The 70,810-nt window shown below is 36.3% G+C and overlaps 6 protein-coding genes and 1 pseudogene across 8 annotated transcripts; all 7 read right to left on the bottom strand.

Annotated features, from left to right (window-relative positions):
• Nucleotides 1-323, bottom strand: part of LOC132644042 (sucrose transport protein-like) — a 12,239-nt pseudogene extending 11,916 nt beyond the window's left edge.
• Nucleotides 324-2,443: 2,120 nt separating this feature from the next.
• On the bottom strand, nt 2,444-13,760 carry LOC132644037 (protein PSK SIMULATOR 1-like). Its single transcript, XM_060360580.1, has 13 exons — nt 13,424-13,760; nt 12,477-12,944; nt 9,989-10,314; nt 9,786-9,878; nt 9,597-9,687; nt 8,339-8,432; nt 7,439-7,536; nt 7,294-7,363; nt 6,526-6,620; nt 4,954-5,070; nt 4,774-4,850; nt 3,474-3,518; nt 2,444-3,384 (listed from the first exon to the last, which is right to left on the bottom strand). Exons 2-13 carry the CDS (start codon nt 12,804-12,806, stop codon nt 2,883-2,885), a joined length of 1,938 nt encoding a protein of 645 aa, XP_060216563.1. The 5' UTR covers nt 12,807-12,944; nt 13,424-13,760; the 3' UTR covers nt 2,444-2,882.
• A 1,395-nt stretch (nt 13,761-15,155) lies between these two features.
• On the bottom strand, nt 15,156-21,055 carry LOC132644031 (RNA-binding protein Y14A-like). Its single transcript, XM_060360575.1, has 4 exons — nt 20,695-21,055; nt 18,199-18,335; nt 17,641-17,786; nt 15,156-15,523 (listed from the first exon to the last, which is right to left on the bottom strand). Exons 1-4 carry the CDS (start codon nt 20,957-20,959, stop codon nt 15,478-15,480), a joined length of 594 nt encoding a protein of 197 aa, XP_060216558.1. The 5' UTR covers nt 20,960-21,055; the 3' UTR covers nt 15,156-15,477.
• Nucleotides 21,056-22,555: 1,500 nt separating this feature from the next.
• On the bottom strand, nt 22,556-30,360 carry LOC132644027 (protein-tyrosine-phosphatase PTP1-like). The gene is made up of 9 exons (XM_060360569.1): nt 30,005-30,360; nt 27,168-27,264; nt 27,011-27,075; nt 26,747-26,881; nt 26,319-26,453; nt 24,276-24,424; nt 24,043-24,184; nt 22,996-23,081; nt 22,556-22,855 (listed from the first exon to the last, which is right to left on the bottom strand). Exons 1-8 carry the CDS (start codon nt 30,194-30,196, stop codon nt 23,013-23,015), a joined length of 984 nt encoding a protein of 327 aa, XP_060216552.1. The 5' UTR covers nt 30,197-30,360; the 3' UTR covers nt 22,556-22,855; nt 22,996-23,012.
• A 5,003-nt stretch (nt 30,361-35,363) lies between these two features.
• LOC132644023 (psbP domain-containing protein 6, chloroplastic) lies at nt 35,364-38,835 on the bottom strand. Its single transcript, XM_060360565.1, has 3 exons — nt 38,436-38,835; nt 36,322-36,638; nt 35,364-35,667 (listed from the first exon to the last, which is right to left on the bottom strand). Exons 1-3 carry the CDS (start codon nt 38,716-38,718, stop codon nt 35,497-35,499), a joined length of 771 nt encoding a protein of 256 aa, XP_060216548.1. The 5' UTR covers nt 38,719-38,835; the 3' UTR covers nt 35,364-35,496.
• Nucleotides 38,836-42,138: 3,303 nt separating this feature from the next.
• Nucleotides 42,139-48,197, bottom strand: LOC132644014 (proteinaceous RNase P 1, chloroplastic/mitochondrial). Of its 2 annotated transcripts, XM_060360555.1 has the most exons (7): nt 47,817-48,195; nt 46,465-47,347; nt 44,988-45,077; nt 44,287-44,468; nt 43,318-43,438; nt 42,795-42,866; nt 42,139-42,699 (listed from the first exon to the last, which is right to left on the bottom strand). In XM_060360555.1, the coding sequence occupies exons 1-7, from the start codon at nt 48,026-48,028 to the stop codon at nt 42,589-42,591; spliced, it is 1,671 nt and encodes a 556-aa protein (XP_060216538.1). In that variant the 5' UTR covers nt 48,029-48,195; the 3' UTR covers nt 42,139-42,588. The 2 variants fall into 2 exon arrangements, 1 of the variants encoding a protein (XP_060216538.1); XR_009583811.1 differs by lacking the exons at nt 42,139-42,699; nt 42,795-42,866 and adding an exon at nt 44,090-44,210 and having other exon boundaries at nt 47,817-48,197.
• Nucleotides 48,198-59,546: 11,349 nt separating this feature from the next.
• Nucleotides 59,547-67,976, bottom strand: LOC132644007 (protein TIFY 8). 2 transcript variants are annotated; one of them, XM_060360548.1, is made up of 6 exons: nt 67,173-67,976; nt 65,960-66,135; nt 65,354-65,802; nt 65,175-65,262; nt 60,325-60,553; nt 59,547-59,948 (listed from the first exon to the last, which is right to left on the bottom strand). In XM_060360548.1, the coding sequence occupies exons 1-6, from the start codon at nt 67,384-67,386 to the stop codon at nt 59,860-59,862; spliced, it is 1,245 nt and encodes a 414-aa protein (XP_060216531.1). In that variant the 5' UTR covers nt 67,387-67,976; the 3' UTR covers nt 59,547-59,859. The 2 variants fall into 2 exon arrangements, with proteins under 2 accessions (XP_060216531.1, XP_060216524.1); XM_060360541.1 differs by having other exon boundaries at nt 65,960-66,147; nt 67,173-67,969.
• Between the last annotated feature and the right edge of the window lie 2,834 nt (nt 67,977-70,810).

Here is a 70,810-nt window from a genome sequence, read left to right as displayed (position 1 = left end):
GCAGCAAAGCCAATTGAGATGACAGCAAAGGCAACTATGGAGGAGCCAGCAGCAATAAAGGGCCGACACCGGCCAAAAGTGGATGAGAGATTGTCACTCAAGTAACCAACAACAGGCTGAACAATCATGCCAGAAATAGGACCACAAAGCCAAATGAATGAAGCATATGTGTGGAGAATTCCAAGTAATTGCATGAAAGGAGTCAATAAAAAGAGTTGAAGTGCCCATCCAAATTGGGTTCCAGCTGCTATTGATGCTACCATTACTATTTTCCAACGTGCTGGCAGTGGCAGTGGCAGTGGAGATATATATATATTTGACATCTTCAACTTCCATATCTACATTACCACTTTCCATTGAATATGTATATATTCAATATTCTGTATACAGGGTGTTTTTAAGTTATGGCGATCCAAAATGACATGGTGTACAAAATTATGAAAATAAAACAAATTACAGCTTATAGGTATCTAAAAATGATTAGCTATCGACTATGGCAAATTAAAAAAAAAATAGTAAGTAATTAAGTAACTTGGAAATAATTTAACTTAAACTTTCTAATAAAACCTTAATGAGAAGTTTTTATAGTCGCAAAAATGTTATAGTTTATAGTGTATTTGGACAAAATGTTTTTAAAAGAAATGTTTTGAAAGAGTAGTGTTGCTACATCATTTGAGAAGCACTTTTGTTAGTAATTTGTGTTTTGCCAATATTCTTAAAAAGTGCTTAGAAAGTGTCAAATTACGAAAGAGAATATGTAAATAAGGTTCTTTATTTTTTTTGTGTGAGCCTATAAATCATTTCATTAGGGATAAATGAGAAGTTTAAAGTTAAACTGTTAGTACTAAATATAGAAAAGTGTAATTCTTTATTCACCAAAAATTTAGCCAAATACCTTTATTCTCTACGATAAGTGTTTTTAAATAAATTAAAAAGTACTTTTAACATTTCAAATTTGGCCAAACAAGTTATAAACCACAAGTTTCATAAAATTTTCTTTTCTTTTTGAAATTTCATTCTTAATTAAACTACGTCGCATAAATCGAAATAAACAGAGTATCACATTTAAACAAATAACAATTCACAAGCAAAAAGACATTAAAAGAAACACATGCTTCAGTCTCAATCTCATCTTCGGCTATTCAAGATGTCACAAACAAAAGAACATATACCGGAAAAGATGAAAATGAGAATTAAAATGGGAAAGCTTAATTAACTACCTGTTATGGTACTAAAAAGGGAAAAAGAGTAACAGATAGAGAGAGGACATGTTCTTGTTCTCTCTTCTTTCTTTTCTTTTTATTTTTTTCTTAAAATATATATGGAGTCTTCCATGAAAGAAGATTCCAAAAGCGAAGAGAAAGACCTCTGGCGTGGCTGAGCGCCAGAGAGAGAGAAAAGAAAAGCTATTTAATCTCTTCTCCAGTTCTTGAATATTTTCCTTTTTCCTGTTTTGGATTCTTCTAATGGAAATGGAAAAGACCAAATGGGGAATCTATCTCTTCCTTATATGTGAAAAATGTTTTGGATACCCATGAGACGTGGAAAATCAAGAGTGTTCCGTAACTTAGAGCCTGTTTGGATGAGCTTAAAAAAACCAGCTTATAAGTTATTTTCAGCTTATAAGTTGCTTTAGATAAGCTAAGTCAAACGGACCCAATTATCTTTTTGGGCTTATTTTAAGCACAAAATGGCTTTAAGCTGACCAGTCAAACACTCAAAAAAGCTGAAAACAGCTTATAAACAACTTATAAGCCAATCCAAACGGGCTCTTAGATATCTTTTTAAATGGAAATCCAGTTATTAGAGAGCGTGTCATTTTTTTCGTTCAATGTTATTTTTAATCTAGTTATCGATTAATGTTTATAATCAAGATTTACCTGTACTTACATTATAAATGACTTGATTATTACATATTCCTTACATCATTAATGCATAAAGCTTAAACTCTATTTCATGTACTGATTAGTTTAATGATTAATACTTTTTGTGAAGTGTCGTCTTTAATGCCACAATTCTTTGAGTAAAAACAAAGAACAAGGTGGGGGACCTGCTTGCAAAAGGAGGAGGAAGGCAACAACTTTTTGAGGAACCCACACTCTAAACAAGTGTCTCCCCCACCCCCCGTTCCCGCCGCGCGCACCTATAATGTCTCCCCCACCCCCCACCCCCCCCTTCCTGCCGCGCGCACCTATAATGCTTATTTTGATGATGTAATGGACATTGTTTTTGACAGACTTACTCCGTTTTGTAATGATCCGTTAATGGGTGTTAACCCAAGACAAAGACAAGTAACGGGCAATGATGCCCTAACTAGTTTGTAATATATATATATATAAGCAAAGAATAGAATCTCAATCTTCTCTTCTGGACACCAACCCCAATCAGAGAAGGTAATGTAATGATAATCACTTGCTCGTGGCCTCGAAAAACACTCCGCTGATAAGGAACAAAACAAGCTTTTGATTATTAAGGTTAAATACAATAGAACATTATGTACATATGATGATGGAATTGTTGGAATCACATTAATTCATTCCCCTAAAAAGCTCAACTCTATCAAACCTATCCACCAGCTCTTGCAAACAGGTTTCAAGATACCAGAAAACTCAACCAGGCCTAGATACCAGCTTTTGTTTCTAGGAAGCGAAAAAGAAAAGAGACGAAAATCACTCTCATCATATATAGTATCCTAAATGTACCCGAAAAATTGCAGCAGAACAGATAGCAGTTTTTCAACGCTTTTTCTGATATCTGATTCCCCAACACAAACTACAACAGCAGCAGAGGAAGATGATCGGCTCATGCAGAAAGGCAGCCATTGCATTTACCAAATGCAGCAGAAAAATGACACCTGCCAACCCAGATATATCATTTTACCATTATGCACCTCGAATCATATCCACTCTATCGATGACATCCAAAGCTTTGAGCCGATCAATGTCAAAGTCGATCACCGGAACAGAAGACGGTCTCCTGACGGGAAAGGGATCCTTCCTGGTTTCACGTATAGGGGAATGGTTACTACTCTTGCTCAGCCTGTGGAACTTGCTCAACCTTGTTCTCGCAGTATCAAACTCTTGAGATTTGCTAATTCCAGGAGTCAGTTTTCTCTTGCTTACATCCCGAAGCATTTCTTGGTCTTCAACTGTTAATGCGGGAGATGGAGAACTTGGTTTGTGTGTTAACTGATTCATCTTTTGATTAGCATAATAGGATGGAGATTTCACAGGAGATCTGATTCCACCATTTGTAGAACTTCTTGACTGAGTGACAAGATAATGAAGCCACACCACTAGGTCGAGAATATAAGCTTCGGTTTTCTCTTTATCGGCATGATAGAGTGTCTCAATTCGAAGTAGATCAGTCTGGCCAGCAGGTTTCCTGTTCATTTCAGACCAAATGAATATATAAATGCTTGACAAAAAGCTGGTTCAATCAGTAAAGAACAAGTTTCCTATAATTGAGCTCACCCTGTATTTGCCCATTCTCCAACCCATCCAAAGCCATGGTGGGCCCTGTAAAAATTATTTCAATTACACTGTAATAATGATTGGAAAAACAATCTGAACCAGTAAAGCCAGGTGCAAAAAGAGTTGAAATGAGCTAAGTTATACTGGGAAACTGAGACTCTAAACTCTAAGCATTAGAGAGCACCGTTTGCTGAATAAAAGTGCAGATTGAAAGTAAAATAACAATTTATGGGTGAAGGGACTGAAAAAACTGTAAATAAGTGAAGTATACATAGAAAACCATGACAATCAAGTTCAAAAAACATCATACTATTCAGATACAAAGACATAATTAATGACAAGTTTACTTACTCCAAATTTCTAACGTTCAAGTGCAAATCAATAATATATCCATCAATAACAATTTTTTTAAAAAAAAAAACTTAACAATATTATATTGTTTTACTGACTACATTTATTGTTTAATATCACCTTCTTCTAATTGAAGCCCATGAACCTCATAAACAAACCTAATCTCTTAAGAAGATCATCGGCTGGCTGGTATTTATCGCGCATGTTTTTAATGCATTGGCATCTTTACTGAACCGCTGCCTAAGCAACGCAAAGCACAGCTTTGACACTGGATAAAAAGTCTAATACTTTTCTTTTTTGACAAGGTAAATAACAAATTGCTGGAGAGAAGTTGAGGGAAGGCTGAGTGGATCTTCATCAGAAAAAAGGAGACAGAGTGGATAATGTAATAACACACTCCTTTTCACACAAAATGGACAGAAGTTGAGGGAAGAAAACTTCCAGTGAAACTTTTTAGTAGGCAAAAGGCCTGAGTAATTAAGGAGAAAAATAAGGATACTACACTGATAAGATGAGATGCTACACATGATCTTAGCCAAAGAACGAAAAATAAATACATCATGGAATCTAATATGAAGAAACTCTCTTTTTCACATTCTCACACCATCAAAAACCAAATAAGACACTCTTTTGCTTTCTTTTCTTCTACAAAGTTTTAGTTTTCTAATCCAAATATACTACATGGGCAAATAATAGCACTCTTCGTGCTATTCCCCTAATTTAATATTGCTCAATTTAGCTCATGTAAAATCTACAAGAGAAAAAGAAAGATAACCTCCAAACATACATCCTACCGAATAAAGACTCTCAAGAAAACTCCAATTAGAATTACTTAATGTACCCACTGATATAATATAGCTGACTAGAAAGTCCTCTTTTGGAACATATGAAGAATCATTGGAAAACTGTAGCCAATGAATAATATATTGCTAGAGATTGTATGGTTTACTTGGTTGTATTGGTTGCCATGGGAACAAGCCACTGCAGTGTTTTCTCCATTTCAGCCTTGATTTGTTGCACAGATAACTGCACCAAAAGAGTATCTTGAGTATTACTAACATTCAATGACCTAGAAGGAAGAAACCTGCAGATACCCATAAAAGACACTTAAAAGACAAAATAAAAGTACCTCTTCCTTGAGCTGGAAGGATTGTAATTTGAATCGTAAAGCTGACTTAATGCTTGGTGGCAACCCTTGGTATAAAGCATCTCTTGTATTTGGGGGCACCGAACCTGATCGAGTGACCTGATCATATAAAATATGACACTATCATTTTTTTTTGTTTCTGATTAGACATATGTCAACAAATAGCATAATTTTACAAATAATTTTTACATGTCCCGACAACCTAGCAGAGTTAACATAGGTACTAATCCAGAATACCAATTAGTTACAATTTCAGTAAGATTCTAACTAAAGAAAGAGCGCTAAAATCGGGAAACACCCCAAATTTAGGGTACTGTAAGCATTGCTCATATAATATTCTCCTACAATCAGTGGTGGAGCTTTCATTAAGGGGTGTCAAAAAATTATAAGTATGTCGCAAGCTAGGATCGAAGTCGTGACCTTAGAGAATTTTTGCAACTCCTTAACCGTTGCGCTGAACCTTCAGCTTGTGTCAAGAGGTGTCAACACTGGTATATAAACTTACAAAACCAAAACTTGACCTATCTATACAATGTAAGTTTCAGGCTAAGGGGTGTCGCTTGACACCCCTCGGGAAAGGGTAGCTCTGCCCCCTGCATACAATGTATCTGGCCCAGTCTAGTGAGAAATATTTTTAGGAGAAATATACTCTTCATAAAAATAGCTTTCACTGGGACAACTATGCCTGGGTTAACCAAAAGTCTCGTTTGAACTAATCTACGATCCACCTAAGTGAGTAACAACTGACTTCCAAATATTTACAAGTCCCCAACATGAGGCATATTAGCCAGCTGTACACGAGGACCATAACGTTTAGGTAACAAAGAAAAGATTACAGGCTGCTATACACGAGGACCATAAAGTTTGGGTAACAAAGAAAAGATTACATGTCTATTTAAAAACAAAAAATCAAACATCAAATTCAAGTAAAAGAAAAAGGCGCTAAGTTAATATAATAAACCCACCTAATAATGATGCAAGATCATCAAAAAAAAAAAAAGACACAAGACTAAGTAGGTGAGATAATGAAAATCATCAAAGCGCTTAGTGTAATAGTTCAAATGCCTTGGATAATGAATCACAACCTTAGAATACTGCTTTCTAAATCATGCAATAAACAAGTTACCTGATCTTGGGGTTACAGTTATCGATTTAAATTTCTAGTTATGATGTGAAATTCACAAATTTAATGGCAATTTGAATATTTTCAATGTGGTAGTTCGTGCAGCATGTGCTTTTGGTCAATTGATAGACCTCCATCCTTTATTGCAATTCCGGATAGATATTAGCGCATACAGCTTTGTGAAACATAAAAATATATGAGAGGCTGTATGAAACATAAAAATATATGAGAGCATATGTATTGGGATTAAGATGATGATTAACTGAGAGTAAACGAACATTAACAAGGAAGATAAATGTTTGATATATTTGTGACTAGAAACAACTAAAAGTTTTCCACGTTCCATAAAGGATATGAATGAAGTCAACAGATTTAATCATAGTGTCAAAGTTGCTGCTTCTCTAATAACTGTATGTGCATGAGATGCTTACAAGCGTATCAATCTGAGTAATGATATTCGCATAATGTAATGCAAGACCAGCAGATCCTAATCTCTGATGGTTGTTTTTTATTGGTCGGTCTCCATCTGCAAGGTTTGGCAAAACTATAGCAATCAGGTCAAAATTTCTATAATTCAGTCACTCAAATAATGTAGACACGAAAGATATGATTTAACTCGAAATGTTCAGCACATGTAGAATATGAGTTGAGAAAATAATTGACAACTGTTTAATTATTTTTTGTCTGTTCCTGCCTTATAAAACAAAATATAGCCTTATGAGCTGTAATATAAGTATAGACAATAATATACAAGCATGGATCATTCTACCATGACGACCACTTTTGATTCTATTAGTTGCATAATAAAGTCAGATAACTCACTAAATAGTTCACCCTAGATTAGGATTTCTCTTGATCACTACACATGCATCAGTATTCAGTAGCAGTAACTGTTTTTACATAACAGATAAAATTGATAGGTAACAGTTGGTTAACACACATCTTTACTCATCTACCGAGTAGCAAGACGTGATAATTTTCTAGTCTATAATATAGAAACAAATTATCGTTTACACTTGAAACTAATCAAAATATAGACACATAAGCTAAATATAAACCCAAAAATCGATCATGATATAGACAGACAACAATGATTTAAGTATATCAATCACTCCTTCCCACCACCCCAACATGACAGTTAAGAGTATAACAGACCAAGAACCATGATAAAAAGTTAACTTGAAGTTTCAATTCATTACCTGTGCTGCCAAATGCAGCATGGATCTCCAAATGGAGGAAGTGAACAATGTCCACAAGCTTTTCCATCACCTTCAATTATGGCAAAGCAGATCTTAGTATAGTCAATTGAAATTTGAAAAAAAACTCAACAATTTAACTTGCTACCTCTTCCAATATCCTGGACCAGAGAGACTTCTTTTGCAGACTTTTAACATGTTTCTTTTGACTTTTCAACTCTGCTCTCAAAATTGCAAGACTATCTCCTGCATATTTATACGTTAAAAAGGGAATATTAAAACAAGAATATAAGAAATCAGTACAAGGAAAACAGATACAAAAGATAAAAGGAAAATGCAAGAATAACCAAAGGGTACTGGATTAAATAACAAGGTCTCACGTCCTCCACAGAATCATGTAACGTTAGACAAGCAATCTTACACCAACTAAAAGTACGGAATAACCTCAACAAATAGAATCCCCTTATACAAGGAAAAACAAGTTAAAAGTAACCACTCCAGAAAACAATGTCCTCAATGCTGTTGAGAATCAGTAAGATGTCCCCAATACCTATATGCTAGTTCCCCCCAGAACATGTTAGTTATCAGATTTAATGATGATTTTTTCTATTCTCCAGCTACAACTTTCCTCCATAACGCTTGCTTCTCTTTTGCAAATGAAGGTGTGAGAGGACTTCAATGGCAGCATTAGACTTAAAAGTGGAACTTGAGCCAACCAGGTCTTCAACCATGTTCAGAATATATAGCTAGAGAACAACCATAGTAGCTAGAGTCTACCTATTTAGGATTTCTTCTAGCTAGAGTCTACCCATTCAGGATTTCTTCATTAAGCTATTTGTAGCACCCTGTGAAAACCCCAAACAGAAGTGTTCCGTATAAGCCCGCAATACCTAACATGCTGGTAACTTCCTAATGATATGAGAAACTGGAGGCTGGTCGTTGCACAGAAATAGTTTATACAAACTTTGAGCTAATGCAGATTGGCTGCTTTAAAATAGTTAGGTAAAAAAATAGAGGAACACAATGAGAGCATATGTGGATAGATGACCTCTCTGAGTAGCATTTGAAGTATCCTCTTCTTGGGCTTTACGTCGACAATCTTGTTCAATTCTGTCCAATGCATGCAATTCATGGTAAAGTTCCTGCAAAGAGCATAATAAATTACAATTTACTAGAACCAGATAGCCTTGTCAACAATTAACGATCATATAATAATTGACAGTAACAAAGGAGAACCAAGGTATACCTAAAATCACTTAATAATAAAATGTCCAAAAAGACCTACTCAGAATCAACGTGGGCTTAGCTAAAAACAGAACCAATCGAAACAACATACTCATGTTATCATATAGGCAATAGCAACAAGTTAGGATTAAGCTTACTTCTTGTTCTTACATGTATCTTAGGTCCGAACTTTACTAGGAGTCTTTGTTTTATAAACGTGTATATCCGTGTGTGGATAAAGGTGAGATTTTGGATAACCTCCAGTTTTAGAAACTCCATAACATGTCTCAAAACACAAATCATTTAATATTAGAATGAATTGGATCATAATAAAGCGGACTTGATAAAGAGGATTCATATAATCTACTCCAACTACTGGAATTGCAGAGAAATATCCACAAATCTTCAAGCTAATCCAAGGATCATAAATTAAGTGGACATTCAGGAGGAAGTGATACATCCATACTAAACTATCTAGTGGCAGACCAATTATAGTGCAGAATTTGTAACATGTTTGGAATTAAATGAATGATCTTGGATAGGGTTATAAACAATGCAACTAGGGTGGAAATTCAGGAGGAAGAGCCAGAGACATAGAATAAGTGTGGCTCCTCAAGTGCTTATCGCTCTTCATAAAGAATTACTCCCTCGGTATGTTACCAGTCTCAAAAAAAAAAAGGGAATTACTCCCTCTGTCCAATATAAGTGACACTCTTTCCTTTTTAGTCAGTCCCGAAAAAACGACACCTTTCTATATATAGTAATAAGTTGACTTAAAAATACCCGTTTCACCCTTAATAAGATGATTTATAGCCACACAAATATCTATGGCTTACTTTAGACCCCAAGTTTCAAAAGTCTTCCTTTCATTTGTAAACTCCGTACCCAGTCAAACACCTTCACATAAATTGGATGGAGGAGTATGCTTTTGTGTGAGATACTATACTTCTGTATATTTATTGTGTAACAGAACCCTTCACATCAATAAAAATCATAATTTGTCGGGGGAAAAAAGAGAATAATGGAACAAATAGGAAAAGAAAAAACAGTTGAAGAAGTATAGATGCTGAGATGGAACTTACAGCTGTATACTGTACCAAGGTCATTAAGTGCAGCATCACAGTCTCGGCTTCTTCTTTTAATTGTTTATGAGGTGTCAATTCTGATTCCAACCTAAATGTAACGGAATGAACTACAGATGATGTGAACATTCATTTTTGAAGTGGTAGTAACAAAGCAAGCAAAACTGGACTAAAGTTAGTTTTAAATACTTCTCAAAGTAACGGTCTAAGTTGTGCCATTGAGGATCTTTGCAACTATTTCCAAAGCGAACCACTTCACAAGAGAATATTTTCAGTTCATCCCTGTCAAATTACAACAAGCATCTCATTGTTACGACAAAAGAAATTGAAAGTAACATGTGATATATGCTTGTTTATGCAAAAAAAAAAAAAAAAAAATCACTCTTTGGCACCTTTTATCTGCTGCAGCAATTCTGAAGAGCTCATCCATATCTTTTGATATCAACAGCTGCACACCTTCAGAAGGGAGAACCACCTCTTTCAGATGCTTAATGTTCTCTTTTGAAAGGGAATACATAAGATTGGCACCCTTAACAACTGTATTTGCAACTTCAAATGCCAAAATTGCAATTTTATTTCCCTTGGTTGCCATGCTGGATGCAAAGCCACCACTTAGGTTTAAATTTGTCATGCTGCTACCTAGAGTGTCCAACACATCTACCGCCTTGCCAAGCCCCACTGTACCAGCTCTGCCCAAAAGTGTACTCACTTCTGAAACCTGTCGAGCAAATATAAAACTATTAAATATTACCATTTAGAAATATAACCAATTATTTTCATCTTTAGGAATTAACACTGAATACAACAACAATTATTGCCAATAGATGTACAAGATAATTTTCTACCTGCGTGCAAAATTATACCACCATCGACACCAAGTAAGATTAAAGCAGCATTGCAGCATCTTTTGTTAAAAACTAACTATAAGGAAAAATGGCGAGTGGGGATTGTATTTAAAGGGAATAGAAAACAGTCAAATATACGGTGTAACATGAAAGAAACCTACAGATAGAGAGAGTAAACCATAGGTTCAATTGAAAATTTCATCCTAACTTTTAAATTCAACTTTGGGAATCTACATGCTACGAAAGGAAGAACGAACAAGATGCTTTTTATGTGAGGAAGCTCAGGAGACTGTGAATCATCTTCTCATCCATTGTAAGTTTTCAAGGCAGTGCTAGAATCTCTTTTTGAGTTTATGTGGTGTAGCCTGGGTGATGCCGCATAATGTTAAGAACCTGTTGGTATGCTGGCAGAATCAGAAGACAACGAAAAGGCTGAAGCAGATTTGGAAAACAATCCCAGTCTGTATATTATGGACTCTATGGTTGGAGAGAAATAAGAGATGCTTCGAAGGCAAAAAGAGTCAAATTGCAGTGGTCAGTATCTGTACTATTGGTGTAAGCCGTAAGGAGGGCTTGTTAGAGGATATGGATCAATATCTTGATTTCCTAGAGTTGTTAGGGAGAAGAAGCATGTAATGGTTGATTGGTCTGAGTTCTTCTTTCTGTTGTAATTTCTGTACCAGCTTGGTACTTCATTAATAAAATTTACCCTACCTTTATTAAAAAAAAAAAAAAAAAATTGAGGTAAAAAGTAAAAAGAACAAACAAAGTAGCATTGCATCATCTTTAGTGAAGAAGTAAAAAGACGACCAAGGAGATTTTATTTGAGGGAATATTACAGGGACTGATAGAGAGAATAAATCATAGATTCAAAAGAGAGTTTCATGGCTTTTGTCGCTTTCGTTAGTTTCATTTTTGTACTGCTTTGAACTCTTTGTGCTTATCTAACCTTTTCTCGTCATGTTTTCTCTTGAGCCGAGGGTCTTTTGGAAACAGCCTCTCTATCTTCCGAGATGGGGGTAAGGTCTGCGTACACTTTACCCTCCCCAGACCCCACACTTTGGGATTTCACTGGGTATGTTGTTGTTGTTGTTGTTGTATTCAAAAGAGAGTTTCATCCTGATAAGACACTGTGTTTCTTTACATTCTTCCAAGTGGCACACTCCATAGATTCTTTGGGAGCTCAAGAGGGATTAGGCAAGGGGACACATTACCTCTGCTTCTTTTTTGTTCTTGATGGAAGCCTCAATAGACTCATAGAACGTATAGTGGATGGTGGTTTCATAAAGGGACTCTAGGTAGTAATGGAGGTGGTGGAAGCATGGACATAACTCCTTTATTGTTCATCAATGATATATAAATCTTTTGTGGGCTTCGACATAGACCAGTCAATATTTAGTTAAACCTTAATATGGTCTGAACCTATATCAGGACTTTGTATACACAAGTCAGAGTTAGTGCCAATGGGTGAGTTCCAAGACGTTCATAGCTAGGCACGGACATGTAGGTGCAACATGCAAAAGTGACTAAATTGCCAATATCGTCTTTGGGATGCCTTAGACGGACAAATTCAAGAATAAAGACTTCTGACAACCTACAACCAAGAAATTCTAGAGGAGGGTGGTAGAGGGAAGAGAGTATTTGTCTAAGAGAGAGAAAGTAACAGCATTGAAGTATACCCTATATATTATTCTCACATAGAGAGCACCACAACTATCGCAGTTATAGAACCTTGTGTGCTCCTTTAACATTTCGTTGGGTTTCCTACACAGTTATAATATCCTCTCTATTATTCTCACTCCTTTCTTTCTCCTTTCTTTTTCTCTTTATCCATTCGACCTTTTTTTAAAAAAATTATTCATTTGCCTTTGTATCTTCATTTTTTACAACCTATCTGAAATTTGGCATTGTCAGATAGTGAAAATGAAATAGTCAAAATGAAATATTTTACATAATCACAAATGCAATGAGAGGAAAATGACAGAAGCATCAGGCCATAGTCAAAGGAAATAAGAACGAATAGGAGACTACTCACCTTTGCCATGGCGACTTGCTTTGACCTTGTTGATCTGGTTTTATTTGATAAAGCCCTAGACAATCGAGGAATTCCATCATTGTTGATATCATCCATATCAACCCCATGAGAAGCTGCATTCAACTCCGGAAAAGAGAATGCTGGTTCTATTGGTTGCTTTTCTGTGTTTTCACCAGGTGGAGATTGTGTAGAATCATTATTTGCCTGTGTGGGCAAACTATGCGACTGATAAACTGTTCCAGCACCATAGTTAAAGTGACCGTTGACATGTGGTATGGAACGACCTGTTGTATTCTCAGTGGTGGCTCTTCTAGAGCAAAGGCCACCCATTATTATATAATTCTTCAACCTACTGTGATATCGAGGTTTCCATCAATGTCTAAATCAAAATTTTATAAATGCCTTGAGAAACTTCTGCAGCAGAGCCTTGATATCATCAAAGCTGCTTGGCGATATCCTCGAATTCAGCTACATGACCAAATTTACCATAGTTATCAACTCTGAGCATAGGTACTATCCAAGTCAACCGACTTAAACAACAAATTGACAACAAACAACAAATGCAAACACCCAATTTGCAGGAAAAGCATATGCAAACAAATGAAAGAATTATACTAAGCCTAAAGTATCTACACTAAGTTTGCACTCACATCCACTGTTCTTGACTTGAACTATATATAAAGTTAAATAATTTTAAGTATATATACTAAGTTTGCACTCACTGCCCCAAATTAGCAAGCAGCCATTGATACAAAAATCGTAGATCCACTTATCTAACACAAACTATACAGAAGCAAGTTAAAACAAGTAAAAAAGGTCTAAAAATCATAACTTTGATTCATCAGTCAAAAGAAAACAAGAAAAGAGACCGACAAACTCACATACTGAATAAAACACATAAACAGCTGTATAACAGATGTTAAAGTAAAGAGGCAAAGCAAGCTTACCAAGTAAGACACAAGGGGAGAAAAAAGATTATAACTTGGATCTGAACAAAGACACAACAGATTCTAGTGTTCTTTATCTTTGACCCCTTTTTTAACAGGAACAAAATACACTTGATTAGGGTGAAAAAGAAGGGCAATACAAGTTATCAGTAAAAAAAAAAAAAAAATGTAAAAAAAATGTTTTTTTGGTTTAATGGGGTGTTGGATTTTTGGAGAGTAGGAAGGTGGGTCAAGAATAATGGCAAAGAAGTAAGCAAAGAGACCCCCAAGTCAGACAGCAAATTTTCTCTCTTTTCTCTCTCACACACAAACAGTTATCTATGTTTCTTGAAAGACAACAACTTTGTTTTTTTTGGTCATAACAACAATTTTGCTAGTGACTTTTGAGTGGTAGTAGCAGGGTGGTGCCTGCTTGTTGACTCTCCTCGTTGAATGTTTTTTTTTTTAATCATATTTTAATGAATTTAGCAAATTGAGTTTGGTTAAACTTTTTTATGTTTTTATCAAAATTTATTGTGTTTGATATTTTTTTCTAAATGAGATGTAATTGTATTTTATTTATATCATGTATATGTAAGTGGAAAGATAGAGAACATTTTTATTTTATTTAATTTTGATTTATCATATATTGATATACAGATATATCTTCATTGAATGCGACTTTATCATAATCTCGTAACTCCTTATATGGCTTTGAGCGACTTTATTGCTTTTGCTAGATTGTAGTGTTATGTCTAACTCAAGGATCACTTTCTAAATGTTAATCCAAGTCAAACACATCTGCATACGTTACTCAATATTGAGTCTTACGTCTTAAACATCATATATTATGTTAGCTTGTAGGTTAAATTAAACACCATATACATTTTTTGATCAACCTGAGAGAAAATTGATTGTAATTAAATGATAAGATTCTAATAAAGAATTATAAATATATTTAATAAATTTGGCAAAAACATGACAAGTAAAAAGTTTTACCCCCAACCATACGGTCCGCACCAAACCCAAACAAAATAATATAGCAGGCCAGACGCCACCGTGCAAATTGCTTTTGCTTTTGCTTTTTGCCTTTTCAATGGTCAAAGCCCCAAGGTAATGGAATCGTTTTTCCAAGGCAATTATTAATTACCTCAAAGAGAGTAAAGAGGCCATTATTACTATAGTGTCATGATTATAATATTATGGCCAGCACCATTTACCATAAGTTCTCAATTACCACAGTTCATTTTTTATAACTTCAGTGCCGCTCGCCCCCAGTAGAGATTGCTCTTACTCAATAGTCTGAAATCTTTTTTCTTTTCTCCATCTTAACTTTCAAATTTTGTTGCATTTTATATAACCAGCGCACGACATAATTTATTTATACGGGATTTATTAAAAAAAAAAAAACGTAATACTTTTTCTTTTCTTACAAGTCATATGAGAATTAACTTTAAGGGGCACACACTACGACTTTAGGAACAAAAGTACAAAATTTGCACAAAATTTAATTCTCATTTTGACAAGTTTCATCCATGCACTATTTAACTCGTACTAACTACTGAATTACGAAGTTTGTGAATAAACGATAGTAGTGAACAATGAATATTCATCCTTCTGCTAAAAAATTATGCAACCATAATTATCTGATGCTTCAAAAGAAATGCACTCAAAAGGGTATGCTGCAGCCACTTTTCGCTAGTACACTACTGACTGCATTTTCCTGAAAACCACATAAAATTGCCCACAAATGTTACATGACAATTAACTCACGATGCCCCTCCTAGATAACCATATCCAATTCAGATGATAAATGGAAAGTTCTGAATATTCTCAAAAAAGAATCTAAATTTTCACAAAGGCAAGAGGAAGTACGCAACACCGGACAAGCTCGAGAAGCATTAACTTACAGCTGAGTTAAGGGAACAGATAATTAAAGAAAATAGATATGAAAAACTCAGCAAAGCAACAATGGTACACATGGAATTACAGCATAGACCAGGAATTCATAGAGCTTGGTCTCCAAACGCCAAACAAAGCACCAACACGATCCTTGCAAAAAGATGTGCATTGAATTAGAATCTCCTCCTGGGACTTCTAGAACGATGACTACGTGGCGACCTGCAAAGATGAGGATAGCTACATATTAGTTTATAGTCCTTCAACCCAAGACCTAACAGATGGTCCAAACATTCAAACACAGATTTTGCAGTGATGTAGTCAGATAGGAATTTCTTCTCTATTTCGGAATAAGAAATGAAGATGTATTCATAACAAGATGAATATTTATCATATAAAGGGAAGTACGCTCAAAAACGAGGATAAATTTCCTCTAATTGAAAAGTGAAAATTGACTAAATAGAGCAACTCTCGTAAGTCAGTAGTCTTCTTACCTTTAATTACATTTTCAAACAAAAAAGTCAGTACTCCTACCAGCTCAAAAAGGCACGAACTGACTAGAAAATTCCTCATCTATATCATTTTTCTCCAACTCTTCCTTTATCTAACAGAATGGAGGGGGCACCAACAACTAAAGTTGCTACCCAAAAACTGATGTCTGAGCAAGCCAGTTATTAATCTTTTAACATAATAAAGACAAAGTTACACATCCACTATTCTTTTTCAAATGGATACATTAGAAACACTTTTACTACGGGAACGAAGGAGATACTGCTCATTTGTAATAACTAAACAAGGGTTAACAAACTTCCAGGAAACAGATATGCTCTACTTACAACATTGCTGTCAAAGAATCCTACCTTTAGGTTATTGTGAGTTTGTCACATAGTATCCAACTCCCTTTTTTGCCAAAAAGGAAAACCCCCGACAAGACAGGTGTTAGATTGGAAGGGAAAATGTTAGTGCCTACCCTATACTTGACAATAAATGGCAACCCATACCCCACACAGACACATTACTAGTGTTTTTTTTTTAACCACCACCTTCCCACCCCTCTCCAAAAGCTAAATAAATGCGGGAAATGCATAAATATTCAAACAATCATTTTGTGACCATAATGATGTTAAGAAAACCTAATCCATCACTAAACATGTTCATACAACCACAGCAATCATATGTATATTGCAAAGCAAACTGCTCTCTAATTGCTGGAGAACTTGAAGAATGAATCGGATAAGAAGTCTGACATGAGTTTGCAGTTGTCTGCTGATGGTTATGGTTCGGGGGTTGCAAGGCTACTGAGGACTGGTTTTAACCATTGAACTAATCCTACTCAAACTTCTATTTGGCAATTCTGGAATTTTTCTAGTTACATACTCAGGGATAAGTTGTTGATTTTTGCCTACAATATGATGAATAGGAAACCTATACGAGTGATCTCAGCTAGGATTGGACCAAACTAGATTAATGGTAAAAGGAAATAAATCAAACAACTATGTGCACCCTCAGAAAAAGAAGAGAGGGAGGGACGGTTTGGGTGGTGGGGTGGGTTGTTGGTGGTGGGTGGGTGGGGGGGGGGGGGGGGTGGAGCGAACTGAAGGATACATTGTCCATTATCTCAGCAGAGAAGTGGTGTGATAGAGATTAAAAGCTGCTACAACGTCAAAGACCACAAGGCGAAGCAAAAAATTAAGACAACATTGATCTCGCAAACAGGTGGCAATGAGGCCGTTTAAACAAAAGGGAGTCCTAGAAATAAGTGGTTGTCATTTAGATCCGCGCACACAACTGAAGTTGAATCAAGGGATACAGGCAAATGGGTTGATAACTCTTATCAACAAAAAGCATCTGAGGGAGGCAAGAGACAATTCCACTCCTAAGGAGATGAAGGCTATACCTAAGTTAAATGACATGCATAATAGTCAGTTTAATGCCTTATATTTTTGGAATAATCAAGGTTAGCAAATTGCTTACAGTATTTTACAGATTATTTGAGCTCATGGAATTGTTACACTTTGTGAAGCTATTATTGCACCTTCGTGGTTCATGTTTGCTTTTGCAAAAAAAACTTATCCCCAAAAGTTCACAAGATAACAATTAGGTCATAACATTTAAGCAGTTGCAAATGTTTAAGAAGTGGTACTTTCATACTCTGCAAATGATTCTTAGGTCCAGACTTTTTTCCCAAAAGAGAGTAAATCTATGCTCTTGGAGAATCATTTGCCAACACTTAGAAAACATTGATTAAAAGTGAAAAAGTGTATCCTTAGTTTAGGAAGCATTTTTTCACAGCTATTCTATGCACAAAATTACATTAACTGGATTAACCAAGAAGATACCTCCTCCTAGCATTTCTCCTTCTAAAAGGACCTTTGCTGAATGCCCAATCGACATGTATAGTCTGAGTGAGCAGCTCATTCCCATCCATTTCAGTGATAGCTCTCTCTGCTTCTTCAAAGTTTTCATATTCAATAAGTGCATAACCCTGTTCAAATAGGAAAACTTTATAAATATGAACAAAAACAATACCGCTCCAAACTTAAGAAAAATGCAGAAACTTAACTAAAAATACAGCAAAGTATCTGTCTGGGGTCAGTCATAATTAACATAATATTGATCCTGTTTTCTTCATTTATTTCCATTACAAAATTCATCAAGGAAATGCTCTTACATAGCTATATGGAACAAGGAATGTTAGTCACTTTTAAGTTTCAAGACAATTTTCTTGATAAAAAGATTTTTATCATCATCCAAATCTTTTGATAGGAACAATTATTAGATTAAAGCATACAATGGGAATGCCATTCGTATAACATCATGTATGCAACACCCAGGAAATGGAACCCAGAACCCAAAGAAGCAGCTACACATTCCGAGAAAGAAAAGAGCTGGTTTACCTTGACAAATCCAGAACGACGATCCAGATTCAAATGCAAATTCTTGATCTCCCCGAATTCACCAAATGTATTATGAAGATCATCTTCTTGTGCCTCCTCATTAACTCCAGTGACTAAAATAATCCATCCTTCAATGGCTGCAGAATATTTCTCCATTAGCCCTCTACTTATTTAAACCTTTATTAGTCTTACTGGTAAACTTAAAAGAAAAAAAGAAAAAAAAGAAGAAAAAAGGCCACGCCACCATCCAGGTCCGAAGCATCGTCTATCAGACATTTTGGGGTGTTAATTAAATCACAATTGCATAACCTGAAAAGATCTCAGATGCCTCGCATAAATTACATATATATTTAAGTGTTAGTGACCTAGCAATCAAACAACTGATATCTCTGACTGAAATCAGCATATCAGATTCTGTTGCCAACTTCTCTGACTACTTCAGCAAGTAAGTTGAGCCGTTGAGGGTAAGTTGGATTAGCTGTGCACAAAGCAAGCTCTCTTCGAAAAAGCTAACGACAATCACAAAGTGATAAATTGACAGCCAACTATTAAGTTCTTATTAGATGTAAATTAAGTAATAACTGCAACACAATCCAATTAGTTGGCACATTGGCAATGTAAAGAACATGAAGCTGGAGGCTTTTAAGCACAATGGCCAGAGAAAAGGACCAAACTGCATCAATATGTACATTTAATACAAAGAGGTTGCCCTATTTCATGATCTTTCCAGTCTTTTTGTGAATGAAGACCTTAACTCAATAAGCTTCAAATTATTCCACTTTTTTATTTCTAGTCGCAGGTCCTACAAAGTTGAAGATAAGTACAAGAAATATTACACAGAGCTCCTTTCTCTAATCACTTATCTTTACATACAGATAAACAAAACCAACTTCTATTAGAAGTAGGGTCCTAACTTCTTTATTTGTCTCTTTTCTATTCTGCACGCTTATGCAACGTAGATGAAGCCTCAAACACAGTGTCATTCACAAAAGCAATTTCACATCCTTCAAGTAATCAATAGCATCAAATAAATTAAACCAACACGAAAAAATTGTCGGAACACACTCAATAAAACCATACAGGCCCTTTTTTTTTTTTTTTGATGACATGGGAACCCGCAGCCACTACCCTTCGGGTACGCACAAGGTAAACCCAGCTCCTGTGCAATAGCTCGCAAACCACACAGGAGAGATAACCCGCACTAGGCAAGCCCCGTGCAACGAGCTCGACCCAGAAGGAAAAACCATCCAGGCTCCTAGTGAAAAAATCTACTCCCTCTGTCCCAAAAAGATTGTCCTCCTTTCCTTTTTAGTCTGTTCCAAAAAAATTGTCACCTTTCTATATTTAGAAACAATTTAACTTTATGAAATGATTTACAGCCACACAAATATTTAAGGCTTGTTTTGGACCACACATTTCAAAAGTCTTCCTTTATTTCTTAAACTTTGTGCCAAGTCAAAAGAGGACAATCTTTTTGGAACGGAGGGAGTAACAGATAACAGTGTTAACACCTTAATATTCAGTTCCAGCCTTCTAAATTTAGATGTTCTCTAAATACAAGTATCTAACCAAACTAAAAAGACTCCTTAGAGGGTAATTAAATTAGGCGGATTGTCAACCTACCGCATCATTTTTCCTTTCTTCAAACACAAATTCCTAACCAAAATAAAAACAATTATAAGTACTAGCACTTTTCTACTTGTTAAAATTAGGGTTTTCTAAAACAAGATATTCTCTAAATACAAGTTTCTAACCAGACTAAAACATCTCCGTAAGAGGACTTTTTACCCTAACCCGGATTATCAACCTCCGGACACAAAATCCTAAACAAATAGATCAAATTATAAGTAGCTAATTCTACCTGTTGAAAGTATAAGTTTTCTAACAGTAGCACTTTTCTAAGGGTCGTTTGGTAGGACGTATAACGTATTAGAGAAAATAATACATATATTAGCTTTGGTATTATACATCCCTTGTTTGGTAGTGTTTTTCGGCACTCCCCTATTCAGTACCATTCTTATACATAGGAAACCTATGGAAAATTAATACAAGTACTATTCCTAATCTAATACACCCTATTCATGTAATACAACAAACCAAACCGTCAAATACAAAATAATGCCAGCATAATTATTCCCAGGATAACTAATCCGGGCATTACTAAAACATCCTCCTGCGTCAATTACGTTTCTTTTGCGCGGAGGGTCTATCGGAAACAGCCTCTCAACCCCATGAAGGTGTGGGTGAGGTCTGTATACATGCTACCCTCCCTAGACTCCATGTGGGATTACACTGGGTATGTTGTTGTTTGTTGCTAATACACCTTATTTCAGTACTATTCGTATACACCATACCAAACAGCCCCTTAAGTACAAGTCCCTAACCAAGCTACAAAAAGTAGCTCCAATTAATTACTTTAGATGATTATCAGCCTACTGCAACAGTAGCAACTTATTTGCGTATATAAAAGAGGAGGAAAAGGGAGAGAAAGATTACATCGTTCAGGTCCAGGGCCACCTTGGGTGTCAAGAGAATCAAATCTGGCAGAAAGACGAGCATTCCTTTCAGCCTCAGCTGTCTCTTCACGGAAACCTCTCCCTTTTATTTTCTTTGATGAACCAGAAGAACCACCGCCACCTGTAATGGCTGATTTTAGCTTTGGTATTTGTGCCCTAGACGGTGACCCGCCCTCAACGTCTTCGTCCATCAGATCATCTTCTTCTGGCTCGAAATCTACAGCCTCCTCTGCCGCGTTCGCCATTGAAAGAGGTACAAGTTTTGGTTTTGGGGCCTGATTCCTTGTTGTTTCAACTGCAATATAATAGTAGTAGTAGTAGTACTAAAGTATATTTAGCGAGCCTCTGTCCAGGCAAAAGCTGGGGGTTATACTTTGGAGGGTTTTTGGGCCATACGATTTTCACTGTCGGGTCGGGTCGGTCATTTGATTGATGTAGGAGTATTTGGTTGCTTTGTTTATTTTTTTATTTTTATTTTTTTGCAATTAAGAAGAAAATATTTACAATAATTATATGGTACCAATTATTCGGTTTTGGTTTGATTCCTTGTTTGTCTTATTTCTCTTATAATCCTACATTGACTATGTTTCTTTTGAGCCGAGGGTCTATCGGAAACAGCCTCTCTAACCTGTAAGATCTGCGTACATTTTACCCTCCAGACCCTACTTATGTGATTACACTGGGTATGTTGTTGTTTGTGTGATTCCTTGTTTCAATTTAATATAATAATAGTACTAATGAGTGGAAAGAGGGTGTAAAGTGTATATTTATTGAAGTTGTGTCCAGGTATAAGCTGGGGATTGTACTTCGGAGGGAAGGTTTTTGGGCCATACGATCTTCACTAATCTTTTCCTATCGGGTTGGGTTTTCAATTTGACACTCTAGCATATACTACTTCAACCGTTCACTTTTACTTATTACGTTCCTTTTTTCGAGAGTCAAATTACATGGATTTGACCAATACTTTAAGATTTTTTCTTTTTGAATCATGTTAACATGACAAGAATTACAACTCATAATATTTTTTGTATAATTTTCAAACATCTAAATTTTACTTGTAAAATATTAAGTTAATTTAATTAAATTTAGCTTCGAAGATTAATCAAATTGACTCTGAAGAAGCGAAACATGACACGTAAGAGTGAACGGAGGGAGTAGTAGAATGAGAATATCAAGTTGAATGTGCACTATGGATGAAATTTCATCCTTAATTTTTTATTTCATTTTTAAAAAAATCAGTCCAATGCATTAAGCTCTCGCTATCTTTCATCATTAATCAAACTCGGATTTAACCTATTCAATAAAGAAATTTCTAGTAGGAAGTCTTTCTTCCTTAGTAGACTTTAAATGAATTTGAAATTTAATTGGATCAATATTTTCCGGAATACTATACTTACTAGGGGAATGGGGAAATTATTAATTGAACTACATAAAATTAACGGAAAAGGGTCAAAAATGCCCTTAAACCATGTGAAATTGAACAAAAATTTAAGGGCATTTTTATTTGTCATGGTGTATGAATGGCAGAATGAGAAACGATAAGTTTACTGCGCAACTGTTCCCTTTTTCTGAAGATATTAATAGTTCCAGCAATTAAAATAACTAATTGTAGTGTCCAGCGGCCACGAGACAATAGCTCCTAGCGTCGCATCGCTTCAAGCAACGAAGCGATGCCTTTAACGGTACAAGTTGATGTTATCAATAATAAGATTAAAGCTCTTTTTAACAAATCCTCTCATCTTGATCCTCTATTATTATGCAAGGTACTTTTAAATCGTTTGCATCAACCATTGCAAGAAATTCGGTGTAAAAGCTACTACTAAATTCTAGGACCTTGAACATCATCAACATGCGGTCATTTGAACCAGTAAGTAGGATATAGTCAAAGAATCTTAAATGATGTCAACAAGCAACCACAAGTACCATTCCATTCTGTTTCCCTCTCTAAAAGGATATACTTCGAAGCAGAAATACAACATACGACGTTTTAGACGTTCTGCTTATCCTACGTGATAAGAGCAGTACGAGCTCAACTGGACCCAACTAATTTACTTCTCCAGCACAAATAATTGACCCATTCTGTGACAGGCATGATGGAAGCAAGGAATAACCAGTTGCATGGACCTTGTTGGAATACAACACTGTAAATGGTTCGAAAACTAATTTAGGAAAAGATGAAAGAGAAAAAAATGGGTGAAATCCAGCTGTAGAAAACCAACAAGTGCGAGTATTTGCTTCAATAACCAATTGGAATTCCTGATAGTGAAAAACTGAAAATTACCATTATGAACTCTCTTCTTAATTAGTATCTGAAATGAGGTCTTCAAGTTCATCGATAATGGCATCATAGCAAAAGAGGTATTGCTCCTGAAATATACAGTAGTTGTTTAGTACAGACATTCAGTGCAATATTACTTTTTTTTTAAAAAAAAAAAAAAGGTAAGACCAAAGATTAGTTAAGAACGCTAAATACAGCAGTGCAGCCACTAAGGGTAACAAATACCAAAAGAGTAAAAGAGAATATTAGGCTATCAGCTGAAAGAGCCTCTCTACCTCACAAGGTAGGGGTAAGGTCTACGTACACTCTACCTTCCCCATACCCCACTTGTGGAACTACACTGGGTATGTTGTTGTAGCTGAAAGAATGCAAGATGTTTAACTTGAGTAGAACAAATTGTAAGATATTTCCTTTCTGATGATCTCAGAGGATGAGAAACCCAACCTCTTTCAGGAAGGTTCTTTTTTTTTTTTTTTTTTTGATGAAGTAAATAATTTCATCACGTAGATGCATAACTCTTTCAGGAAGAATTAAAAAAAGACATTCGTCCATCATGGATAGAAGACGGACAAACAAGGATAAAAGGACACTGGATAAAAAGATTAAAAAACATTGTGTGGACCTGCTCTTAGGGGGTACACTGCACGGGTGAAAACAATAGGTTATCTTTTACAAAATGTTTAATTAACACTGTTTGATTAATGTAGTTGCACTAAGTAATAAACAAGAAATCGGCTAAATTCCTCCAGGTAATATACATGGCACCTGCTATGTTCTCTTTTTTTTTTTTTTTTTTTGGGTAGGGGCAACTGCTGCTACTTTTTTTTCTTGATAGGAAACACAGCTGCTACATTAACTAACCATAAATTATTGCATCTGTAATTATCCGCTTATGCAATTATTTTTATGACGGTAATGTCCGGGCAAGTTTGTGCACACCTCAACTATTCCACTGGGTATCCGCTTATGTAATATTAGCTGTATTATCAATAAAAAACGGCTACATACACCCATTTAAGAATTTCAATAACGAAGAGAAGCTGGTCATACCATGGTCTGAACCATCCCAATTCGCTGAGACCTAAAAATGGTTATCGTGTTAACAAGATCTAGAGCAGACATATCTCCAACCAGAATTCTTTGGATGGTATTATGGATTGCACAGTATGTTCCAGTCCTACCAATACCTGCACTGTGTAAAAAATTGAGATGTCAGTCTTTAGAAAGGATTAACTACAGAATCTTTACAAGGCACATCTACAGGGAATGAAGATGACAGAAACCTGCAGTGCACCACAATTGGCCCAAGACTGGGTGGGACACTAGATGTTTGTTTCACTATTTCACGAACAGCAACAGTGTCCTTTGGAACTCCATGGTCAGGCCAATCGGGATATTGAATGTGTAAAACACACAAAGGTGGTTCTTTTGACTGGCAGATAGCAAGGAGAAAAGATCACACTCTTATTGTCATCTCCCTCATAATATGGGCAAGAAGTTAACATTAACTATATACAAGGATGGCAATTGAGTGGGAGAATTGGGCAACAATTACATACCGTTGCAGAAACTACTTACAAGTTTGCCAAAAGGTACTTCCACTAAAAGTACCAAGGTTGAAGAAACCTGTATTTCTGATATCCAAATTCATAATACGAAATAAAGCATTTTGTACTGCATGTAGAGGTAAGGTCTGCACATATTCTACCCTCCCCAGACCCCACTTGTGGGATTACACTGGGTATGATGTTGTTGTTGCACTGCGAAGTGAAAGACTTCAAGTTTTTTTAACTCAAGACAATAAAAATTGCAGAATTGCTTGAAGCAGATCCATAAAAGATTGCCACTATAACTGCAGTACCAATTGTGAAGCCTATTCATAGAAGCAAATGCTTAATTCTAACCAAGTAGTCTATGGACACCTACAACATGGCAAGAAAAAAACGAGACCTGCTATAAAAGTAACTAAAACACAACATAAAACGAAAATACTAACATTGCAGTTGTCCTTGCGTAAGGAAGAGGGAAATAGGTGCTGTCATCTATCTCAAACAGTTTCCCGGGCGTGGAGGATTGTAAAAAAAGGACCGAGACTGCAGTCAGAAAGGATTTCACAGTAGAATGTGCTTCGAAATGGGACTTTGAAAATAGTGAAGGAGGGGTGAGGAACCACCACAGAAACTTTTCCAGAAAATGCTGCTTAATTAGCATTTATAATCTAAGTTACTCGGACTCGGGTGGAGGTGTCCGATACGGGTGCGGATCTAGAGGTCGGATCCTTCATGATCTAAATTCTAAGATTCGGGGATACGGATCCAGGTATGGATACGGGTGCGGGGATTCGGCTAAAAATAATTGAAATATCTAAAAATAGAACTATAAAACCTAAATTATGAGATATTATGTGGAAAATAAGAGGAGAAAATATTGATCAAGCGGAGAATCCCGGAAGGAGATAAAAGGAAAAGGAGTGACATAGAAATTTCAATATACAAGTTATTCCATTTTCTTTAAGTCCATCTCAGCTTTTGTTTTGATTATAAAAATCATTGGATCTGTCCGGAATTTCTCCGTTGATTTTGGTCAAAGTACCCAAAAGCGGTTGACTAGATCGGGTACGGATCCCACACCCACACCCATACCCATGTCGTGTCGACACGGGTGCGGCACCGAAAGTGAAGAGTCCGAGTAACTTAGTTTATAATCATTATCTATGATTACTTTAAAGCTCTTGCTCCAACTAAAACAAGGCCTTGAAACCAGACAAAAGGCTGGTTTCCAAACCAACCAGTCCTGTTTGGTTTAAAATTAAAACCTATATCCAAAAATCTTTGGTTTTAAAACTAAACTGGCCACAGGTTGAAGCTAGAGATGGAGTTGCATCAATAATATACTTAAGAGGTGACAACGAAACAAAAATGACAAAATACTATTCAGTTGATTGTTAAATTAATACTGATGGAAATCATCCAATATTGCAAACTATTCCCCATATGCTTCAACTCCTCCTTTATTCTTGCTCTCATAAAAATACTATAGAACCCAAATCTTGGGAGAAATTGTGCAAAAAGAGCTATGTGTGATCATAGAGCTTTAAAGAATGGTATCCTAAAGACAAGGACACATATTACTGGTGAAGAAGAGTATCAGTGTGGATACGTAAAATGGTGCAGAAATCAAAACACGTACATCTGCAGCTCTCACCCTCCATCAAATGAATCAGGTAAATAGTCTGCAGCGGGTTTCATATCTATGTCCAATAACATAATAAGATTCTTCATGCTCCTTTCCTTGTGTACAACACGGACAGAGAATAATTTACTAACCTCAATATAGTTCACCTCCAGACATCGCAAAATCAATGAAGTCTGACTCTTCTTTATCCACTTCGTGACAATACATATATTGCCAAATTTTCGAGGACCATCATCTGCCTGAAAATAATCCCCACACTTGACAATCTGCATTGCATTTTTCATACGGAGGGAAAGATGAGATAATAAAAATGACGCGATCACCAGCTTAATCTCTTATAAATGAAGTAAAAACGTACTAGAGTAAAATGCTTAAAATCATTCAGAGGTTAAGAAGTTTTTCGAAGTGATTGAAAGGAAAGGACCAGTAGCGTCTCTGTTTGTGTGAAGAGTTAAATATAATCCAGAATAATGGTCATGAAACAAGGTCTCTATCTTCCTTTTATCAAATTTGGTATTAACATAACAATCATTACCTAGTAATTTAAACAGTTGAATACCTTATAATTGTCAACCAATTGTGTAAGCATCACAATCACAGGACAGTGATGCTGGATTATCATTTCCCAGAAGTCTTCAAAAGTATGCGGTAGCGGACCTTGTGTTGCAATAAACTGAGACACGCTTTCGGATATCTACAGCAAAAAGAAGCATTATAATGCTCATGAAGCAGATTGGTAGAAGAGAGCTTGACATTTTCCAAGAGAGTATGGAGAACAAGAGGCATGGTTAATTAATTCCAAGTGATGGATGTAGAAATCTACCTTAATGAAGCTTGCATTTATATATCCCCTAGCTGATGGGTCCAAAGCAACCCTGTTATTGTCAACTGAGAATAATGAAGCTTGATATAATTATTCACAAGTTATAATACACAACTTCAAAGTCAAAAGAAAAATTAACAGAAACTGATCTGCATACATGGCAAAACATCAGTGTATCGATTTTTGCTAATGTTTACGCTGTTCAAAGCCACTGAGCATCTACTCTTCATTTCTGAAGCTCTCATCCTGGTTGCCTGAGTCATAAGAGATGTTCTTGGAATTCAGGATAATATCATGCTACTTGCAGAAAGACATCATCACAACAAATAAATACTAACAAAGAAGCAAAACAACAACATCATGCAACAACAATTTTCTCAAGACATAAGAGAGCTGTCCTTTGACATAAATTTAGCTCAACAAAACTTAATTTTTAATAATTTTCAAGTTCATTTATTTTGTCTACGTCATTTTAAGTGGAGCCACCACCAGCATCATCCACCCGAAACATCATGAAAAGGATTCACGGATATTTTTGGATAACTGGATATAAGTTCCATAACTGACACTCCAAGTTCATTATCTCCTTCCCACCCTCCCAATGCCTCCAACCACCACTTCCCACCCCCATAAATTTTGCTAGATTACGTATAAATGCTCTTGCCATAGTATTTTTTTTGCTTACATATGGAACACTAGAAAATAAGTAAGAAAGTCACTTATAACTGACACTCCAAGTTCATTATCTCCTTCCCACCCTCCCAACGCCTCCAACCACCACTTCCCTCCCCCATAAATTTTGCTAGATTACGTATAAATGCTCTTGCCAACAACAACAACAACAACATACCCAGTGAAATCCTACAATGTAAGGTCTGGGGAGGGTAAATTGTACGCAGATCATATCCCTATCTCGGAAGACAGGGAGGCTGTTTCCGAAAGACCCTCGGCTCAAGAGAAATCACAACGAGAAAGGTTAGATAAGCACAAGCAGTTCAAAGCAGAATGCAAATGAAACTAAAGAAAGCGAATAAGTCAAAATAAAGCAGTCTGAAAAAAAAGGGAACAACAGCTACCACAGATAAATAAGATAATCGAAGTACAAGAAACCACATATAGTAGCAAGAAACAAAGGGCAATAGACTATAGATCGAAACAACGACTACCTACTAGCCTTCTACCCTAATCTGAGTCCTCCAAAACCTCCTATCTAGGGTCATGTCCTCGGTAAGTTGAACCTGCGCCATGTCCTGTCTCAACACCTCTCCCCAATACTTTTCGGCCTACCCCGACCTTTTCTGAAACCATCCATAGCTAACCTCTCACACCTCCGCACTGGAGCATCTGTGCCTCTCCTCCTCACATGCTCTTGCCATAGTATTTTTTTTGCTTACATATGGAACACTAGAAAATAAGTAAGAAAGTCACTTAGAGCCTGTTTGGATGGGCTTATGCCTATAAGCTGCAAACAGCTTATAAGCTAAAAAAAAATAAGTTGGGATAGTCTAACTTATTTTTTTTGGCTTATTGCTTTAGATAAGCTAAGTCAAATGGGCCCAATTATTTTTTTGAGCTTATTTTAAGCACAAAATGACTTTAAGCTGACTAGCCAAACACTCAAAAAAGCTGAAAACAGCTTATAAGCAACTTATAAGCCAATCCAAACGGGCTCTTATTTTTCAAGAAAATATTTTTCATTCGAACCAAATACACTCCTAAAGAACATGAAAAATGAGAAAATCAAGCATATATTAGGTGAAAAAAAGAAGAAGAAACGATGAGAAGCCCAATGACAACAGCAATTCATTCTCAGCATAAAAAGACTTGCCCTTGTCAATAATATAACCATGAATATCCAACTAAACATCAAATAATCACCCACACTTCAATCAATTAAGCAATCAACTACACCATTATCCCAAACTAGTTGAACTTGGAAGATGAAATTTTCAAAAATATACAGCCCAACATAAAATAACGCCACGTAGCCTAATATACAATATTATACAACATTATACCTGGGGAAAGCATTATACATAATGTGTCAACCTTGTATAAAAGGTGTTTATACACAAATATGAGCTAAATCGAGTAACAAAGTCAAAATATGGGTTACGTGGCGTAAATATTTTCTCCCAGTATACATAGAGCCTAATATTCCCTACTTTAATATCCATTCCACTCTATGTGGATACATCCCAAATTCAACATTTAAAGCTTTCATGGCATCCTCCTCTCTTATCAATTCCCCAACATTAAATAACAATAAAATGAAGAAAGAAAGAACGAACGAGCATAATTAATGCATGAGGACCTGCAAAGTCAGGAACTCTTGTCGGATTTTTTGGGGAGCAGAGAACCTCTTGTCCTAAAAACTCTTTCTATATTTAGTAAGTTTTTCAATCCCAACATTCTACATGACAAGTTTAAGATCACAAGATTTAAAGGACTACACACATAATTAATTTAAGACTACAAGATTCATAAGTCTCTCTTTATTTCTTAAACTCCATGCCCAATCAAACTAAGACACTTAAATTGGGACGGAGTAAGTACTCCCTCCATCCATTTTTACTTTTGTGTTGACTTGGCACAACCTTTAAGGAGCTATAAATAAAATGACAATTTTACTATATCACCCCTAATTATTACTCAGTCATTTAATGATTGAAATCAATCAAACATACTGTGCAACCACTAACAATTCCTTGAAGTTTCCAACTCAATAACTAATAATAAGGGCAAAATAGGAATGAAATGGTAAATTATCTCTTGTTTTTCCAAACTTGACAAGTAAAAATGGACAACTATTTTCAGTATACAGGACAAGTAAAAATGGATGGAGGGAGTAATAAGCACAACTACACCATAATTCCAAACTAGCTGAACTTGGAAATATAAATGCTTTCTATCCATTCCTCTTTTATCAAATTGTTCAACATTAAATATCAGTAAAACTGAAAAAGAAAGAGAGCATAATTTTTTCAAGAGGACCTGCAAAGTCATGAACTCTTGTCTGATTTTTTCAGGAGCAGAAAACCTCTTGTCTTTGAAAACTTTGAGGGCTTCTAAGCAATAACGTTGTTGATCAGGCGACACAACGATTCTCTTCGGGACCATATCGTTGGAGAAATCGAAAGGTTTGGTTGTCGATGAAGAGGACACGTGTTTACCGGAGGTAGACATTGCTGATCTCCGGCTAAGATTCCGAATGGAAAGTCCGCTACCCGTGGCTCCGGATATTCGCCTTTTTTATTGTGCTGCTTGTCTTTTTCTATTTTGGTGAGTGGAAATGGAAGTTCAGTCACAACTCACAAGTAGCAGGCTGTTCACTTTACTGATAACTATATTCTCAATTTTTAAATTTATGCTTTTAATACGGTTTCAATTAGCTGATAAATTATATATAGAGAGAGAGAGAGAGTATTATAATTCACTTTTAGGCTTGGTTAAAATTTTTGAAAAATATTTTCTTTAAGAAAACTAATTCCTTAAAAATGGGGAAAATGACTTCCCTAATAAAAGTAGGGAAAACAAATCTATAAGCGCATTCCACCCCTGGCAAAAAAAAAAAATTAATTTTGTTTTGAAAAAAGTTTTGATTTTTTTTTTTTGGTTTTTTGCACCATCCCATCCCACCCCTACTCCTGCCCCACCCCCCACCCCCACCAAAAAAAAATTAATTTTGTTTTGAAAAAAAAGTATTGAATTTTTTTTTGGTTTTTTGCACCATCCCCACCCGCAATCAAACCCCACCCCTGCCCCACCCCCCACCCCCACCCAAAAAAATAATAATTTTGTTTTGAAAAAAAAAGTTTTGAATTTTTTTTTGTTGTTTGCACCACCCCTTGCCCCATGCCACCCCTACCCCACCCACCCTGCCTCACCTCCACCTCCACCTCCCCTCAAAAATTAATTTTGTTTTGAAAAAAAAAATATTTTTTTTTTTTTTTGGGTTTTTTGCCCTACCCCTACCCCCTTTCCAAACATTCCACCACCCTCTCCAAAAGAAAATTAAGGGTGGGGGTGGGTGGTTGTGGGGGTTGGTGGTTTAGAAAATTTAGAAAAAAATTAAATATTTCAAAAGAAAATTGGGGGTGGGGTGGGGTGGGGGATGGAGTTGTGGGGCTTGAGTGGGTATTTTCCTGAAAATGTTTTTTACCAACCAAACGAACATGAGAAAATAAGTAAGAAATTCACTTATTTTCCGCTACCCAAACGAATATGAGAAAATAAGTACAAATTCACTTATTTTCCTAGAACACATTTTGCAGGAAAACATTTTTCTTCATACCGAACACAACCTTAATAATAAACAGTTAGTGTATTCCATATTTTTTTGTTAAAATGATTGATGTATTTGTTTAGTGTATTCAATAAAAATATGTTGATAAGCATTTTTTTGTTACAATGATTGATATATTTGTTTAGTGTGTTCAATAAAAATATGTTGATAAGCATTTTTCTATTAGAATGATCAAATATATTTACAAAATATATAAATTTATTTTACATTAAAAAAAGGATTAAAATTGAATAAAGAGATAATAAAAGTTAAAAGAGTAGTGTTTTGAAGATTATAAAAAATATTAGGAATCGTAAAACTTGGTCAAACCAAAAATGTCTATAAGTTAAAGTTCTTATATGAAACACTAAGAGTACGAGGGACGAATATCAAAATGGGACAAATAAGAGTGCCAGTTAGATATTCAACATTTTAGTTGGAAATTTACTTGTCATAGCTACCTCTAAGACTTATTTATGAATCATAACTACCTTATTTTTTATTTAATTTTTGTAGCTTTATTTTTCCAAAATTACATTCCATAACTAGTCCCGTAACTTTCAAAATACATATAACTCTCTATTCTCCCTCACTACACATTTAAATTTTTTTATCTTCTCCAAACCCTAAAAAAAAAAATCTCTCTTCTTCCTATTCAATAACACAACTGTCGCCGCCTCAATGTCGGAGCTCTAGCGACAAACCATGACAACAACACCTCTCTCCTCTCCTCTCCTTCACACCGAAGATCCGACGCTCAAATCCACTGGAGATCCGAGATTCGACGGTCAGATATGATGCCCAAATCCGACGCATCAGTGCCAAGTAATGTCTCTTGTCGGAGAGGAAGATTAGAAGTTTTCTCTTTATGGTCCTTCGACTCACCAGACCACTAAGGTCATGTGTCTCATCAATGTTTCTGAAACGAGCAATCTGTGAAAATTTTGGTTTCACCTTCCGTTTTGGTTCATAAACGAAAGAAAAAATCAAGAATTAATGGTACAATTCTGCCACAATGTATTCATCTCTTTTTTTTTGTGTGTGTAAATACAGTGGTATGTTATGTATTTCGCTTGTATTTTTTGTATAGAGTGTATTTTTTTTGTATTCGCTTGTATTTCGAAGGAGAAAAATGTGTATTTGAATAATCAAATACACCAAAATACAGTGTATTTTTTAAATGGATTTTGAATGTATTCATTTTTTTGTGTGTAAATACAGTGTATTTTGCTTGTATTTTTTTGAGTGTAAATACAGTAGTATTTTGTATTTCGTCAGAGATCCGACCGGTGTTATCCTATTCTTCCTATTGAAATACAGCGTATTTTGTATTTTCGCCGGATATATGACCAGATTTGATCGTATTCTTCATTTTCATCATTTTTTGAGTGTAAATACATTCAAATACAGTCAACTGATGCGACGGCAGGCGGCGGCTTTACTGATCAGAACTCGAATACATTTAAATATAGCCAAAACAAAAGGATTATTAGTATATAAATACAATGAAATACACAACTTCTTTGTGTATTTAAAGGATTTACTCCACTATATTTTTATGATACATGTATTTCGCTGTATTTAAAAACACAAAAATACAGCCGAAACTCCTTCGTGTATTTAATGGATTTACTCCACTCTGTTTTTATGATACATGTATTTCGCTGTATTTAAAAATGCGGAAATACAGCCGAAATCATAAAAGGTAGCTACGGTTTGTATATTGCAAATTTGTAGCTATATATTGTTAGGAGCTGTTGTTTATGTAAGTTTCTCTACTATATATTAGCTGAGAATATATGCTGCTGCTTTTGTTACTATGACATCGAGGAGGAAACATTTAGCTAAGTAGAAACCAAAATCTACGTAACAATAAGAGAGATCAAATTTCTGGTCAAAATGTATTATCATGAAAACTACTGACTTCCCTATGTTTACTGTCACGGGCCGACTCCTCCTAAGCGGCAGCGGCACACAAATAGCCCGTGCGGCGCCCGTAGTCCCACTTGACTACAAGCCAGCCTTTCCTTATCCCAGGTTTTCTTGGCACGACCCCATGCCTATGATGAAGCTTTGCCTCAGAGGCTTAGCGTTCCTTGTGCCGCCCGTTTGATGTCAAGGCTTCAGCCTTGTCTTGCTATCATACCCTTGTGGCACATTTCATACGCTGGGTCTCGTCTATGCGCACCCCTTGGGTTGGCTGCGGACATGCACGTCCCTCGCCTGGCACTGAGCGTCGCTCCTGCGCGCACAGTCCTATCCTCAAGCTTGACACTTGCCTTGTGTCGTGCCCGAGTAGGGCAACTTCCAATCCTTGGCCTTTGTCAGGTGCGGTCCTCTTTCATGTGCCTATGGTTGTCCCATGGCATTGGCGAATATAGCCCTCGCAACTTACTTCCATCCCTCGTGGTGCAGCGTCATCCCACGACTGCACGTCTAGGCCAACGGACCCTTGCTTGCAAGGCTGAACCCAAGCCAAGCTCACAAGTCAATACACGAGGCTCTTGAGTGGTGCCTCGAGTATTCAATCGACACGGAGGTCTTTAACATTCATAAAGATAGCCCGCGGGGCATAATCAGTTCCTACGTCAAGCCTCCGGCACATGTTGTGCGCCCAACGCGGCCCGCAGGCACGACGTCGTCCATAGAGTCCCCTAACTCGTATGGATACCTAGGACACTCCTATGAGGTGCCTAGGCAGGCCCTTGAGGTCCTCCCTCAAGGTTGCTCACTTGGTGCGACTGGCCGACAGCACGCACGGGGGAGGCTGGCTGAGCTGTGACACCTCTGCCCCCCTTATATATGCTTTAAAAAGAAAAACCCAAGTTCTAGCACTGGACATCATTTTGCCAGGGAATCACAATGGGCCTTTCTCACTCTTCCGAACTCCAAATGTGGCGCCGTCTGTTACTAACTCTTTCTCTTGACTTCCTTCACTCCTCCATGAAGTTTCGTCTCATCCCCATACTCGTGGAACGAGATATAGCCTTCGGGAGCTTAATCACTGACACTGCTCCTTGGCTAAGTCAAGCCCTTAGGTGAACGATCTTCAAATGACGCCAAACTTGGTAAGCACATTCCATTACATCCTAGGAAGGGTTCCCTCACCCTAAATCCCAAGATTCCATCCATAGCTCGGAAACGCACGGGACTGACACTCAGGCTCGCGCGTGGCCTCGTCCGCCGATGGCCCATGGGCTCATCCCAGATCCTTGCTAAACTTCCTTGGCACTCTTATAATATGCCATAGAGCATCTCTAGATGCTTATTGACTCTCGCCCATCGGAGCCCCTTTTCAATGCACGTCGCCCGCGCACGGCTGACACTGCCTGCGCGGCCGACCCTGCCTGCGCGCACGGCTGACACTCCCTGCGCGGCCGACCCTGCCTGCGCGCACGGCCGACACTGCCTGCGCGCGGCTGACACTCATCTGCGCCCGTCTCCTACACGACTGACACTCGCTTGGCCCTCCTGGGCGCGCAGGGGTTATGGGCGCCAAGGCACAACGAAGGCAGCCCGTAACATTACTAATGAAAAAGTGAACAGGGTGACAGTTTTATTTTGAACACAGATGTCGGGCAAGCAGGGGCAGATCTACTTGGGGCCAGGGTGTTCACCCGAACACCCTCGGCAAAAAATTACAGTGTATATATAGAATAAATTTTTTGTGTTTATATGCATATATTAACTTTTGAACGCCCTCGGCAAAAAATTACAGTGTATATTTAGCTTCTTCTTTTTTCCGAATACCCTGAATGAAAATCCTGGATCCGCCACTGTGGGTAAGTAAGTATCAACCAAGGAAATTAAGAAAGGAGATCCCAGTTCTTCTTAGAAGGCACACCAGAGATCAAAAGAAGATATAGGGACATTGCAACTGAGCTAATCCATTTACTACTAGTCTCCGCTCTTCTAATCAACTGCAAATATCAAGTAAAACAACACAAGACTACTGCATCCGCTCGTGGATTTGTCTTGATATGATACAGTCAAAAGGGGGGTATACAATGCGTCTTGATATGATACCTTTGAAACGGGGGGATACAATAGAACGATATACAATCCGGATTGGGTAGAAACCATTCTTGTTTATTGCGTTACAAAATTCATATTCAAGCCATTCATCCCATGCATTGTATATACGGAAACACACAGTGAAATTGAAGACAATTCATCTAGATTAACACAAAAGGGGAAGGAACTACACTTCAAAGGAATCAAGAATAGACTCTAGAGTTTTCTTTGACGATGCCCACTGTTTGTCACTGGCACTGACCACACAGAGGACAACAGTATTTCCCTTAGCCGTTGCCTTTGCTAGGTTGTGCGATCCAGTAAGAGCGTATGGAGTTTCAAGAACATACTTGTAATACTGCAAACACAAAGACATAAGCATTCTCTTCAACAGGAGTTTTAAAGAGCAACGGTTGCAGATAACAGGAAGACCAAGTGTATATAAAATACATTGTTCAATGGAATACTTAGAAAACACATACAGGAGTCTCTCGTGCTTTTTTAGCAGATCTAACAATCACGTCCCTCACATAAGCACATGATTCAGAGCGCTTACAGAGAAACCATTATCGTAGACTCAGATTTTAATTTTTTTTTTCCAGGAAAAACATAACTATGCTGCTCCTAACATTTGCTAAATCAAGCTGTTATATATTGTCGGGGCAGCAGATACAACCTATGCATATCTTCTTCATGCCATTTTCCCCACTGAAATTTTAAGTTACCGTCTAAGCAACTTAGTCAGGACTCATTTCCTACCATGTTTCAGTATAGCTTTTGAGTAAACCATCAGACAAGGTTGCCAGCCATGCCAGTCACCTTATGTGTTGGAATTAAGGCATGAAGATAAGGGGGAAAAGATTACTTTATTAATATGATAAATGGCTGAGAAAAAGAAAAGGACTGTTACCGTTAGATCACCTTATGTGTTGGAATTAAGGCATGAAGATAAGGGGGAAAAGATTACTTTATTAATATGATAAATGGCTGAGAAAAAGAAAAGGACTGTTACCGTTAGATCACCGCGTTTCTCTATAGAAGTCTCAAGGAGTTCATCTGGATCGAGAGTATTTCCTGTGACAAAAGGGCCAAGAGAAGCAATGACTTTCTCAGGGGTCCCAATGTCTTCAATAGTTGCATTAGGTTTGTTGGTGAGACGGATCAAAGGAGAAGCCACCACTTGAACTTTACCCTGTTTTTCATTTTCAAACTTCACCTCCACCCACGGCTCTGCACACTTGGGTTGGCAATAATTTCCAGATAATATATTAGCTATACGAAGTTGCTTCCAGGTTGGAGGAATAATAAACGTATAAGGCTGCACATTTCCTGCAACCAACTAAATATAAAACATCATAAGCATCTACAGGAGAATTAAATGTAGAAAAACGAAAAGATGATTTTATTAAATAGTAACCTTCATAAGCATATCAAGAAGAAATGAAATAAACTAAAAAGAAGAATAAAAAAAAGTACTAAAAATGATGTTATAACTAAGAAATTGGCATCACTTGATTGGACAAACAACCGCAATAGGCCATCGGCAGATAAGAAATGACTTGCCAATTAAGAAAACACCCTGATTGTTTATTAATCCAGAAACGACAAGAACATCAAGTGGCAGAATATTTTACTCAAACAAGAAATTGAGCAGCAACAAATGCAAGGCTACATGGACTGGGATTGCATTATAACATGGCTCGACCTGTCAATCCGTTTTCATATCTTAAGGTTTTTACACAAGTTTCACACAGACGTGTTGCTTGCCTCTTTTGGATCTGAATCCTAAACCAAGAAGAGATTAGTTTTTCTTTCTGACTACACTCTATTTTCTCAAAGGAACTTGGAACTTGTTTTTGAGATGATAAATTCGTCAAAACTCAAAAGTAATGAGAATACAAGTATTGAATCATTTTAGCCTTGGGCTTTAAAGTAGGCAAGTCCAAGAATACAAGTAACTAGGCACCTAAGAGATAGTCTATCCAAGAATTAGAGATTTGATTAGAGATTTGTCTTCTGTATAATTTTATTTCATTGCTTAAGGATCCACTTAACTTTGACTGAGCTTCTAGTTCTGATACAATCAATATTCTTTCAGATCAATGAATTTGTCATCGGGATATTGCTTGCAGAAGCTTCTAGCAAACTAAAGAAACAGAGGGCCAAAGGAACTAGTGCATGCTTGATAGATGACAGATTTAGCGATATGTCACATATTACTTCAAAATGCTTTGCTTATAACTTCAGGTGCAAAACTATTAAAAACAACAACTGAAATTCAAGTGCATGTATGATGAGGTGCTGAACTTGAACATGCTGAAATTGAGAATTTTAGAAGATAGAGGTGGTTCATCCACAACAGTAACAGCCAACAAGTTTGCGCCCATATTGAGCAAATTTCTTAAGGTAAAGTTTGTTCAACAAAAAATTATGAGTTTGCATCTCAAACCACATTACTCTCTCCATCCCATTTTAACATTTTATGTGTTGTTTGATTAAGTAGGGAGCTTAAGAAAAAAAGAAAGAAAGATTTACTTTTGAAACTTGAAGAATCTACTTTTGGAACTTGAAGTCTAAAACAAGCCGTGAATGTTTATGTTCGCTATATATAAAGCTTAGAAAAAGAAAAAATTTGAAGTTAAATTATATCCAAATATAAAAAGACAGACTAAAAAAGAATGTATATCAGACAGAATGAGTAGTAAAACGATTAACCAAAACTATGAACATTTTCCTGACTCTGGAGTGACAATTATTGCCCAAAGATAATCGTACCATTAGTAAACAACAACAATATATCTAGTGTAATCCCACAAGTGGGGGTCTAGGGAGGGTCGAGTGTACGCACACCTTACCCCTACCTTGGCAGAGAGAGAGAGGCTTTTTGAAGATAATCGTACAATTAGTCCGAACAAATAATTCAGGACAAAATTAAAACAATACAAAATACCCAAAAATCAAATCAAGAAAACAGTTTCTGTACTGATTAACCAGTTCACCCAAGGAACTTTATTTCTTTCTATACAAAAGCTTCTGCATATATATGTATATAACAAAAACATAATATAGTATATAAAAAAGGATAGAAGAAGAACGATAAGAATGAAGGAGTGGTGGACATAATACCGGCACGCAGAGCAGGAGTGTCTTTAGGAGTTGCTTTGAAGATAACAAAATTAGGATCAGTTGGAGATGGAGGTAAGAATGAACCAGCTTCAACTTCTCGAGCAATGGAAGGTGGAGGAGGAGATATCACCAGTGGCATTATGGAAAGACCAACATTGATGAAATCTCTTCTTGATAGACCTGCTATGTTTTGCTTCAAGCTTTGATGATGGGGTGTTTTTGTAGATGTCAATTTTGGATTTGTTGAATTTGTGAAGATGGACGACAGTGGCTTCAGCGCCATTCTTGTTTGTGTCTCTGTTCTGTGTGTGAAGAAACGTCTGTGCCTTGTGGGAGTGGATATTAGGTGGTCCTTTTATCCGTTTCGGATGAGGTCTACCTCTGCCATATATCGCTATGCTTTTCAGATTGTTATTAATTGAAAATATATCAACAATATCTATACCGTACTAAAAAGTCGAACTAAGAAAAAACCCATCAAAAGTTGACTGTTCGATTTATCCCCTGATGATTTGTTAGTTAAAAAAATAAAGACAAAGTGCCTAAATGATTAATTTAAACTAGATGTATTATTCATGTACTTTCTTGTTTTTGACATCTATTTACCATTCATTGTTTATTGTGTTTCGGTTATTGCACTATTTCGTTATTTTTTTCTTTTTCTTGTATGGTCTGTACTGTTTTCCTTATTAGTTGTCATGTTACTGATGTATTTCCTTTTTCACAAGTACTTTGATTTGCTGCACTTGAGCCGAGAGTGTTTTCCCAAGTCCCACTTTGTGAGACTACACTGGATATGTTGTTGAACACAAATGTATTAGGACGGAACCATCATGTTCCTTGACGCTTATGAGAAACACTCTTAATCCACCTCAAGCACTTTGAGATATTTAAACATCACCAGGCACAAACACAGGCCTGATCAAAGAACAAGAACACTTTGGAATATTTGTAGATGAAAATTTTAAATACTTTAGTTGTTGCTATTAAAGGAGTTACAGTTTGTCACTTACTCAGAGCTGTATGATTTGTGAAGTAAGTCTATGATGATTCATTTTTATCAATTACTTGCCAAGAAAGTTACTTTGCAAGTAAAAGTTCTTATGCAATTAACTTTTAGTTGCCAAATTTCACTGGTGATAATAAGCAAAGATAGATTCTTGCATTCAGAAAAAAACAAAAAACCAGTGGCTGAAGAGTTGTGAAGTTTATTATTCTTTAATATACGATTTTTGGGTGGATTCTCATCACTGGGATATTAATTTTGTGGCATATTTCTTATTCTCCACAAGATAAGTAATTCACTATTGTTGGCTGGTTGCTCTTTCATTAGGCTGCTGAGATCTCTTCCCCCATTAGGAACTCCTATGGATACAGCTTCTCCTAAAGCAGGATAAAACAGAGTTAGAACTCTAAAATAATATTGGGTACAAAAGAAGTTAAATATTTTCTGCAAATAAACCACATATAGCAAGGATCTTGTACAACTTGTTTCTCAAAGTAACTTTGGAGGATCACATCAAGTATGATATTCATAATCTTACTTTCAAGTTACCTCAAATATTCTTTACTTTTAATTTATCCAGTTTGTGAAACATCTTGAACTGTTATTATTTACTTCGCATTTCAGCATGAGTGCAGACACTTGTGTAGCAATAGATCCAAAACCCCACTGCTCATACAGCTTTAGATGACATCTTGCGCACAGTAGACCCTTAACCAAATGCAAGGAAGTGACTTGTAACCTCTTCGATATTTTCAACCAGGTCATTACCAAATATCTTTTACATCAATTTTTCTCCCAACTATGCTCCTTTTTACTATAATCATCGACCTCTGCATCCAATATTTGCAATCTGTTTAACCCTGACTTAACTGCTCACACCTGTAATCCTGCTGAAATAGACCTGGATAATGCAACTCAGGTATGCTTTAATGCTCCTTAAAGATGTGGGATCATGTAAAGTGTATATTATTTGTTAAACAATTTCTCCAGCTTAGAAAAATCTTGAAGTTCCCTTAATGGAAATTAATAAGCATATCTAACATAGTCTGCATACATCCTTTTTTAATAAGGAAAGTCTGCATTACATCCTCCATATTTGTCGGTAAGAAAAGAGCCACGATCTTGCAAAAGACGGATATTTTGATTCAGTATATGTTCTAAGCACTATCAGGATTTAGTTAAACTGACTTATAACAAAATGCAACTCATATCAAGCATGATATGATAACCTGAAAAGTAGAGTGATAAACACAGCGATCATGGCGTGAAGATATGACATTGAAACAGAAAGTCTATTTTTCGGTCTTTCCTAGAAGAAGCAGAAGCTAAATAGGCCCCGGTGTAAATATCAAAAAGTCTACCTTTTGGTCTTCATTGATCATGGTGTGAAGGTCAGAAAGCCTATATAATGGTCTTTCTTATAGAAGAAGCAGAAGCTATATGGGACCTAAAAGAATAGAGTCCTCAAGGGAAGAAAACCAGACAGTGATACAAAGCATAACAAGGGCTTATTCTGAACATGCTGCTTAATAGTTGGATGTTCAGAAGACACTGATTTGATCAACTGCAGCATTATGGAACCAGGAATATTTAGTTACAGCTACCATGAAGGGTCCCTTAAATTGTCATTAACAAAGATCCTCAAGCCAGACCACAGGCTAAAACCCTAGTTTGATTGTGAGAAAGAAAAGAGCGTAGAATATCTGAGAGTTCCATCTCTCGTGTGTTTCTGTTGTATACAGTATGTGTATTTTATGGGAAACTAGTAGGGTTACTGTAATTACTAAATTACTGTGTTTACCCTAATGGGCTTTTACAACACCCTGCACCCCCTGCCTACTTATCATGTTCTAGTGCATCAGGTGAAGATCCCATTGTTTCTTTTCTACTCTCTTTTTCCCTCCCTTTTGAAATCCTCTGGCTATTGCTAGCCAAGAGAACATTATGCTTTGTTTCTGATACTCCCCATTGTCATTGTTAGGTATCCAAATTGAGGGGAGAAAAAGGATTGTTCTAAGAGAACAATAAGGACTGCTGCACAAAACAAGTATACATGTCAACAAGGCGAACAGAGTGTATATGTAGTAGGGGTTTGGATTGCTTTCAACTCCAACCTTTTATATTGATACGAAAATCTATTAGGATAGACATATACTAACAGAAAACATACTGCTCCAAGAGAGTGAGTTGCAGTTGGCATTTGCTGCTCAAGCTAGTTCAACCTCCAGATCTGATCTGCCTCTGCCTGTCAATCTCCAGATTGTGCTTTTGGCAGGAAACCACCTAGCTAAAGTAATAGAAAGTTTAATAGTAATAGAATTGGCTGTACGCAAAATTAGATGACTTTGTAAAGTGTATTAATATACTGGAACTAGTAGCACCAAATAGGGGTAATATGTAGTCAAGGAGGAGTTTGAGTTGTGGGGGTGGGTTGAAGCTCACTATGAATTGAATAAAAATGAGATCCTCAATGTCCAACTGCAGCTCGGCTTGCAAGATGGGAAAATGACCCCACCAGTTGTCCAAGTTCTTGGAACAAACAGGGTATGCATAGCCTCCAATTCCATTGTCATTTAAATCAATCGAAACCATATTCCTGGTGTTCTTTGAAGAATTTGATTCCTGCAATAAATAACTCTACACACAAATTCTATGAGGAGATAATACTGATTTCAAACTCTAGCCAGATTGTTCGACTGATCAAATAAATGTTTCTTTTCAGAGGGAAACAAATTACAATTAACAGCTGTTTTTCTTCTTGTACTCAGGGGACCAGCTAATTAAATATTAAAAATGCAGCAATATCCTTTTTGACCTTCAAAAGCCATTATTCTATTGTGGCAGAACTTTTTCCTTTTAACGCTTGTAACAGGCAAAATTGTTACAACAAAAATTGACCAAATACTCCAGAATACAAAAGCAAAAACTAGTATACAAGATAATGAAATTAGGCTGTTATATAGACGCTGACTGTATCCAGAACTTTTGCATTTATATCTTCCTAATGATCTCCATCTACAACAATCTTTGAGAAGTTCAAATTATCAGCCTCTTCGAAGGAAATTATCACTAGTATACAGCATAGTTGCTTCAGTGATGCTGCCCCAGAAGCCACATTTATATGTTAATGATTTGATTCCCTGTTCGTCAAAAAAGAGAGTGCAGTGCTTTTCTCCTGGTAGCACATACCCACTGTCTTGGCATCTCAAGGTCATCTCCAGTAACAGTTGGCACGTGCCAACAACCCTGCTCTGACTCCTACATTCAATTTCACACATACAAAGTACATATGGACATTAGAATAACAGCTAAGGTGAGCTTAACTTACATGGACTAGTCATGAGATATCTCACCTGAATAACATTTGAATAAGGTGGCGGCATATGGAGCTTAAGTCCGTCTTCTCTTGAAGCTGTCATCCGGATCTGCAAATTGTACATAATACAGTGTTTAGGAATCTAACTGCTGAGTGCCTCATCATCTTAAGAAGCCCATCAGATGAGTCCTTCAGGAGAGCTTCAACTCTCACAACCCTGCACCTATCTCTGCATTCTTTGATAACCAGCTACAGTGAAGAATTGTGGTAATCCAAAATAATCATGGCCACTAGTAGGAACAGTGTAACAGGACTTCAATTTTTCCGCGGCATAACCATCTTTCTGTTTTTTTTTTTTTTTGGGGGGCATAACCAACTTATAGTAGACAATATGCGACTATACACTATAAAGAGTATACCTTTTCTTACTCCATCTTTAGTGGAAAGTGTAATTGAGGACTCTATAGGTAAAAAAAGATTTCAATTTTTCATTGTTTAACATGTTACAAATGTGCCAGAATTTGTCAAAATAGAGAGAGAGAGAGAGAGAGAGATTTGACCTGATGTTTTTCCTTCCATCTGGGAAAAAAGCTAGTGCCTAATAGTTGGAACAAATGGTCTCTCATCTCATCGTTTGTCAAAAGCAAACCTTTGGAACTGACGGCAGCATATAACCAGTACCTGGAGAATAAGCTTATGCCTCAGAAAGTTGCATTAGAACCCAAAACTGCAGAAAAAAGAGCTCCTTTATTTGGTTACAAGGTTACCCACAACTATAGTAAACCCTTTTATCATGTGAAATAGCCTCTATCTTCAGAAATAAAACCGATGATATGAAAACACTCCCAAACAAAAACCAAAACTCAAGAGCTACATTGGTTACATTAAGAGCGTCTGGCACAACCTAGAATTTGCATCTGGTGCCAAGTGAGAGCTTCGTGCAAAGTAGGGAAAGATGAAGCAATTGTTTCAGGTTCGATGTCAGATCTTCATGCCATGATGAGTTGAAGCTATATGTGTTGATCAAAAAAAAAAAAAAAAAAAAAAACGTTGTGTGCGTTGAGCAATGTGGAGAGAAGAATTTGCTCTTAAATGGAGGGAAATGTTGATGACAAACAGACAGTTAGAGAAAGAAGAAGAATAAAAGCATGCAAGAGCGGCTTTGGTCGCAACAAAGAAGAAAAAATTGAACGGAAAGACGCAGAAAAAGAACAGGCTAACAGTTTTGGGAAAGCAAGAAACATCAGCAGAGATGTGGACTCAAACAGCTGGGGTACAATAGCCGTAACTATAAGAAAGCAAGGGCATTCAAGAAAAGATATATGGATTTACCACCAGATCCAATTAAAGAGAAGGGTTTTCTTGGTATGTTCCGTAGATTGTTGTGCAACATCGCTATTATGTAGGTCAATGTTTCTCCCATAAGATTTAATTATATTTGAGTTGTGCCCTCCTGCAAACAAATGAATTCACCTACCTAGTAGCCAGAAATTATAATTTACATAAGATCTCGAGGTAAAGAGTATTACCAATCATCATTTGAACCATGTGGAGTGGCATAAAGTGCACCCGCTTTCTTCCAGCTTTCTAACAACTTCTTGTTATTAGGATGTTGAGCAGGACCACCTGTTGCACGATTTTTGTGCAAAATAACCAATGGAAGTTTCTTCGATCCACTCATCTGTCTTAATTTATTGACAACATTTCTGAGCTGCAATAGAAAGAAATCTATATGAACTCCTTACACACTATCAATCTAGAACATCATCTAGGGAAGTTGACATGTTACCCATCACGAGTCAAAAGATAAAGTATACTATATTTGGTTTGGCTAGAAGGTGGGTGGGAAGGAACTGGGCTTAAGGGTGATTTTCCTCGTTTTGATAAATTAAAAGTGGAAGAGTTTGCAACCTTATCCACATCAGCATCATCAACTTCTATGAAGTTAAATAGAAAAGGGGAAGTAATTCTGTTTTGCTCTCTTTCTTAGTCATACTAAATAACACGAGAAGAGGGATGCAAAGTAAGTCAAATATTTCCAAGTCATACTAACTATAACACGATAAGAGGGACAGTAAGTCCAAGAGTGTCCCTCTCTACTGCTGAAATGTACATATGAGTAGTTTCTATACACATATCAAACTGCATCCATAATTCCACCCTCCCACCCACACCCCGAAAAAATGAAAGAAAAGAAACAGAGAAAAAGCATTTTCAAATGGAGTGCTACCTGAGAGAAATTAAAATTTCGTTGAGTGATGAGGCCGACATTTGCACCATCCACCACAGCATCAAATGGACCATGCCGCTGAAGCCACTCCTGAGTGAGTGCAACTTTTAAATCAGTTCAATATTCTTGCGAGGACTAAATGCCTGATGCATGGAGACACAAATATTGGAAATACACAGCAGCATTTTACCTACTTTATATCAATATATCTGTGGCAACGATCTTTCAGAAGATTCATTTTAATAAAGAAATCATGACACATAAGAAGGCCAAATGCTAATTCTAGTCAAAGGTTGACATAAACAAACAGGTAAGCTACTTCTTTGTGTTATAACATCATGATCCTTTTTTATTGTTTGCATTGAACAATGCATAATAAAGACAAAAGCAGACATCTTTTTCGCCCATCTATCACTCGATCTGACATATCATAGAGGCCTTTAGTGGGTTATGCTTGGCATGTGAAAGAACTAATGTTTACCTGGAACTATGGAAGGCCCAGGAAGCTAGGGGTGGAAGGTTCAAGGTTTCCCCACTCGCACTTATGTGGGTCGTCTGGAGGGAAAGAAATAGGAGAGCTTTTGAGGGCATAGAGAGTTATTTTGCACAGTTGAGGAATAGCCTCTGACCCGTTATTTCTTTTTGGTGCACCCACAAGTTCCCTTTACGTATGGATGATTGGATGACGTTCGTTGAAAATCATATTGTTCTGTAGATTTTCTACTTTTTTGGTACATTACTTGACTACTTGTATATGGGTTTCATGCCCAAAAGTGCAACAAAATCTACTTACTTCATCAGAAAATAAATCAAGGCTTTCATCACAAATCCTATAAAGGAATTCCAAACTATAATCTACAATTATAGATCTAGTCAGAGTACCCAATTATTTTTTTATTTTTTTATCTTTAGGGTGGGGTTGTTTTAACAGAAGAGAACATGAATGCTTGGCTTTTTGAGATGGCAGCAGCAGGGGTACAAATCTAAACTTTATGGCAAAGCCATCCATGAGGGAAAGATGCTTAATGCAATCAAGTGTCAGACTTATTTGAAACAGCTAAAAGTTTTAGCAGCTATACAATCATGTGCACCAGACAAGGCACCTCGCCCTGATGAATACATAATGGCTTTCTATCAAAGATCCTGGGAGTTCATAAAAGCAGATATCACAGGATTCCCTCAGCCACTATCATCAGCATTGCTTCTATATTTTGTAATTATTTTACATCTTCTTAATGCCATTAATGAAGTCAATTACTTCATCAAAACAAAAAAGACTTGTAAAAACACTAATACAACGAACCATCTACAATATCTGGAAAGTATTCAAATAACTAATCAGCACTTTAGTTGATGGGATGCAACAATTTTAATACCAACAGGAGAAAAGCATACATTTCTACCATTTAACCAAGAAGAAGGGAAAACTATATATAACTAGTAATCCAAATAATGCACCAGAAGAAAATCATCAAACCTGAAATTGCACAAAATTAGCCTTAACTTCTCTTTCACAAGCCAATTTAGCCAAGGAGTTAGCAAAGTTCTCCGTCTCCTTAGGATCAATGTCAATGCACACAAGCTTTTCCCCACACGAACGACAAACTCCGGATCCATCCATCTCTGCTCTCACCACATTCCATTTCCCCTTTCCCAACCACCCTTGTCCATGCCAACCACCCCCTCCTTTCACAACACCTTCCTTCACTTTCCCAACATCCCAATTCTGCGCCCCAACCTCTTCAGCAAATTCAGACTTAAACCAATTTTCTATTACACTAGCCGTCTCTTCTCCCACCTGCCTTACACTTGCCCTTAATCTATGCATCATTTCATACACTTTATCATCCCTTTTGGAAAAAGAACTAACTTTTAACAATGCAGAAAGCTCTGCTTCCTCAGCAACAACCCCAGATTCCCTCATATGTACATCAACTTCATAAGCCTCATCAGCCATACCATTATCACAAAACCCAAACAAAGCTGGCCCATACGATCTTAACTTAGGTGGAAGACCAAAACTCTTCATTTTCTTGACTAAATCAAAAGCCATTTCTGGGTCTTGCTTAGCAACTGCCAATCTAGCAGCACTAGTAAAAGTAGCCTCATTAGGAGCAACACCATTTACACCCATCTCTTTGAAAATCTTAAACCCCTTTTCAATACCAAACTCCTTAGTCTCAGAACCAGAACAAAGATAAAGCAACACATTATAATGATGAACATTGAGGGGAATGCTATTCAACTTAGCTTCTTCATATAAGCGAAGGGCTTCGGTTAAGTCACCGCGTTTAGAACATTGGTCAAGTTGATGGCGCAACACACTTTCAGGAGCATCATGGCGGGCTTTCTTCCTGGACCTATAAAGAAAAATAATTTATTCATAAACTAATAAATCTTTGAATGCTCGCTACAATTCTCCACTCAATATCTCTGATTACGAAAATAGCTAGCAGTACCCTTATTTATAATACTCCCTCCGTTTTAATTTGTTTGTGTGGTTTTGACTTGGCTCGGAGTTTAAGATAGTAAAGAAACTAAACATATGTCAAATGTAGCAAAAGGTTATTTAATCTTGTGGTCTTAAACATGTCACGTGAAAAGTTAAAAAAATAAAGAGCTGCCAAAAAAGAATTTTTTTTTTTAAAACAGACTAAAAAGAAAAGTAAAACAAATAAATTAGAACATAGCAATAGTATAAACAGAAAAACATATTCATATATAAATTTGACAATAAATTCTACTAACTAGACGTGAATTAAAACATCAAATCGTAGGCAATTTATGTTTATCTACAACTTTGAATTATTATTATTATTTCCAAGAGACCTGCTAGATAATGTCTTTGTGGGTTCTTGAAGGAAAGAAGCAGAAGTACAAAGATGGGTTTTTTTGTTCATGGAAAAAAGATTGGTTTGTTGGAATTTGGTGTGAATAGGTTTGATATGGTTAAATGGATAAGGGGTTTTAGTGAGAAGAGAAAAGAAAGGTGAGGTTTTAGAAAAAGAAGGTGAAAAATAACCCATGCGACGAACAAGCATTGCTACCGTTGTAAATGGAGATTGCTCTCTCTTACATCAGTGGACAGGAATATGGTGAAAACCAGTTTTTAACTGTTCATACCAAAGGCACGAACTAGGGGTTCAGTTTGTTCGGTTCTTGCTTGCAACCGAAAGAAAAAAAAATAAAAAATCAACCAAGGGGGTTTCTCGAGGTGGGTGGGGAACTAGTATAAGGTCAATCTCAATTATTACAAAAAAAAAAAAAATCATATCCAAAATAGTGGTAGTGCTACGTAGAGGAGTCATTTGGTAGCTAGTCAGAAAGTAAGTTATTCATAAGTAATATCATGTTTGATAGCTGGTTAAGAGGTAAGTTATTCATGTATAAAATTAATATGATATTCGGTTTGTAATTTAGAAATCTGCATAAGTAATATATGTATAAGTTATGAGTAAATTTATGTATTAGTTATTTTATTTAAGATAAAAAATTGAATAACTAAAATCTTACATAGTTGATACCTGCATAAAATAATACATAAATTCCCTCATAATTAATCCTTTCAGTACTAATACCTACATAACTCTCACCAGCTGCTTAACGACTCCTTAGGTTACGCATACAAGCCAAATCATTAGTCATTACATGTATTAACCGGTATTATTTTAACAAAAGTAATTGTTATTTGGTATGTCATGGTATTTGGCAAGGTAAATAGTGAAGGCTGGAGTGGAGTAAAAAGGGGGAAGTGAGTTGATCCAAATCCCTTCCCCAAAATAATAACGTGTATGTTAAATTAATTATTTTGTATATATAATAGATGTTGAACTCTATTATTAAAGTACTAACTCCACCACTAAGAATTTTGTAAGCATTAGTTTATTTTTGTAAGCATTAGTTTTTCCCTCCAATTTTATGTTATTTCTCCTAACTTTTTTGCCTTAGGGCAAACTTGCGTTAAGGCAGAAGTTTCACGAAGCCTTGACGTGCGAAATTATTTTTTTATTGAACAGAAATTTGAACCCACAACCTCAACGTATTTTCGATCACCTTTTTAAACGAAGGGCAAAAATTAAAGACCAGCGCCTTTGAAGAACAATCCCTGCAAAAAAAATGCCACAAACTAGGGGTTCAGTTTGTTCAGTTCTTTGCAAAAGAACCAAATCAACCAAGTAGGTTTCTCAGGGTGGGTGGTGGCTATAAGGTCAATTATTAAAAAAAAAATCATATCCAAAATCCGAGTCAGGATATTTTTCAATGTTAATCATCATATAGTCATATATAATATTTTATTTGTTATAATTATGTATCTTTTCTTGCTTCAACTTATATATAGTGCATATTTTACCTCAACTTTGCATCTTTTTAGATTTATTCTTTAGATACAATGATTATTTGTTTGAATTGCGTATTTTTTTGGGGGGTAAGTTTAAATGTCATCGAATTATCCGAAATGACTTATCTAATTGGCGACATGGACCTCTAATTAGGCGGCACGTGTAAAACCTGGTATTGTAAAACTCACAATTTGAGCTGTTAATGAAAAGTGGCACGAATGTGCACTTTTCATCACAGCGATGACATAAATGACCCAACTATTAATGAGTGGCATAGATGAATCATTTCGGATAGTTCGATGACATATTTGAATGGGTCAGTTGACGTATACAGGATGACATTACTAATGAAAAAATATCGTATTTAGAAGCCCATTTACTTCGTAATTTAGACAAAATTGAAATCGTGATGCTGGGATCTTATGTAGAGACTGGTGATATTCGGTGGCGGAGCCATGATTTTCGTCTAGGGGGTTTAAATATATAAAGAAGTAAATGTACGAAGAGGTCAAGGGGGTTTAACATCTACTATATATGCATAAAAAAATAATTTTGACCTCGTATATACAGTGTAATTTTTCGCGGAGACTACTTAGCTCCGCCACTGGTGATATTTTAGTAGATAAATTAACACTCCAGGTCTGTCACGACCCAACCCCGTGGGCCGTGACTAGTGCCCGAATTGGGCACCCGAACACAATCACAAATCCGAGTGGCAAACAGATAACTTATACCAACACAAATATCAAACACTGCCTCAGATTATATCAAACCCATCCAGGCATATAACAGAAGCCGACAAGGCGGTGTTTCATATTTATGAGATTTTCAAAGAAAATTTCGGCAGAGTTTCCTTTGTTTTTCGGACTATCCAAATAACCCTGTACACAGCAAATACCAACAAAGGCCATACAGGGCCAACAGAACAACATATACATGTGCGAGCCGACAAGGCTGCCATAACGAATAGAGTCATGCAAACACATCCGTACAGAAGTAGGCACACACACCCACAAATACGTCTACAGACCTCTAAACAGACAAACCGAATCATATGGCGGGACAGGGCCCCGCCGTGCCCCTGAACAAATACATATATACATAGCGAACGAATATATATACCAAAATGTGTGCTCTGAAATGAGAAGAGCACTCCAAACAGCAGAAGAGGGTGTCCTAAATGGGTAGATCACCAAACTGTGCGTCTGTACCTGCGGGCATGAAACGCAGCCCCCCGAAGAAAGGGGGTCAGTACGAAATATGTACTGAGTATTCAAAGCAGAAAATACAGAAACAAATCTGAGGCATAAATGAAATAGTAGTACAGAACATAAGTATAAATCCAACATATCAAAATTTGTTTACTTTCAAAAATATGTAAGTCATGCGTAGGGTACATAACATAAGTATAAATCCAACATATCAAAATTTGTTTACTTTCAAAAATATGTAAGTCATGCGTAGGGTACAGAAGAATATGGTCGCCCGCCCGTCGATGGCGCCATAACACCAGAATGTTTCAAATCTCCGTATCCCCGTCACATATCACAACATAACGCCATACACAGCATAACACCAAATATAGGTGGAACCCGACCCTCTTTTGCGAGTAGCTCGGTGAACCATAAACACAGCATAACTCCGGAGTATATCAAAGTGCGCACGATAACAGAACCGGCCCGGGAACCGGCGAAAGATATAACAGAACGCACGAGCAGAGTCATGAGTAACCATATGCATAAAATCATTATCATAGACTCAAATATAAGTAAATGACCATACTTGAAATTCGAAATGATAATCATACCAAATTCTTTCAAAAGTCGTCCGAATTACATAAAGGAAAGTCGCGGGACCCACGGACGGGTATTGACCCGAGCCGGGCCCGCCTATGGAAAACATACTTATCATACGCCATACAAACTTCTACGAACATATCAAAGCAATCCGAGCCTTTCTGTGAAAGATATGGCGTTCAAAAAAAATTCGAAATTCCTTAAAGTGAAATCTTTTTATGCAAAGTTCGGAAAGCGATTATTTCAAAGACATAATGGTTCATATTTCATCAAATCATACATAAGAGTGCCAAGGGATACATAAGGGTCATAACATGCTCGGATTTCGAATCTTAGAATTTTCCTCAAGTCTTATAATCTAGCCTATTGAAAACTAAGGCATGCCAAAAGAAAGAAGGGTTGCGCTTTACATACCTCGTACGCACTCCAAGATAGCCAATCTAAAGTAAATCCCAATCTACGCCTCGGGCTCCCCAAGGTCTACAAATATGCCAACGAATATCCAATATTAAACATAGGCACTTAAGCCATTCATTCCAAACTAACATTAAATTCTACAGAAAATTCGGCAGCATTTCCCCTGTAAATAGGCCAACCCGAGAATTTAACTCGCTCAAAATCAACAACAACAACCACAATAACCAACCTAGCAACTCCAATAACCAATCCGAAAGACAATATTACATTAATACTCTCTTTTTCATCATTCGACATCTTTCCAAATATTCAATTCAACGGCTTACCTTCAAGCCAACATCAACGCCTATACATTCAAATACTAACCCAAACCCATACTAACAACATTCAAGAACATTCTAAGCAATTCACATAATATTTCCAACGATCCAACAATTTCTCCAAATTGGGCCGAAAACAGCCCCAAAAACCGAGAGCAGCCCCTTTACCACATTCCTCATTTTTAAGTCATGATTTGTATCAACAATCCACACTATAACGATATAATTCTCATAAATATAAAGATTGCATTCATTTCACAAAATTCTCCAAATCAGTCCGCAACATTCACCATATTAATTTGGGACATTAAACTCTCATTTCCAAACTAGAATTCATAACGACGACAACTAAAACACTAAGCGATATTGATTCAGCCTTTGCCAAACATTGGGGCTATACACGGCCACACTACACACATACACATATATTGATGATTTTTATTCTCTTCTCCACTCTACAACAATCAAACATGCTACAAAATTTTTATTCATTAACCCAATCACACACCCATTTACACGGCTAGCTCCCCAAGCACACAACCCACTTCCAACATACAATATTTCACCAATTTCATCCATATTAACATACCACAATATGCATAAAACATTTATAGCCCATAAAACAATAGAAATTCTTACCTTTGTTCTTTACTCCACAAGAAAGTTAGGGTTTGCGATTTACAAAAATGGATGGTTTGATCGCTCCAATAATGCTTCCACGCTACTTAGGGACCTCCAAATAGTGGGTTAACACCAAGGAATTATTTTTGGGAAGGCTAGAAATGGGGTTGGATTTTTCTCCTCTTGGCCGTGATCAGTGGCGCGTGAACAGTGGCGGCATGAACAGTGCGCCACCATGAATAGTGGCGCCGCCGTGAATAGTGGCTCTGGGAACTTCTCTCTCTCTAAGCTTGAGAGCCCCTCTCTCTAACTCTAAGTTTTCTCAAGTTTGAAAGATGATAAATGAGTTCTTAGTCATCAATTTGACTTAAATATCATGCCTACTAGTTGGACACATGTCCCACTCATGGCTTGAGCCCATCAAATTTGGCCACATGTCTTGGTGAGCCTACACGACCACTAGTGCCTAATTAGTGAATAATTAATTTTTAATCCCCACTTAATAATCTAATCATGGTTAATTAATCCCTAATATCCATTAATATTTATACACTAAGTAAAATTTATAAGCAATTCATGTTCTAATAGAAACCGGAAATTAAAGATTTCTACTTCGTGCCCGAAAATGATCCCGTCTTTAACTTGAGTCGATTTGCTTGCGGGTAATTTGTCGTATAAATGTACGGGGTATAACATCGTGAAAGAATCATTGTATGCCCCGGAAGATAGATTGTTAAGAGCCTCCTGGTTGAACTGGTCGATAGCTTTGCGATTGATAGCTTAGTGAGGTACTTCTAATGATAGATAGAAGAGGTGAGAGGCGGAAAAGGCCGACGATGGGTGGAAAACGAAAGGCGTTTTCTGGCCCCCCTGCTCTAGCTGCTATTATATACCACTATCTTTTGCAAGCAGAGGAGTATTAGGGAAATCGTCTGGTTAAGTAAAACACTCAGCTTTGTTTTAATCCTACATTCTTCCATTTCTTAAAGAAACCAAAAATTTCTAACCTAGCAGATAATCATAATATCAAACTCAACTTTCTAACTATTGTTTATGCATGGGTGGCTTCATCAGGATGCTCAAAGAGACATTATGACAAGATCCAAAGTAGGAATAGAGAACAAGCTTTGATATATTTCATTCAGCTTCGTGATTTGTACAAGCGACTGCAGCAGATACAAAACTTTATGAATCTGCAACAGAGTTTGCTGTTTGAAATTGCACTTAGCACTTAACATTATTGAATGAAATAGAATAGAGCTCTTCAATGATTTTACTGAGGCATGTATTACAAACTGATGTCACTCATCAATAGCCCAAAATCACATAGAAAAATTTAGGAAGCAGCAACAGAGCTTGCAATTTGAAATTGGACTAGCAATTCACATTAATTGTTGAAATAGAATAGAGCTGTGCAATCATTTTATTGTCAGCATGTATTGCAAAACTGATGCCTCTCATCCATGGCCAGAGAAGAACTATAACAACTCGTGCTTCTTTGTAAGGAGTGTTGATCAACTATATAGTAATTTTTTTTAAAACTAAAAGGGGCTGCACCTGAGATCATCTCGGTCACAGGCTGCCTATGTACCTCGGAGGGAGTAGTTGTTAAGAGTTTAACAGAGTTGTCCAGGTGTAAATATAGAGGATGTATTGATTTTGGTGTTGTAACTCCTCCTAGTCCACTTAAAAGATAACTATAGATAGCGATACACCTGTTCACTCTGTTGAACTATGGAAGGGAGGATATTTTGAGAAGGCATGACATACCTGTTCACTCTGTTGAATACTCGTATGCATGCTACTGGTTAATTGTATAGTGTAGAGAAACATGCAACTTGTACAATCTATAGCCTTCCAATATATTTACTTTGTCCTAAAGAGTTTTATGTTTCTTTCTTGTACAACTAGAGATTATATCCACTTTCAAATCAGTCATTCTTCTTTGACAATTCATTACTGTTTTAATCTCATACAATCTTGAGAGTTAAACTAGCTACATCCACTTATAAAATCTCAAAATAATGAGAATTTTTAGTTATATGTCTATTTTTGGACACACACACCTATACTCTTTAAATCTCTGTGTAAGGCAAACTAGGTGTAGGAGAAAAAGGTTGGTACCTGGTAAACAAAAAAGTTTGGACAACCTGAATTCATAATGGTGGCAAACCTTTCATTATCTTGAAACACAATACATCACTATATGTAAGTTGCCATGACACATGCAAATATTCTAAAAAAATAATTAGGAAGAAAAATTGTGTCCAATAGGATTTGAACCTATACCAAAGTTATAGAAGACCTTTGTCATATCCTGCTAAGGAACGCATCTCATGCTGTGTGACAGGCAGAAAACAGACTTGGACTCAAAGGCGCATTTATTGAAGTGAAATCTTGGACTCAAAGGCTGTATTTCTTTGGAATCGTCAATCATTTCTGATTTAATCTTCATTTGTGAAAAGATAATTTCTCAACTCCTGTTGCTCCATACTTGTAAAGTTTTCCATTTTGACTTCCTTTAACTTACGCCTACAAAAAGTTTTCTCATCTTCAGCTGATACATCTTCATATATAAACTTCAAGGTATGGCTTAACCCTAGAGACAAGACAAAAGATAGGGTGTCGAGTTGAGGAGAAATCCAAAGCAAACTATCAACAACATCCACAAGTGAGTAATTATCCGAACTTATAAACTTTAGGTGCAAGCTATCAGTAGTACCATAGAGTGGAGGAACCAAGTTTTTTCTCATGTCTTTTGGTACAACTATCGCATCCGTGTTGCATATTAACTCAATAGCCTTTGACTGCTTGAAGTTTCCAAGAAATTTCATGACCTTAGAGTACCAATGTCTATCAAGTCTTTCTCCTGTGAAATAGCAGAGTTCAACTTCTAGCAAAATCGAAGCTTTCACGAGTTTGAGCGTTGGAAATTGATCAAAACAAGCATAATATTCGAATCTTGTTAAATTAGGAGTATCCAGTTCAACATCAATCAAATCTGAGCACCACGATAGTGCAAGGTACTCGAGCCGGTCACTTGAGATCTTGATTGTCTGCAATTCAGAACAATCGGATAAGTACACGTATTCAAGGTTGGGTTGATTGAAAAGAAGGTCCTTTAGCCATTCGTCAGTGACTTTCACATGACCGAGGTGCAAAAATTTCAAGGCTTTGCAACAAGTTATTTTAGTTACAGCTTGTAGCTGCTTCCTGTTACTGCTATCAATGTCAAGATGTTCAAGATTTGGAGCTACAATATCAACCATCTGGAATTCAGGAAGACAAACTAGTCAAACCTCCTTCAGTTTCGGTAAAGTTCCTGCAATTTCCAAGCTGGCTAGTCCGTGAAAATCACAAAAACTTAAATCCTCTACACAGCTGCAGCTTGCACATAAAGCTTGAACGAATTGCTCGTCCAAATATGTATGAGAGAGTCTTAACTTTCGCAAAGATGAAAACTTTATGCCATCAGGGGGCAATTCAAGCTTAAATCCGCATAATTCAAGAACATTTAGTCCCTTGGCAGCAAAGATTTCTTCTGGAAAGATGTTGAAACTGTCATCAGGTCTGTATACGGTTAAAATCAACTCCTTGATATTATATGCAACGAGCGTCTTAATCCAATTATGACCATAAGAGCTCCAATGATAGGCCAGAACTTTTGTATAGAAACCTTCTGCTTGCTAGAGTTTGATCAACAATATTCAGAAGCTCCGCTATGTTTTCTGAAAGTATCCTGCGGTCATCCTCTACGCGATATAAGAATTCATTACCAAAATTCAAGTGGGAGGGGGAAGTCCAAGCAGTATACCATGCCTTAGAGAAAGTACTAATTTGTGCAGCATCTTTAGCAAGGAGTAAAGATAGAAAGTGTTGCAAAATTGGCACTGGTAATTTGGATATATGATCCTCTGCTGCATCCACACTTTTCTCTTCCATGGCTCTCAAAGATATTTTTATCCCAACTCTAAACGCAGCCTAAGCCAATTTATAGTTTTAAACCAAACGCTAAAAGGAAAAAAGAGCTATTGAAAGAAAAGTTTCTCTTGGGTTTCTGATTAAGGTGATGAAAAGTCATAAAAAAGGAAAACTTTCTTTAACTTCTACAGTGTAACGTGAAAGCTGCTTCTTTTTATTCTCACAAAACTTCCTTTTTTTGCAGAAGAATTTAGGCAAGAATCAGAATCTTTCCTTAATTTGATTGAATATTGAAAAATATATCGTATACAAGAATAAAAATAGTAGTAAGAATTTTGTCAAGTTCTTCTTCTTCTTTATAATTTATTTATATTGGCTATGCAAATTAAACCATAATCACATAACGATTATAACATCAAGAAAATCATTCTCCTCAGTTAATAAACTTGATAAGGGGTGTACATGTACCGACCCCGGGTTGGTTCGGGTTTTTTTAAAGATCAAACCAAACCAATTGTATCAGGTTTTTAAATCTACAAACCAAACCAAACTAACAAAAGTCGGGTTTTCGAACCCTTGGTTTTCTCGATTTTTTCGGGTTGCTCGGATTTTTCAGATTTTTTTCGAGTAAAGTCTTCATACTAAACATATAACTTGTACTTCAAATATTTTTTTAGTCCTAGTAAGATACGAATATCTAATTAAAATATTTTTTAAGAAAATAACACAAAATGTGATATGAGAGATGACATTGTACCAAAATATTCAACAAAAAAAAGTAATGAAATTGCATAAAATAAAATGATCATAATTTAAAAGTACTAAGTCATGCTATAATAAGTATGTTTTAATTATAAGGCATATAGAAAATGATCATAATCTAAAAGTACTAAGAGCCCGTTTGGATTGACTTATAAGTTGGCTTATAAGTTGTTTTCAGCTTTTTTGAGTGTTTGGCTGACCAGCTTAAAGTCATTTTATGCTTAAAATAAGCTCAAAAAAATAATTGAACCCATTTGACTTAATTTATCTAAAGCAGCTTATAAGCTGAAAACAGCTTATAAGCCAAAAAAAATAAGTTGGACTACCCCAACTTATTTTTTTCAGCTTATAAGCTGCAAACAGCTTTAAGCCGTAAGCCAATCCAAACGGGCTCTAAGTCATGCTAAAATAAGTACGGCTAATAAGTATTAATTACATAACTAAATATTAAAGAAAAAATAAAACTAAGTTATGTATTTTCACTTTCTAAACCAATATAAAACTAAAGAATAGATATGTAACATTATTATCATTCCTAGTTAAAATTGCATTTCTTTTGTTAGCATTAGTATTGATTTGATTTTTGTTGAGTTTTATTTGAGTTACTACTATCTATGGGCTATAAAACTTATTGGACCATTCAAAATTCTAATTCCAAATGAAATAATATGTTAAAAGACAAAAAAAAACTATGAAAAAGTTTAAGAAATATTTATAAATTACATTATAAATAAATACTTTTATGTATAAAATATTTTTGAAATTTTAAAAGTGTAATGTCAGGTTGGTTTGATTCGGTTTGACTTTTTTTAGGTTAAAACAAAACCAAACCAAACCAATAGTGCTCGAGTTTTTCTTTTTAAAACCAAACTAAGTCAAACCAAACCACTAATCGAATTTTTTTCTGGGTTTGATTTGGATTATTTGTTTGGTGCGGTTTATCAGTTTCCTTCGTACGCCCCAACTTGATATGTTTGTTACCTGGGCTTCTAATTATTTGGTCCAAGACCCAGACTCAATTGGGAATTTGGACATCTGCACTTCTATCCCTGTTTTTGTGTTGTCTTGAATTTTTGTCCCTGTTTATATTTCCGCATCATAATATCCCACATATTATGTCCCGCGCCTTTAAAAAACTTATGCTCCTCTTGGCATAGTTCGATTCTGAAGGTAAAAAATTAAAGACCATCCCATTTGAAGGTCAAATCGTGCAATTTCTTCATTTGGACCACAAGGTTTAATTCTTAGGTCAATTCGCAGGAATGTCATTATTTTGGGGTGATCTTTAATTTTTATCCTTCGCCTAATACCATGAAGATTGGGGTTCGAACTCTGGCTCAGTCAAAAAAAAAAAAATCGCAAGGCAGAGTTTTATAGCAAACTTAGGCCTATTCGGGCCAAAGTTAAGCCTGCAGGCAGAATTTTGTCTGCTTCAGGCAGAGTTTTGCCTGTGAAATTCTGCCTTAAGGCAAAGTTTTGAAGGCAAATTTTTGTTGCGAATCCAAGTTTTACCTGGCGATTTTTTTAAAATTTTTGCTGAGCGGAGATTCGAACCCGAAACCTAGGAGTTTTAGGCGAAGGGCAAAAATTAAACAGCACTCCGCACAAAAAAAATGTAATTCTTAGGTATATGGACTCCTATTAAGATTAGTGCTAATTAACTTAAATTTTTTTATCTAAGCTTCCAAACCAAACCCCCATGTTTTAAAAAATACAATATGGTCCAAAGTAATAAATAAATCAAAATAATAATACAATAGTGATTTCCCTCCCTCGTCTATTCCCCATTCATGCGTTTTTCTTGCCTTTCAAAACCGATCGCCTGAAGCTCTCCCAAATCGAGACAAATAACTTTGAAAATTAAACAAGGCACTAAACATTTCTCCCCAGAGTTTTGGACTTTTGGCACAGTTCAAACACATGAACCTTCATGGAAAAAAATTCATAGAGCTTGAAATAGGTACCATGAGTCATTATACCTTGGAAAAAGGGTAAAAATGCAACAATTTGCCTTCCGTCAATAGGTTGACCCAACCATGCCCCTCTTGTTACTTAGTTGGGCAAAATATGCCCTTATTTCACACTGAACCTAATGGAGCATAATTAGAAGACTCAAAATATTTTTATAAGGATTAACACATCTAATTTTTCTTTCTATTTTTTGGTCAAAAATAAAGGACATGAAATCTACTTAAATTTCAAACACTAGAACAGGTGGCTCAAATTACAAGGTTAATAAGCTCTTGTTGGAATAAGAAGTTGTAGATTAAGAAGCCAAAAATCAATAAACTACAATTCAAGATATATGAATGAAACCTCTGTAGCCAGGCATTCCACTCTTGGGCAATTTCACTCAAAGAATAAGCAAAAAAAGAATTCAGATAAATGAAAACATCGTTGCAATCAGCATAACGGAACTGCATTTAGTGAACAGATGGAGCATACATGTCCTGAGTGTCTCAAGGTCTAAACAAACCTATAAAAATATGTGCTGCATTTCTTCTGGAATGACCAACTTCCATTGATTCAACAACTAAACAAAGAGCGGTACAAGATTGGAAGTTTGGCTTCCATAGGTAATCTTCAGCTGGTTTCAAGGGGTGAAGTAGTGAAAAATAAAGGAAAAGGAAACGAGCAAAATGCCTGATTTGTGATAATGCCAGCCCCATTTGTGTTTAAACAATTTGGAGTTGAATCACACTTCTCGTTTTTCATCAGTATCGTTTTCTGCTGCTTGCATTGCAGTTTTTGCTTCATTAGTTATGTTAGCCCCTCGATGGATACCTACAAATAACAGTAACAAATTTGAATATTGTATGGCACTAGAAGAAACATGCTGTCTGAGGTCAATGAGAATATGAACGTCAATTGGCATGAGAAGACACATACATATTCATGCACAACAGATTAAATGGAAAAAGTTTTGGATAATATAAGATTCTGGGTCCACAAATTCCATTTGTCAAACACAGGCAACCTTCACGCAACTTGTGTCAATTATGTGAGGCACAAGGCAGCATTTCTCAATTAAAACCCAATACAATGCTGTGCATTTATGTATATGCTCCTACACCATTCGGTTGTCTTAGAACTTTAACATTCCGTAGAGCCTTGCGGCAGTCAGCATAAAAAACCAAATGAAGAGAGTAAAATTTATTACCTTGAGTGATGGAAATTTGATCACCAGAACCAATACCGTGGATGAAACCTGTTTTGCCAGAGGACCTGCCATGCAACTCTCTTATTAGAGCTAAGTTACTAGCCTTGGTCTCATTCTCTGCTTTAGGCGAATAATTTTCTCCAGTTGATGGCCTTGCTGCAGGTTTTGGAGCATAATTTGTTGACCAAGATCCTCCATTTGATCCAGCTAAGGCCATTATAACATCTGCCTGATACATAGCAGGAAACTCGGTCATGTTGTGCTAAAGAATTTTAAAACTTGATTGATTCTACCATCTTAAGAGTCGAATCAAATAGCAAAGCGCAATGAGATTTATTGAATATTTAAATGGGGAAGTTGAGAAAATTCAAAGCTAAGCCTGATTGATAAAAGTTTTTGTTAGATATTCTCCCCTTAAATATAAACCCCCGAGCCTTTGCCACTGTTCAGCAATTGGAGAAAAAAGAAATTTTCTTTAAATATAATGAATCTCAAGACTCCAATGATGGTCCTTGCATCTCGCTGCTTATATTTGTCGCAAAATGCTTTTTCAATTCTAAGGTATTACAAAGCAGTCGAACTAAATTGGCATCAGAAAAAATTTCTAAATCAATTTGCAAAGGTGTGAATGTCTCTGTTATTTTTGTCATAAAATTCAATTCCAACTCCAATCCCATCCTAATCCAAGGAACAAACATGGAATACAAGATTCTTGCTTTTAGTTTCCTTAGGAGAAGTCCCATCACCTACTGTGCACAGTCATTGACCTGTGAAGTCATATCACCCTCAAACTTCAGTAGATACACATTTTGGGCCTTCTCTAAGTGAAAATTTGACGAATGCATAGGCAATAATGTGAGAGAAGTTAGAAGTGAGATCACGACAATTTCTCGCACAATCCCGTAACCAAATCACTAAGGCAGAACCAACAAAGGCCTCTTGATAGGATGTGGTGTTTCTTTGTGATTTTCTTTTGAGATCTTGACATCTTGTAAGAAATTTCCCAAAAAACATGTTTGTCTAAGTTTTATTTTTTTCAAAGAAGATTTTGCACAAAGTTTTTTCAGATTCAAGGAAGTGGGTTTTAGTCTTTCAGATGTTTTTAGAAGAAACATTCTCCTTCACTTACAAAACATTCACAGATCTTCAATAGAACTACAACTATCTCTTCATCAAAAAAATAAAACTATAACTATCAGAGTACAATTCTTTTGGCATTAACTCTTTTTTTTTTTTCCAAAAAATGTTTTAAGAGCTTTTTACAAAAGTTGTCCGAACAGATCTAAGTTTGATTGGACTTTCTATAGAATATGCAAGAGTAAAGGCTTAAGGATATATAATTCTTCTCAGATGTAGCAAGTCATTGGTGTCAAGTCTCTCATGGAATAGCTCGTCTGGAATTGCCTTACATATCAAGGGAAGCCAAAATTTTCTGATTCTTATTAATACAGTAGGATTCTTAAAAATGAAAGAAAGAAATTAGAAGTGACAAATTTCTGTCATATTGAAGATTCTAATTGGAATAGCAATTGGCAAACTGGATTGAAATTATCATACCGCAGCTTGTTTTCAAGTGGATTAGCCAAACCAATTTTAGGTTCATGGACAGACTTCCAACTAATGCACAGAAATTTTGAGAGAGTAATGTTAAGAAAAGGTAATAAAACTGTCATGAGACGCACCAAGTAAATGAATGCATTCAAGGATAATATTTCCATTCAATCAACATGTACTTATACACTCCATTCCGAAGTGTACTCTTAATTCTACTGAGCATGGATACATAGACAAGTTTTGAAGTTATACACAGGTTTAAAGAGAGGTGGCTCTAGAGGTAGAGTAAATGAAACTTTCTTTATAGGCTTGAGCGCTTGTAAGTGTTGAAAGTCAGCCTGACATTTGTGACATATTAGCAAGATGCCACTGAGAAAATGGACGACCGGTACCTTTTTATTGCTTATGTAGTGAATGTAGTTTTTTTCAAATTACAGTTGCTAGGAACAAAATGATTGAGGCATTAGAAAATAGGAGGATTACGAAATCAGGAACTTCTTGGCAGATAGACAGGTATGGTTTCCACAGGTAATAGTGGCAGCAGTAGAAAGAACAAGAATAGGGGTAGAGAAGAAGGCAAAGGACATAAAGAGAGACCGGGAGAGGGGAAGTCACCCTTTACAAGGGATCCACATAACACGACCAGCCAAAAATTTATTCATAATAGTATTTGGTATGCACAGTACAATGTCTATAAATAGATATAGTACTCGAACAAACGACTAAGAGTGGTAGCTTGGAGGCCAAAGTACTTGCTGCTGAGTACCTCAGAGCCCATGGTCAAAGGACTTCCAACACTTCAGAGACTAAAACTAGCTGGACCACAGAACTCCTAGAATGACATTAATGAAACTAACCTTGACCAAAAAATAAAAGACAATTATATGACAGCAGCTTTAGACTCGGAAATCAACTCATGAATGATTTTGAAAACTACCGAGGATACTTCTTATTTGACCAAAATGGTTTTCTTGCTTTTTGTGGGACCCCTAGCCCTTCACTTTAGGTTTCAAGAACCTAAAATAGGCACTTAACTTAATCAACTAAAAGTTTTTACATGTTTCTCATCTAACTCCTGATGTGATACAGTACTATTTTAAAATGAATAAATATTTAAGGACATTAATCTTCACTTAAAGAACGAACATCTTTTTGGGACGGCTCAAAAACAAATGTAGGGTGGAGGGTGTATTAGGTATATTACAAGTACATTAACGCATTACCAAGTTAATTTAACCATAATTAACGAGAAGACTAACAGGTGAATAAAAAGCATCTAGTCATGAATTACAGTAGAACTAGGATCATTTAGGGACGACAAATTAGAGAATTTGTACAGCTAGTCTTGAACAAGTTAAGAAAATTTGTAAGTTTTAAAATTATTCTTTTCCTGGAGAAGTCAAGATAAACTTTATTGTGATTATTCTTTTCCTGGAGAAGTCAAGATAAACTTTATTGTGAAGATATAGTCATTGGGCCTAACTCAACCCCAAAAGCTACCTCATGAAGGGAGAATTGCCTAAGACCATATTAGGAGACCACAACTCATTCCCTCAACAGATGTGGGACTTAACAACCCCCGGCCCCCTCTTACACGCCAGGACTCAACTGGAGCGTGGATTACGGGAGCCAAACATTGAGAAAAACAACAACAAGGATCGATTGGTCAGGCTCTGAAACCATGTGATGATATGTCCCTTGGATCTAACTAATGTCTAAACCCATAAGCTAGCTCATTAGGGAGGATTGTCCAATACCAAATAAGGAGATCACAACTCATTCCCTCAATCAATGTGGGACTTAACATTGATTAATGCGCCAAGGAGGTAAGATCAAGTTCACATAAATGTTGATTGTACTTACTAGTGCTAACCCAAGATAAGGTCAAAAGTCAAAACAATATGAAATTATTCACGGTCTATAATAATCTAGGTTGGTCACCATTTTATTCCCAGATACAGACTCATTGCTAGTGCTAGAGGACTTGCTTGATTTATCCCATATCCTTTCTGAACATCACCTGAGAAATTAGATTTTATACTAGAGGCTCTTGTATGCACTTAATTTGCTATGTTTAAGACAAGTGATGGAAAGATCCTCTACCTCCAACCAAGAGGTTTGGGTTCGAATAACTGAGTGAGCAAAAAGGGTCATTCATTAACTGTTGGTTAGGGGTTTTCGGGTATGGTTTAACTTATCAAAAGACTTTGCTACATTTTATGCTACTTTCCACTTCGTAAAGTATGATATCCACATGTCAAAACCGACAAAACCTAACCACGCATAAAAGTGGTCTGACTGTGTCACAAAACAACCTATTTGGCATCCTTCCTAAACTAGTGGATCTCAAGTTATATGAAAAGAGGCATTTTTCGTTCTAACCCCAAGATCATGAAAACAAATCATGCCATATTTGTCCCTCTATCGACCTTCCTGGAGTCGATGTATAATTCTCCAAACAACATAATACTACAGGGTAGCATTGCATTAAAAGATAATGAATCATTTCAAACCTCAATCACTCTATGCTTCTGCATTGATATTTAATCCTTTTCTTGAGCTATATTGTGAGCCTGCTAGACCGGATATCTTGGCTTAGTGGTGAAGGAACAGTTTACAGAAAACCACTTATTTACAAATAAAAAGAAGGCATCGTAGAATTAGTCAGTCGCAGCACCATCCCAATGTATACTCTTTTTTGTAGTATCATTATGTGTCTCATCTGAAACAAGTTGCTATAGCAGTTATTCTCCTGACAACGTATAACTTTATTACCATGCTTTACTTGATAGTAGATACAATGTCAAAGTTTATTTTTATCTACGGTTGTGCCTACCATTCAGATTTGATACATGCCAGTACTAGTTCCATCACTAATAGCTTTACAGCAAGCTAAAACTTCTTCAGTAAGATAATTCTCCTCTTTCACTAAAAATTGATTAAACAAAATTCTCCAAATCAAGACCAAACTGATCAAGAATTATATCGCCAGGGATACCATCAGTTATTACCATAGACAAGTTAAGTATGAGGGATTATGATTTCACATGCTAAACATCTTTTTTTATTTTATTATTGAAGCATGTTACTTTCATTTCACACAATATACCTGGTATTGTGGATTGACGAATTCAGCCAAGTGAGCAATTAGACAATAACTTATCAGTTGGCTGACACACTAAATTTATTCAACTACTCTGTTCAAAAAGAAAGTAAAAGAAAAAGCGACACAAAGACATTACAAAAACAGTATAAACACAGAAGAGAGGTATGATTTGATAAAGCAGAAGACAAACCTTGTTGGGATGGACATTATCAAAAACATGGGCTTGACCCCCATAAAATATAGTCATTTGAGAGCCAACGGGTGACGATCCTTGCCGACTATCATGCAACAAATATCAAGAACTCTCAATGATATTAATAGAGAAACTCAGACAGACATCAAAAGAGGTGCAGTATCTAGTAAAATTACCTTGGGTTAGAAGATTCCAGGTCAGTCAAGTGAAGCCCAGACTTCTGCTTCGCACCACTTAATGGCACCCCAGAAAGGCTTCTATCACAGATTCCACCACTTGCATTAATGGAGCTTAATATTCCAGATCCTTTGATTCCTGTCCTTGATCCTTCATCAGCGGCTGCTTGAGATATTGTAGAAGGTCCGGCATTGGCATCTCCAAACCTGTTGGCTGACGACTGATACCCAAAAGGTAAAACATGACTAGCACGTGGAGGATACTGCAAGGTGGGACCAACATTGACAGGAATAACTCGATCCCACTTGGAAGCACTGGCATCGGTTCTACCAGTGGCGGATGGTTGTGATATTAAAGAGGCATGAAGTGGCCTCATTTGATGCATAACAAAGGACATTTCCTGGTCATGTGGTCGTCCACGTCGCTCGCCCCCTGCATTTCGTAGTAGCTGAACTTGAAGAAAACTACCAGTATCAGAGCAAAATAGCAGGCACAATAGGATGATATGCAACCAACAGAAGAGCAACTTGGAACAATTTTTCCTTCTTTTTTTTCAACTTTTTGGAATTTTGGTTAGTAAATGGGGCAAAAGAGGAAATACATACCTTCTGCATATGTGAGCTCTCCAGTGCATCTGGTCGTAGCGATGAAAATTTATCTCTTGTTGAACCCATGAAAGAGTCAGAATTGCTTCTTTTCGTTCCCGACAATCGATTACCTGTCTCAGGCCCTGAAAGTTCACCCCTTAGGCCATAGAATGGCACTCCTTCAAAGTGATTTCCTACATTTCTTTCTACCATGATAAGAAAATGATCAAATACTGTTCAAATTTATCATACAGAACAACCATCAGAAAGCAACTTGCAACATTCTCAAAAGAAGAAATATTCAATCACTTGTTACTTAAAAAATGTTTCTTCTAAGCTAACTTCCTTTTCTAGTAAAGGCATGCATAGAATTCCCATATGTGAATGCTAGAAAATCTCACCCTTTATCAAAGGCTATTGATAACGATACAGAAAAAAGAGTTCAAAAGTTGAGTCAAGTCTTCGTAAATTAATACTAGAATAGAAAAAATTGACAGGTAATTGAAAAAAGGACAACATATGAAGCTACTAAATCAATCAATTATCTCAAATAAACTTCCTCCACAAGAAGCATTCCCTTTGCTTAGTCAACTATAAGATAGGCTTAGTTAGGTACAAAAACATATCACAAGAAACATCAAGCTTGTAAACATAAATAAAAGTAAAGCAGCAGCATGATTATACACTAAAACATGCTCATGAACTAAAGCAAAGATAAAAAAGTGCTAACTGAATCATCTGGCAGATTATATATCAAAATATACAACAACATACCCAGTGAAATCCAACATTGGGTCTGGGGAGGGTAGGATGTACGAAGACCTTACCCCTACCTTTGTGGGGTATAGAGGTTGTTTCCGATATACCCTCGGCTCAAAAGAAATGTACCCAATGCAAGGTTGTGAAAAAATCGGACAACAAAGTAGCAAGATACAAAACAAATGCAGCAACAGCTAGAAGTACACATCAAAGAATAAGGAGCTGTGTGATACCTAAATAATAGTACTACTACTAAAAGTAAAAGAGGAGATGAGGAGCTAGCCCCCTCAGCTACCTACTAATCCTCGACCTCCAAATCTTCCTATCTAAGGTCATATCCTCAATCAGTTAAAACTATAATATACAATCAAAAATATAAAGCTAACAGCCTCTACTTTCCCCTCAAATTTGCATAAGAAAAGGAGTACAACGCAAAACATGAATATGGAAGAAAGGTTGGATTTTTAGTTACCAGAAGCCAGATCAGAAGTGGTGGAAATGGGGCCACGTCCACCACCAGAAGAAGCACCAACTGACAGAGAATCTCCGGCCATCATCAGAGATGAATCTCCGGGATACCCTTTACCCAAAAAATCATGAAAAGTAGTAGTGCCTGCTCCTGCTTTCACTTCATTATCTGCAGTACCAGTAGCACCTTTTTTTTTACTACTTTGTATGTGAGCCATACATGTAGCATCACCAACACACCCATTTCATCTCTATATAATTATCTCCTTGAAACTCCATCCTTAATTACCTAAAAGAGCCAAAAAAAGCAACAATCTTTGCACAAAAAAGAGGGAAAAAGAAGGTCACAGCTATAGTAGTGTGAGCTTATTATCTGCAACTTTTGCAGACAAGTTGTAAGAGAGACCACTACTTGTTGAATTAATTCAAAATGTGCAAAAACTGGCCTGGATATTATTATACAAGAAAAGGAAAAAAGAAGACAAAGGTAGTGCCTTTCAGTAAAAAGAAAAAAAAAATGGTTCAAGAATCAGTCAAGTACTGAACTGAACAGAATAAGAGAGAGAGAAAGGGGGCATTAAATTGCAAAAGTGAGTGGCTTTTTCTTACACATAATAATACATAAATGGGTTCTGTGTTCTTGGTTCTCTTGCCCACTCACATCTACTAATATGGGGCCTGTTTTTTTGCTTCAAAAAATTACAGAGACATAGCATTGGGAAGGGAGAAAGCAGGAGAATAATAGTAGGGATCTTTTTTTTCTTTTTCTTTTTCTTTTTCTTGCAGTTTATTATTGGAAGAGAGGATGTATCATTAATTGCAATATATTTGTCCTATGCTTGTTTTATTTACAGTTGTATCTTAAAACAACTCCAAATTGGCTTAATTGAGGGTGAAAAAGGTCCATGCGGGCTGCTACCTCTGGAGAAAAGCCTCCCCATTAATTTTGATTCTTATATATTCTTTGCTAAATCAACATATAAAAGACACTTGTCTTGCGTCAATTCGTGAGTGTAAATATCGAGTGCAAATATATTTTTATCCAAAATAATAGTACAACAACAACATACCAGCGTGAAATCTCTCACAAAGTGAGGGTTTGGGGAGGATAGATGTAAGCAAATTTTACTCTTACCTTGAGAGGTAGAGAGATTGTTTACCAAAATAATAGTGTTGCAATTGATAATCATTGAATAATTATTGATTGGTTGATTCTTTATATTTTTTAAAATATACATTATGTAAATTAAAATGTATAGTCCGCTTCATTTTTAGACAATACAAAGATTTATTTACAGTAATTCACTTGCCCTATATTAAAACTGCATTCAGTCTAGTATTGGTTATATCATGTGTGATTCAAATATTTAGCTTAATACAAATTAAAATTGTCTAAAAATTTTCAAAACACTAAATAGTAAGTATACATATAGGAAGTACTCCCATAAGCATAAGGTGTTTTCAGACATCCCTCTCGACTCTAGTGATCTCTTTATCCAAACGGTTTCCAAAAGCAATTCAAAACGACCATAGTAAATATATCAAATCAAGTAATTTAACTTTAACATTTATAAAAGTTAAATTAAGAATACAAATTATTTAATCATTATTAAGTAATAAGTGTGTGCATATATAAGTATTGAGTAACTTGTCCATCAAAATTTGAACAAATTCATGATTGAAAATAAGCTACGCCCTCCGTTCACTTTTATTTGTCCACTCTTGATCTTGCATGCTCCTTGAAAGTTAATAAATGAACTATCTATTTTACCATTATACTCATATTAATTGATGTATAGTCTCAATAGACTTGAAAAATTATTTGAAAATGAGTAATTAATTTTAAGGGTAAAACAAGAAAAGAAAAAAAGTTGTCTTTCTCTTGATATGCTAGAGTGGACAAATAAATGTGAAAAATTTAATTTTAGTATAATTGACAAATAAAAGTGAACGAAGGGGTAGTATTTTGTCTTCGTTGAAATTTGGACCTGGGACTTCATTGTCCTCGACTCTTATAATTGACTATTATGTCACATCTAAATCATACAATCCAAATACTATAGAAGAAAAAATGTACTCACATATTATTTGTATGGAGTATACACGCATGAGACTTCATCACTAATTATAATTAATTAAAAAAAGAAGTATAATAATATTCAAAGATTTAGGTTTTGGGGTAGGAGGTTGAAAAAAAGAAGACACGTGAATGGTGGGATTCTCTCATTGGAATGTGGGGGAGTGTTGAGTGGGGGAAGAATTTTGAACATTGATTTGATTCTCTCTCATACACACACATGTATTGGTAGTGTTATTTTGAGTACATGTATTGACTGTGTCCACTCTTTACTACTTGCACTTTTCTCCCCATCACTCATATGTCCTTTTCCCACCTTGGCCTTTGTGTCCTTTTGAAAACCTCTCTATTTTTCGAGTAAAACAAGTGATTAGTGGACGTTAGCTTCTAATCATGTTAATACGTTTTTAGTTTATTTTTTGTTGGGAGCTTTTAGACTTTAGTGTCGTTTGAGTCATACATCAGTACAAAAATGTAGATAACTTTTACTTTGAGGTGTCAAATTAATAAGCGGATTAATTTAAATTTGAACAGATCAAATAGGTTGAGTTAATAAGTGAACAGTTATTGACTAGCCCAACAGTTACTAAGGCTGAAAGGAGCTGCCGACTGCAGCGATTTGATTTATAATGTGTTATAATTTAACTCGTTCAACTCTTACTACGTTCTAATTTATTTGTTAGTTTTCTTATAATTTGTAAGTACATAATAACATTTTTTTTCTTTTTAGGCCAAACTCATCGGGAGACACTTGTGGTTGGCAGAATCTTTCACTTAGGCACCTCAACTAAATCTTGTACTAATTGAGCACTCAGACTATAACGAATTTGTTCCAATTAGACCCGTTTTTGACAATCAGCTAAAATTATAAAGTGTATGTAGTACACTTGCGGGTGACGTGGCATGATGACTAATTAAAAGAGGACATATGACTTTTGAGTGCAAAATAATAATTTAAAAATAAATATATAGGAAAAAAATACCCTTTTTTTAGCAAAAAAAAAAAATACCTATTTTCTAAACCCCAACCCCTCCTTCCCCCTTCCTTCGCAGGGCCTCTAGCTAGAGCACCTTCCACCACCATCCACCAGACCCACCACCACAACACTAATTTTGGAAAATCATACAAGAATATGAAAGAACAAAACAGGAAAAATTGAAAGAAACAGTCTATCTTTGTCGAATCTCGCCGGAAAATCACTATTAAAACACTTTGAAGATTGGTGTGGAAACCCAGATTTAGAATTCAATTTTGTTGGCTAATTTTTAATTGAAATGAACGGTAGTCGTGTATTAGTGTTGAAGTTCTTGATTAGAACACTGTTTTGTCACTTTAGATTGAAGAGTGTTCATATGAAAATTAGAAGACTCCATTAAAGTTCATTTGAAGCTTTGTACAAACAAATTTCAGAACTCTTGCTGTCAATTTGTTATGAGCTTGACTTTGGAATTGAAATTATAGTCTTCAAATGGTTCGTCATCGTTGGACCTGAAACCGATATTCTTGACAGTTTAGCGTGTCACGACCCAACCCCGTGGGCCGTGACTAGTGCCCGAGCTGGACA

The sequence above is a fragment of the Lycium barbarum genome, chromosome 1 (genome assembly GCF_019175385.1).
Source record: "Lycium barbarum isolate Lr01 chromosome 1, ASM1917538v2, whole genome shotgun sequence".
NCBI lineage: Eukaryota > Viridiplantae > Streptophyta > Magnoliopsida > Solanales > Solanaceae > Lycium > Lycium barbarum.
The sequence above is the reverse complement of the archived record's forward strand: the minus strand, read 5'-3'. Positions and strand labels throughout refer to the sequence as shown.

Coding starts and splice junctions, on each gene's coding strand:
- LOC132644037 (XM_060360580.1), bottom strand. CDS start 12,806: ATGGGTGGCCTTTGCTCTAGAAGAGCCACCACTGAGAATACAACAGGT. Junction 6,621..7,293: donor TGCTGCATTTGGCAGCACAG/GTAATGAATTGA, acceptor CAAACCTTGCAG/ATGGAGACCGACCAATAAAA. Junction 5,071..6,525: donor TTACTCAGATTGATACGCTT/GTAAGCATCTCA, acceptor TTATATGATCAG/GTCACTCGATCAGGTTCGGT.
- LOC132644031 (XM_060360575.1), bottom strand. CDS start 20,959: ATGGCGAACGCGGCAGAGGAGGCTGTAGATTTCGAGCCAGAAGAAGAT. Junction 18,336..20,694: donor TGGCCCTGGACCTGAACGAT/GTAATCTTTCTC, acceptor AATATTCTGCAG/CCATTGAAGGATGGATTATT. Junction 15,524..17,640: donor AGGAGAAATGCTAGGAGGAG/GTATCTTCTTGG, acceptor TCATCTTTGCAG/GTCGCCACGTAGTCATCGTT.
- LOC132644027 (XM_060360569.1), bottom strand. CDS start 30,196: ATGTCTACCTCCGGTAAACACGTGTCCTCTTCATCGACAACCAAACCT. Junction 26,882..27,010: donor TAAATGCAAGCTTCATTAAG/GTAGATTTCTAC, acceptor TTTTTGCTGTAG/ATATCCGAAAGCGTGTCTCA. Junction 24,425..26,318: donor TGGAGGTGAACTATATTGAG/GTTAGTAAATTA, acceptor GCTATCTGCCAG/TCAAAAGAACCACCTTTGTG.
- LOC132644023 (XM_060360565.1), bottom strand. CDS start 38,718: ATGGCGCTGAAGCCACTGTCGTCCATCTTCACAAATTCAACAAATCCA. Junction 36,639..38,435: donor CACTCCTGCTCTGCGTGCCG/GTATTATGTCCA, acceptor AGTTGGTTGCAG/GAAATGTGCAGCCTTATACG. Junction 35,668..36,321: donor AGAAACGCGGTGATCTAACG/GTAACAGTCCTT, acceptor TTGTGTTTGCAG/TATTACAAGTATGTTCTTGA.
- LOC132644014 (XM_060360555.1), bottom strand. CDS start 48,028: ATGCTTGTTCGTCGCATGGGTTATTTTTCACCTTCTTTTTCTAAAACC. Junction 47,348..47,816: donor ACAAAGACATTATCTAGCAG/GTCTCTTGGAAA, acceptor TTTTCTTTATAG/GTCCAGGAAGAAAGCCCGCC. Junction 42,867..43,317: donor GATGGAAGGAAAAACATCAG/GTCAAATCTCTC, acceptor TACAATTTGCAG/ATCCGGATGACAGCTTCAAG.
- LOC132644007 (XM_060360541.1), bottom strand. CDS start 67,386: ATGGCTCACATACAAAGTAGTAAAAAAAAAGGTGCTACTGGTACTGCA. Junction 65,803..65,959: donor AGAGCTCACATATGCAGAAG/GTATGTATTTCC, acceptor CTTCAAGTTCAG/CTACTACGAAATGCAGGGGG. Junction 65,263..65,353: donor CTGGAATCTTCTAACCCAAG/GTAATTTTACTA, acceptor GTTGCATGATAG/TCGGCAAGGATCGTCACCCG.